This window comes from Notothenia rossii (assembly GCF_949606895.1).
Source record: "Notothenia rossii genome assembly, chromosome: 2".
NCBI lineage: Eukaryota > Metazoa > Chordata > Actinopteri > Perciformes > Nototheniidae > Notothenia > Notothenia rossii.
Window position 1 is genome coordinate 40,156,525 of NC_136904.1, and position 72,089 is coordinate 40,228,613.

Sequence of the window (72,089 nt, forward strand, 5' to 3'; positions counted from 1 at the left end):
CCAAAGTACAACATATATTAAGTACCCTGTCTCAAGATTGATGCAAAACAAGTGACATTTGACCTTTTTAGACAGATTTAGCAAAAAAAACTCTGAGGTGATTTGGGTGTAAATGTTTTTTTTTGCCGTTTCTCTGGAACCCATTGGTAGATTTTGGTGACTGACATCTCTTTCTGACCGTTAGGGCCAATAGAATCGAAGGGGAATCTCCCCACACACATACATGGTAAAACAAAAAGGTGGGAGCTTCATGCACGCAGTTTTGCTCCAGAGTGAAGCTCTCTCTACGTCTGACATCTCAAAACCGAAAAGCAGATTTATTTCTCATGGATTATCAGAAATCATTCAAAGTTACACAGACACATTGGATTAACCTATGGATTAACTTCAGCATCGTTTTTATCGTTTTAATGCCATTGAAGACCACTTTTGACCAGACTACAACAGAGGTGAGCCATGTTAGCGTTTCTAGCTACCTAGCTCCATATGTTTTGATGTGTGTTCTTGTTATTATCTCAAAGAGTTTGTATAATTGAGTGATAATGAGGGTACCCCTCGATTCTGTGTCCCCTCACGATGTGAAACGATGGGTTGAGATGTGCAGCAAAGATAAATAATAAGGTTTTGTGAGTGAATTTCGATGCAGTCATCTGTTAGCATTTTTCGCTCTTTGCTAATTCAGAGGCTCAGCGTTAGCATTGTGTTTTTTTATTTTTTTTATTTTATTAAAATGATCAGTTAGATGAGTTTCTTTCCGTTACGAAATGAACATGCCCTCAGACACTGTTTCCTGCAAGATGTTGCAGGAGGCCTCCAGTACCGGGGTCTCTTTGGCTTAACAGGTTAATTAAACGACATTAATAGGTTTAAATTCGTACAATGCTTTTGTGTTTTTCCCCTTCAATTCTGAGAGACAACTTGTTTTCTCTGAAATGTGGAGCGCCAAAAAGACTACACTACCCACAATCCCCAGCTATTGTTGTGATGACGCCTGTCCCCTTTGACAAACCTCGTGATAAGTCAACAAGCTCTGTGTTTGGATGAAACATAAATTCATACAAAAAAAGTCCAACCCTGTCTCCTAAAAATTACATTCCCACAGAACTAAACTGCATTCTCAATTACGTTTAGCAAGAAGCGTATTTTCTCCCACGTTACGTTTGTTATGAACGTATCTTAAATACGTTTATTTTCTACATATCTTTGCCATTTATTGTCTTGCTTATAATAATGATAATAGTCATTTATAAATATCATTTTAGAGCATACATTTGAAATCGAGAATCGGGCTCGATATGGTTAAATTAGAATCAGTAGGCGAGGCTGTCATTTCGCCAGCTGTTACTCTCATGAGCGAGGCAGAAAATAATAGTTTTAACATGCCAAAAAGCTGCTGTCGTTTATTGCACCTCAAACATTACAACAAATCCAGAGTTACGTGTTTCTGTACTTCCTCTAAGAAGAAAGGACCGTAACAGAAGATCTCTGTGGCTTCAGGCTTGATCGCTGTTCAAATGACAGCATTGGTTTCCCCAAAAGTGGGCGGGGCTGTAAAGTGACGTAGATCTTACTCTCATCTATTATTCAAAACCATTCTAATTACTTATATTTTTATACTTTATTTGCTATGAGTTATATCTGAAGCAAATTATGTTTCTGAAGACGTGAAGTCAATTCCACCCTTCAATGTAGCATAAATGTGAACTCTCATTACAGGAACAATACCGGAAACAGACGTAGGAAAGATCCTCAGTTCGCTGATCGGATGTTTTAACCGCAATGCAAGTTTTTAAAGATATTAATGATTTTCTTTGAATATAAGAATGTACTGAGTTGAGAGAATAGTCAGGGGATTTGGGTGATGGGAGACACATCTATGGAATCACAATTTCAATAGCTTACCATTAAATTACGGATATACCTTTCTGTCTGTGATGTTTTACAAATCAGATATTAATGTGTAGAAGTAAAACATGAGAAATAGTATTGCAATATCCTGTAAAAACATGAATAAAACCACATATCTTCAAATGTTATACATACATAAGTGTCCTACACTAATAATAATAAGTTATTATTAGTATGCTGTGTGTACCTTGTGTGCACCGCCTAGTGGTTAAAGCACGTAATTGAATTATGTTTGTTGAATAATGTTATTTTGGTTGAATAATGTTATTTGATGAAAATAATGATCACTAAGTGATCTCTGCAATAAAACATTTTAGTGCACAATTTACAAATATATTAATATTAGGATCCCCCAGTCAGAGCTGGTTGATGTGGCCATGCAGGGAAAAGAAAGTTGGGGCTCTCTGTTGGAACTGCTACCTCCGCGACCCGACCACGGATAAGCGGGAGAAGATGGATGGATGTGCAAAACAGAAAAACTAATTAACCTTTATTAACACATTAAAGAATAATTTAGGTTAATGTCTATAAGAAAAAAGCTTTGGGGTATCTATCTACAGATAAATATTAAGCTTGACAAAGTACTTAACGTCTAATATATTGCTTTCCTGCAATGTTAACTATGTTGAAGCACTTATTTTAACCAATATTATACACATTAATTATACTATTATGTATGTAGATAGTATAGAATTTGACAGTTTAATGCTGGAGGTATACACAAATATTGATAGATGTTTTGTAATGCACTGTTGAGGAACCTGTGACCCAGGTTTTTCATTCATTGCATAGCTACACCGTAGTTGTGTATGATATGTCAATAAACCTTTGAAAATCTTGAAATCTTGAAAGGGATGTGCAAAATAGCAATTATGTACAGTTTTTAATTATCTAGCAGTAGAGAATAACGAGCAATGATCCCTTTCATGCATAGAGGTCACTACAGTGGACAGCTATTGAAAATGTGTTTTCTTGTATATGCATTTTTTATTTTTGCATAGTTGCACAATCAGCCACTAAATTGGACCCTATTGCATCATCCCATATACTGCTACTCAGTGCCAAGTTAGTGTAAGTGCATGATACATGTCTCTAAACCAAGATGGACGACAGAAAGCCAAATGGACCAAGTCACCCATCTATATCTTTTGCCAATCCTTTTATGGAAAGCGTCCCCGGTAACAACTAAGGAATTATATAATTCATAAATGATCAAAGTATTTATTTTATGTTTGCAGGAAATCATGGTTAACAACCTGTCCACTACAGTGGACGTCATGCGTCACTGGCTATATTTCAACTACAATTCGTACTGGTACTGCTGCTGTTGTTCCCAGGGCCGTCCCTCCCTACAGGCAGATCATGCAGACTGTGTGGGGCCTCACCTTGTGGAGGGGGCCACACCTTGCCTCATCTGAGGTGCACCTATTTGCGTATGTGGTGCAATTAGGGTGGCGCGGCACAGTTTCGTCGCTGCGAGGCTCCACTAGGAATCATTAAATAACTGTGCCTCAAATTGGCCCCTGGCCCTTGTTATTCTTGACAATACTTCATCTGCAATATCTTTTTGGGCCGTAAATCAACATACTTATGTTAATATAATGTAATTTTAAGTTTGCCCATCTTTATTCATCCTTTTTTCTAAATGTACATCTCTTCAGTTCAAACCCTGAACGCATACTGTCCACCTGAGTGGACATATACAAATCTATTTGAAAAAAATAATTCAATTCTTGTTTTTCATTACCCAAGAGCAATAAAAACACTTGTTAAAAAATATCCTGACTGAGGTTTTCATAATCCATGCATGAAAGGGATGACTTTATAGAGATCTGCAGAGAAATGTGTATGATGTGTTTTCCCCCCGCCGGCGGGCGGATGGGGTTTAACAGGTTAAAGGTTATTGATTTGAAAAAAAGAGGATAAATCTGTAAAATTACATTCTTTGCTCGTAAAAGGTTCAGGGTTCTTACGGTCATTAACCCTTTGGAGTCGACCGTCACGCCGGCGTGATCAGATCACATGACCTGTTCAAGCCGGAGCCGCATAAAAACAACAGTCCGGACAACATTGCCGTGTGTTTCTGTCGAAAGTACTAGCTTGAAACTATATCCCAGTCTTAGTTTAATGCAAAAAGACCCAGTAAACACGGAGATACGATGATATAAAGTTAATACATTTCAAAAGTATGAAAAATGGAAGCACATATTTGAATATCTTCGCCGTATTTGATCATTTTACGAAACGGAAAATACTGGAAACTGTAGATCCTGCTCAACAGGATGTATATGTGTATTTCTGTCGAAAGTACTGGCTTGAAACTATATGCCAGTCTTTGTTTCATGCAAAAAGACCAAATAAACACGGAGATACGATGATATAAAGTTAATACGAATATATTTCAAAAGTATGAATAATGGAAGCACATATGTTAATATCTTCGCCGTATTTTATCATTTTACGAAACAGAAAATACTGGAAACTGTAGATTCTGCTCAACAGGATGTATTTACCAGGGAGGGGGTGAGGTAATTAGGTAAATGAAGTGATACGAAGCAAGACGAAAAGAGACGAAGAGGGACGGCGGGAAATGGAGAGAGACGAAGATATACGAAGACAGGCGGCGGGAGACAAAGAGAGACGGCGGGAGACTGCGATTGAAGTAAAGTGACAGACAAACATTGAGAATTTAGATATGGTAAAGATAGATTTAGAGTTTTGAAGATTTAACTATGATGAAGAGAACTCTGAACGTGAGTCAAGCTATGAGCTTGTTTTTTGACATGGAGGAGGAGGATGAGCCTGTGATGTTGCCCTCTTGTCGTAGTTGACAGAAACTGCTTTGAAGCGTGGCACAGATAAAGACAGAAAAAGCAGATTCTTGTTCATAATGTGTATATATATATTTGTATTATATTTATAATAACACTTTCGCCTTATCAGAATGAAATCCCATGTACATTATTTAAGCTTTTAAATGTTTTGTTGTGCCTACTGTGTCACTTTTGACAGAACTTGAGAAATGAGGGAAAAAAACCTATGGATACACCTGTTATTTGTTCATAAGATTTGTATATAGGTTCACGCTACTTCAATCAAACTTTCACATTATCATAGTGACATCTCATGCATCTATTTCCAGCTTTTAAATGGTTTCGTTGTGTATGTTTGTGTTACCTATATGAAAAATAATATCATTTTCAAAATCAGTTTTTACGTTTCTTTGTGATTTTTGGTCCAAAATGTTCATATAGTATCTCAAAATGAAAGAAATAACTATCAGGTTATATAGGTGAGGTTGTCCTTAAAAAAAAGATACCAAACATTGACATGCCAAACATTTTTTAATGGGGTTTAGTAAGACAAATCAAAAGTATGCGAAAACGGCCAAATTAGCCCAGGACTCCAAAGGGTTAAAAACCTGGAAAAGTCATGGAAATTCAAAATGCAAATTTCAGGCCCTAGAAAAGTTATGGAAAAAAACATTTTTCCCAAAGTTTTGGAAAAGTAATGGAAATGTAACTAAAGTTGCCTCAAATTTAATTTATATTTTAGCTAATCGCTGAAATAGTAATACTATAATGATAATAAATACTGTATCGTATATAGTAATGAAACGTAAAATGGCATTTAACTGTCGAGGTATTTTGCTGGTGAGAGATTTTAGTTGCTTTCGCCTGTAGAAGCTAGTAAGCCTACTATTTGATTTGTTGTAGATAGGCACAACATGTTTCAGACCTTATTTAGGTTATTGACTGTAAAAAGAGCAGATAAATCTGTAAAATTACAGTGTTTTCCTCTAAAAACCTTTAAGGACAATTCCTGTAAATTAATTGCTTTTGCACTTTATTTCAGTTAAAGTATTTTACTTTAATTTAATGTTTTTTGTTTGTCAGCCGCTGCTGCCAGTCATTTGACCCTTTTCTAATTTATTTACAGTGTAGATATGAACAGGGTCGGCCCTTGAACGCCGTATCCAATTCTCTTTATACAGTACATCCATGGCAAACACAACAACATTGTGATTGCACACTTGCCAACTTCTCGAACACTTCCAATGATTCCAAGGTCCTTTGGGACATCAATCTGCTCCGCACTTTGTTTTCAAATGACAGAGATTAAGTAAAAAGGCAAAGAAAGCAGAGGAACTAGCACATTACAGGATTTGCACTGACTAGAGACCACTGTACATCGGTAAGACCCATCACTACATTGCGGAGCCATCAAGTAATCCATGACGAAATGTTCTGCACTTGTTTGCTTTAGGTGTGGTGAAAACGGAGGAAAAGCATTGGAAATAGTAAACAGGATCACCACTTTAAGAACCGATAGCGCTCTCAATATGTCAACAGCATTAGGAATAGCGCACATTATACAGAGGGCAATCACAGCGGCTCTCTGTGACAGCAGCTTTGTCGATTTATTTAGCTAATTGTTGGAAAATTGTCGGACTTCAGGCAGAGATAAATCATGTAATAACAAATAAAAAAATCGTCTGGTTTATCAGTTTGTCATGCATTTCTTTATTACAACACCACACTTGTATTTGTTCAAACCCACCTCCCAATACAAGCAATTTTAAATCTATGATTTATCACAGATTACTACTCTGATTAACGCAATTACATTTTTAAGGAATTGACGACCTTATTTTTTGCCACTGCTGAAAAGAATCAAGGCCTAGTGTAAATCTGAAGTCTTATCTGGTTTCCCCCTGTTTCTGACTCTTTTCATACAGAGATGACACTGAGTGATACTGCATTACACATGCAAAACACACACGTATCATCGTATCACAGTATAATAAAAGAGCCGACACAAACACGCCCGCGACATGCAGCTGATGCACAATGGAGGCTCTTCATTAAAAAGGCACTATTTGTCACTTCCTATTTTACCAATGCTCGGTTTAATCTTGGCCTGGGGTGCCAAATGTATTAAATCCACTACATTTTACCCTCTCACGTTCTGCTGTTTTTCTCCCAACACAAGCAGAAGGGCAATTTTCAAATGTGCAGGCTGTGTAGGCTGTGCAAGCTGTATAGGCTGTGCAAGCTGTGTAGGCGAAACCCTATCTGCATGTATTCCACATAGAGGAAAAACAAGCTCCTTGACAGTCACTCCACTATCCAGTCACGTTGGTTAAAAAAAATGCTTTTAATCCCAGAGTTTCTGTGTAAACTTAAATCCTCAGTGGGAGAATACATTTTCCTTTCTTTTTTCTGCATACTGTAGGCAAAATCAAGCTCAATCATCGTGTGTTGCAAGCAGCAGTCATACCTAGAAAACTGCCTACACCACATTCCTTCAGCCTGATTAATTTTCTTGGAAAATCAAAGATACAAAAGACTCATTTAATTTTCGATTGCAAAATATTAACAGACGTATTGAATATTGTCAAACGTTTCATTTGTTGCCTTCCCTTTCGATGAATTGTCATAGTGTACATTTAGCCATTCTGTCCGACATAAAATGCTGTTTTTAGTGCATGAGTGACAGCTAGAGAGCTTAATAAACATAATTGGGCTCTATCAGCTGCTCCCTACACCAGGGGGTTTAAGGTGATGGAGAGTGTTAGTTACCACCTTGGCTTTCAGGACAACACCCCACACTTCAAAAACACTATGAGCTCATTATCCCCACATATGCATATACACACACACACACACACACACACACACACACACACACACACACACACACACACACACACACACACACACACACACACACACACACACACACACACACACACACACGTATGCACTGCATCTTTGTGGCAGTATACAGATAGTGCTGTACAGAGAAACTAATGGGAACATTCTTCAAGTCCATAACCTTTACCTGAGAAATAGTGTGTGTTTGTGTGTGCGCAGCCCTAACCCAGCACCTGATATCTTGACAGGTAGTGAATGGGTTGTCATTCAAAAAGAAAAAGAACAATAGCTGTTTACGGTTTGTCAGCAAATTGAATCTGTAGTGGTAGGTTTTGAAAAAAAATAATAAAATAGAATAGAATTCCTCTATTGTCATCGCACCAGGTACAACGACATTTAAAAATAGTGCGTTTTTTCTTCTTCTTTGTACTTTGTGTGTTGAATGCTTTTACAGCCTACTCAGGTAGACCTTTTGCAATTAATATAAACAAATCTATCGTCTGGTTGACATACTTTCATGTAGAATAAATACATTTTGAAATTCTGTATATTATCAGGCAACAGTGTTTCTGTTTTTCATCTCTTCTGTTGCATAGATCCATATTTTCAATACAATATGATAAAAACTGTTATCCTGTTTCCTTCCTATTTTGAAGCAGTGTTAATGTTGACAGCTGATTTTGATGTAGTCTTAGTCTTTAGTCGAAAATGATTATTAGTTTTAGTCATATTTTAGTCATTCCTATCTTTCGTAGTTGTAGTCTAGTTTTAGTCGACAAAAACTCCAAACGTTTTAGTCAACTTTTAGTCAAAATGTTTTCTCTCTTTAAACTAATTCAGAATCAGAATCAATGCGACAGCATCAAGTGTTGAAATTCGTAAACTAACATTTAATTCTCTTAACACTAATATAGAGGGATGGGTATCGCTAAGGTTTTTAACGGTACTACTACTCTTATAGAAACTGCTTATCGATCCGGTACTTTAATGGTATTCTTGTAGGTACTTTTTGTTATTTTTTAAAGGGAAAAACTTAAATAATTGTTAACCGAATTAACATTGCTTTATTTACATGCAAAATAAATAAATAAAATATGTATAATTGTTATTATATTGTACTGTACTTGAGTAAAATGTTGAGGTACTTGTACTTTACATTTATATGTTTTGCTACTTAGTACTTCTACTCCACTACAGTTCAGAGGTAAATTATGTACTTTTACTCCACTACATTTATTTAATGCTAGGGCTGTTAGTCGATTAAAATATTTAATCGCGATTAATCGCATGATTGTCCATAGTTAATCGCGATTAATCGCAAATTAATTGCAAATTTTTTATCTGTTCTAAATGTTCCTTAGAGCAATATTTTTCAAGTTTGTAATACTCTTATCAACATATGAGTGGACAAATATGCTTTATGCAAATGTGTATTATCATTTGAACAATGACAAATATTCTCATGAATATTACACAACAACCTCTGAACACTACAAATATTCGCCTCAATTCAACCTGGAACCTCTCATACAATACAAAGTGTGTGTGTGTGTTGGATCGTTAGAGCTCTGTGCAACTCAAGGCATACAGATGTAGCACCTCATTTCGGACTCCAGTTTACAGCTTCCTGCCTACGACCTGCCTAACGGTATGTCTACACTACAGGCATCAAAAAATGCTTTCAACGCTTCGCCCATTCACTTGAATGGGGTGACGTAGAAGATTTTTAATCTTCGCCGAACTGCATTGTGGGGAGCATGGCATGGCTTTGCAAGCATCACGAGCATCTATCGGCATCAAAAGTTGAACAATGTTCAACTTTTGAGGCTCGATGCTTGGCATCAGCCAATCAAATCCCGTTTATGCAAATCCCGCCAGTGCAAGCGCAGCCAATCAAACCGCGTGCAAGCTGGGAGAGCCAGACCGCAGTTCATTTCCTCATATTCCAAACGAGATATTACGGTAGCAAATCACCCGGTTCTTTACGACCGGAACTATTTACCGGGATACAAACCGGAGGAACCAGGCATGGAGGGAAGTGGCAGAGACAGTGGGTGAAACTGATAGTTTTTTCGCCTGTTTGGAGAGTTTATATCCAGTTTACTTCGTTTTAACATTGCTATTGCTTTGTATGTCGGGGGCGGGAGATTCATGTGATTGGTTGCTCGCAAAAAATCGCCAAGCTTCAGACACGCCCAGCTTCAAGATTTTTTCATGCCTGTAGTGTAGACGGGCCGTAAGACCAGTATCGAGAAATGTTAAGCCCTCCCACTATTTTCCAAGAGGGCGTTGCCAGATTTTCAATTTCAGGTTTTAACCTGGAGATGGCGCTTCATTCACAAATACAGAAAGACAACTTTTCAAGCACTTTCAGTTGTGTTTTGAAGAGCATTTGAACACATCAATATTTTAGATCAAATAAAGTATATCTAATCTTGTAATTCAATAATCATAATAATAATAATAATGTAAATGTTTACATTACACTTCTTTATTTGTTATGCTCATACTTTTACCTTCTTTATTTGTTATGCTCATACTTTTACCTTTACAATCGTTTGCTTTAATATGCAGTATATTTTTTGTATATTTTTGTGTTTGCTTCCTCCTGCTCCCTTTCGGACACATACTGTATGATTTATTATTATCATTAATATGAAGATATTATTAAGATAAGATGTTACTTCATTGATTGAACATTTTAGTTTAGACTGTGCTGTCCCACGGTAATTCAGAAGGCTCACAGGTCACATTCCGACCATTATTTAAAACAATACTGTAGGTGCTTTCCCACCGTCTACAGTTTGATTTGTATAGAGGGAGCTCTGTGGCTGATTTGCCGGCGATTAGGTGTGGCGCATTTATCATTAGGTGATCAGAGCTAACTGCCTGCCATCAGATTTCATTTAAAAAACAGATTGATTTTAAGCTTCATTCACAAATACAGAAAGACAACTTTTCATGCACTTTCAGTTGTTGCTGCTGCTGGTTTATAAAGCACTGAATGGTTTAGGCCCAAAATACATTTCTGACCTACTGCTAAATTATGAACCATCCAGATCTCTCAGGTCTTCAGGGACGGGTCAGCTTTCTGTCCCCAGAGTCAGGACTAAACATGGAAAAGCAGTGTTCAGTTATTATGCTCCAAATATCTGGAACAAACTCCAAGAAACCTGCAGGTCCGCTGCAACTTTTACTACTTTTAAATCCAGGATGAAGACTTTAATTTTTGTCGCTGTTTTTAATTGAACTATTCATATCTTAGACTGCACTGTAACTTTTATCCATGTATTTTTTCTTTTAATGTTTATTTTATTATCTTTTCTTTTTAATGACTGATTTTAAATGCCATTTTCTTAATGTCTTTCATTTTTTGTAAAGCACTTTGAATTGCCGTGTGTTGATTTTGTCTTTATTATTATTATTATTAATATGAAGATATTATTAAGATAAGATGTTACTTTATTGATTTGTTTAGTTTAGAATGTGCTGTCCCACGGTAATTCAGAAGACTCACAGTTCACATTCCGACCATTATTTAAAACAATAGGTGCTTCCACACCGTCTACAGTTTGATTTGTATAGAGGGAGCTCTGTGGCTGAATGGCCAGCGATTAGGTGTGAAGCCCATTTTTATCAGTAACAAATTTAGCAGTTGAACATAAAAGTGAACTAACTGGGGGTCACTTGCAATGACAGTGTTGTGTTTTTTTTTTTTTTTTTTTTGTCCTCACAAAAGGGACTTATACAGCTACAAATTATATAGACAATATAGACAATACAAAAAGAAAAAGAAAAGACAAAGAAAGACAAAATATAGGGAATCCCTTTCCCATGCCACCCCGTCCTCCCCTCTTCCCACCCATCTTGCCATTTCACAGAAAATCCTACCTGATGTTTTTTAGCAATCATCTGAGTTCATCTATATATTATATATATTATAGCATAACAATTTATAGCATAACAATTTATCCACATGAAATACATTCATACCTTTTTTTTTCCATATAACATTTCATCTGTTTAAGCTGAATTGCGATTAACTCCTAATAATCTACAATTGCACCAAGGTGTGCGTATATGTACAATCATCATTTACATGAATGATATTACCCGATCAGAAGCTCTTTGAATAGCCTCTAATGTTTCCCCCTTAGCCTTATTAGCAGAAGCGATTGATTAGTAGGTCATGGAAGGATGATATCCATTGTATAAATAAAGTATGTGGGGGTTTCCATCGTATTACTTTTATTTTTTTGGCTGCTGTTAGACCAGCGAAAAGCACCCTTTTCTGATGTTTCTGTAGGTCAAGAGAAGAATCATCATTCAACAATACAATATTTGGGAGACAGGGTATGTGAACTCCAATAATCTCAGATACAATGCCAATAACCTGTTTCCAGAACGTTCTTACTGCAGTACATTCATAAACCATGTGTACATATGGTATATTTTATTAACCTTTTACATTAAAAATGGTTGTTGAATATATAAATATTATTATGAATATGGATAAATACTAGGCTATTTATTATTATAAATGTTAGTCCTGAACATCTATCACTGTGTATATCACCATTGTTTAATTAAATGTTTGATAAGTGCATGCAGATAAGTACAGTACAGTAAAACACGTACACAGATACATTATTTTGTATTTTTATTGAACAATGAGAATTTCACTTTCCACTATGTCCACCTTTATTTTATTTTTCTTAGCGGATGCATGTCAATTTAAATCAATACATACAACTATTTTTTAAATCAATAAAACATTTTTCTAAATTCATAAAAGCATTTAAATTAATATTGGGAGTCATGTCGTTACTTTGTTGAGAATGTGGCCATGTAATAAGCGGAATAATTTGCAGCGACTTGTTCCTTATGGGCAAAATAACACCCTTCATGCTGATCAAGATCCCTCCGCTAAGCGTCGGGATCCTGATCTGCCGACGAGGCTCCATTAAAATATAAATATTTTTAGTGAATTACTGAGTTTACGCACGTTAATAACGTTTTAATGAAGTTGAATACAGTATATTCATATGTGTCAGTGATTTCATGTCAATTCGGCGAACATAAACATAAATGATCGTGGTGAAGATGATAATTAAATTGTGATTAAAAATTGAGAGCCGGGCTGCATTTCCTCCCGTTCGTTTTTTTTCGACTAAACAACATTATTTTGTTAAATAACAACATGGTGATGTTTTGTAAATGATTACATGTCTCTTATTTAGCACAGAGTATGATATCCGTGACATATGGATCTGAACAAAGTTCCGCTTTACATCCAGCGTACTGTATCTGACTTTATTTCACATGAGCTCCAGTGTGGAACCCCACTGCACCCCCTGTTGGATCAATGATCCATTGCAGCTGGCTTCATTATAATTACATTTATTTATCACGGGGGCGGTCTCAAGTCAAGCTGGAGGTTTTCCCTTGAGCGAGGGCAGATCACGTACCAATCACGGCCCTCGCGTTTCAAACTGTCTGAAATGAGGTGCTACATCTGTAGCACCTCATTTCGTACAATGTCCCACTGTCTGGCTACCTGCATAAAGTCAAGGTGAGCGTGGAAGTGTGGTCTGCAGCAAGCGGGCAGCAGGAGCGCGGCTGTCAGCATCAGCTTGTAGATGGTATTTTAAACTTGATGCGCTCTGAAACTACGGGGCGGCCGAGGAAAAAAAATACACATGCGTTAATCGGGTTAAAATTATTAGTGGCGTTAATGCGTTATTAACGCGTTAACTTGACAGCCCTATTTAATACCTTTTAGTTACTTTACAGATTTGGATTAATGATGTGAAATCTAATCAAGTCTTAAAGTGGACCTATCATGCTATATTTGAACAATATATTGTAGGTCCATACCAGTGGCGGCCGGCCCATAGGGGCGCTAGGGGCGCCGCCCCCCCTCTTCCCACATGTTTGATTGTCATTAAAAATAAAAAATAAAAAAAAATATATATTTCCAAAAAAAAAATATTTTTTATTTTTATTTTTAAAGAACAAGGTAAATATTATATAGTTGGTATCAGTAAAATGTATAATATACAATAAAATCTCGTTTTACGATGTCTAAAGTTACTGATAAGTCACATGTGTCCTACCTGGCCGCAGTGTGTATCATTACCCTCTCTCGTCCGGGCGGTAGAAAGGAGCCCTCAGCCAGAGCAGCTGCAGCCAACAAGCCGACTGTTGCTATCTGTAAACTATGCCGCCGAAACATAATTTTAGCCAATCAGCGTCGTCAGATCTGATGCTCAAAGGGCGCCCTTTCAGCGCCCTGGCCTGTGTGTCTGTGAGTTGTTTAGACTCGTATCCAAGGTACAGTGGGGGATGGCTGCGTCTTCAGGTATAGACTCCGGTGCTAGTGGATTGCCGGAGCTGTAGATTAACATTTGCATGCTTATTTTAGTTGTAAGGGCAATGCCTGTGGCATCATGGAGCATATGTGTGGGCTGGACCTGTATTTTACAGGAAAGGAGTGATCAGAGGGTCGAGTTGTCGATTCTTGTTCAGTTTTTATCTTCCTCACCATCTCAGACTTTGAGTTGCGTGCGCTGCTAAAGAGACGCGCTACCATGGAAACCAAACAATGGTGTAGCTGTATTAAAGTCAGAGTGGAAACCGTCGCGAGTAAATCTGATTTTGTCAGAAATCGGGAGAAATGCGGGAGTTTCCCGCGAAAATCGGGAGGGTTGGAAAGTATGACTGACACACACACACACACACACACACACACACACACACACACACACACACACACACACACACACACACACACACACACACACACACACACACACACACACACACACACACACATGGTTTTGTCACCATTTCAATAGCCCCACCAAAAATATTTTCCACCAGCCGCCACTGGTCCATACCTATATAAAACATGTCTGTGAATTTTTTTTTTCAAGATACCAAACAGATCATGCATTTTAGCCATGCCTCATTTCGCTCTATTTACTCTTTTCCAGCCCTGTTTTTGCAGGGGCTGATTCTGTGACGTAGCTTTAAAGCAAATGAGCTGCAGCTGACCACGCCCCCCTGCAGGAGAGGGGAGCGTGCTCTGAGATCAGCTGCTGGGCTGTCAGAAGAGGGGGAGAAAAAGAGATCTCCGTCCTCCGTGTTTTATTCGTATATGATAATATAGAGCAGGGGTGGGCAAACTTTTTGGCTCGGGGGCCACTATGAGTTTTAAAATGTAACAGACGGGTCGGGCCAGTAGCAGATCGCTGAACACATATTTAGCTGTCCACTCGGCGCTCATTGTCAACTTTTCTTTTCTTTGGTCCACTCATTGTTACAGATGCAGGTTCAAATGTGAATTAGGTTAAAAGGTGAGTTATTGCGTCATTGTTTGCGTCATGACGTAACCGTTTACGTGCCTTCTTATGACAACACGCCGCTTTACGTCGCTGATTTTCTCCGCAACACCGCTCACAACAACATCAATAGAGGACTGCGTCGGGTAGTTTTTAATCATACAAAGCCAGATTACATTAAATAACTACTTCTCCAACTTTATACCTTTCTCCAGAGTGCCGTGGTGCATTGTTTATTAATGTGGTTCAACAGGATTACCACCCGCTGCAGTGCTGCTTGTGCACCGGAGTTTATCCTACTGTTAACTAACGGCAGCGGCCGCTGTAAAGTATTCACTCTCCGACTGTCACACAAGCAGCTGACCAATATCCCCCATCCCAACACACTCTCACTCCATAATCGTCCAGGAGCGACGTTTGGTCATGGTCCCGTGGTGTGCAGTTGTGACGCTCCTTCAGCTTCATAAAGGGACGCAAATAGTTTTCAACTTATTGCAATGTATTCCCATCTGCGGCGGTATTTGACGCTCATGGAAGCACGGCATTCGTTTGTGTCGGCTGCCCTTAAAGGCAATGTGAGCGTCCATTCCCATTGGATAACGGAGAATTGTGCACCCGGAAGTAAGTATTCCCCTTACTGTCGATTGACTTTACAGTGATATCTGCACTACTCGACTAAAAAACACCAGATTATCCTTGTTAATTACACAACATTGATTGGTTTAAATTGTGTGCAATTCTTTTGTATTTTTCCCCTTCGATTCCGAACAAATATTTTTTCGGAGTAAAGGATGGCAGAAGACACTACACTACCCAGAATCCCCAGCTATCGTTTAGGACTACACCATGTGCTCTGTTTGACAAACCCCGTGATTATTTTTTAAGCTCTGTGATTGGTTGACTTCCGACTGCATTCCATATGAAAAAAAAAGTTTCGTAAAAGATAAAATCATACTTTATTCAGCAGTTCTTGCTTTACTCTTTGAAAGTCATCACATGAATGCATTGTAATAAATGGTTCGACTGCATTAAATATATTACACATCTGTCGTAGTTCTTTATTTTTATTTACCTACATAGATCGGGCTCAGAATAGACCGGAAACTATTCTTTTACCGTTCAGTTTGAATTTCACAATAAAGTCAGTAGTAATATTTAGCACGTTCATGACAGCATGGTAATGATTTGTTATTATGATGGATTTGATATTAACGAGGCGGCAGTTAGCAGCTAGCGGCTAGCTAGTAATTATGCTAATGTACACATCAATCGTTATGTACTTATATTACGCTGTAACAGGATCTAGTGATATCCAAGCAACAGAGCTTCATTTAGCATGAAAGAATGATTGCACTGTATATATAGTGCAGTACGCTTCTTAGTGCAATAAACTACAGGGACGTTAATCTAACGTCGGTAATATTAACTTTATTTAATACAACATTTACGGAACAAGATTTAATCATACAGCCCATGTAGTATGTTAGTGAATTACAGCAAACATGTGCAATATATCCATTATTACAGCTCCGTGGGATGGCAGTAAGACGATATGGGTCCGTTCTTATTGTGCATCCATGGGTAAAGATAAACGCAACTCACATTGGTTTCTCAAACAGCATCTCTGTAAACTACGTGTATTCACTGAATTTCACTCTCTGCCTTTAACGGCTCGTTGTAGCTCCAATAGCTCCAATAGCTCCAGCCCCCACCCTCCCTGTGAGCACAGTGTGCTCTGATTGGTCGGGACACGAACGTGCCGGGCGGCGCGGTCCCGTGGGTTAGATGCGTGTTCATAATGCAGAGGGAAATAACTCTCAGAATAACGTTATTAGCACATTATTACAACTTGAGGAACAAATGTTTTTAATAAGGGCTATACAAGTGTTCATACTGGGTAGTTTATTTAGTTTAAAGAAAATTATCCAACGATTTACAGACCACTCTTTCCCCATGTAAGTCAATGGGAAAAGTGTTTCCGGGCCTGGCGACCAAACGGAAGTTTAGTATCGCCGTTTGGCCACCATAAATATTTTCATCTGAGTCCGGCGCACTTCCTGGGGGCTTGGATGCGCCTCCCCGCTGTCGGAGCATACCGCACACTCTGGCGGGGGGCTCTGAGGCCCCCCCCTCTGCTCCGCGCGTCCTTTTGTGAATGGGTCAAATTAACAGAGGAAGAATTCAAAGCAACCAGGGTAAGGTTATAACAAATATGCTGATTTAATGGTAAAATATACAATAATACAAAATCACGAAGTAATCCGGATTACCCCGGCTCTGGTTCCTCCTGCTGGGAGATCTTACTTGTCTTGGCAGCATAAGGAAGAAGAGAACGAGAATAGGACTTCACAGAGACATATTGTAGTTACCGCGGGAGGAGTTACAGATGTAGCACTTAATTTCAGACAGTTTGAAACGCGAGGGCCGTGATTGGTACGTGATCTGCCCTCGCTCAAGGGAAAACCTCCAGCTTGACTTGAGACCGCCCCCGTGATAAATAAATGTAATTATAATGAAGCCAGCTGCAATGGATCATTAATCCAGCAGGGGGTGCAGTGGGGTTCCACACTGGAGCTCATGTGAAATAAAGTCAGATACTGTACAGTACGCTGGATGTACAGCGGAACTTAATGTTGTTTAGTCTAAAAAAACGAACGGGAGGAAATGCAGCCTGGCTCTCGATTTTTAATCCTAATTTAATCATCATCTTCACCACGATCATTTATGTTTATGTTTGCCGAATTGACATGAAATCACTGACAAATATGAATATACTGTATTCAACTTCATTACAACGTTATTAACGTGCCTAAACTCAGTAATTATACGATCATGTTCTGATAATGATGACGCAATAGCCCCGCCTCTCCCCACCTCTGCTGCTCACCCCCGCGTCAAGGTAAACTACACACCGAATTCAGATTATTTATCTTTCTCTCGATATGGACATAAACGCGAGTGAAGTCTAATCTGACAGGACGGAGACACGCAGCTCTGCTCACCTGCAGCTCCTCCCGCTGTGATGCAGCAGGGAACGGAGTAAAACACACACTTCAGTCAGATCATCGCCCTTAGCTATTTTAATTACCTCTCGAACTACCTAAACTAGTTATAAATATGTTTATTTTTACTGTTGGCCAGGTCACTCATTACTGGATCAGCTGCTGCATGAGACAGACACTGACGCTGTCCGAAGAGAGGGAGGAAAAAGAGAGGCTCCGTGTATTTTATTATTATATAGAGTCGTTATTCATTTGTTTTAAAGCTCAATAAATAACAAAGAAGACCTTTGACCGGCACTTTTTATAATTTTGTCCGGAAGATTTAAACTTTAATACACATTGACCTCTGCCCCATGGACGTATAATAAGAACTGGATACAGCGTGGGAGGCGGGGCCTCATTCATTCCTATGTGAGTTGCTTGGCGCATGATGATAAAATGGCCCAACTTTTGAGAGAGCGAAACGTCACAGATTACCCGGCATGCCTGAGAAGTACCCGTATGTGCGCTCATAGCGCATGCGCAACTTTAACCAAAATTCAAAGAATTATTGCACTGTGTATATATATATATGTATATTAATATATATGTATATTAATATATATATATATATACAGTGCAATAAGCTTCTTAGTGCAATAAGTAGCTACAGGGACGTTAATCTAACGTCGGTAATATTAACTTTATTTAATACAACATTTACGGTACAAGATTTAATCATACAGCCCATGTAGTATAATATTTTACAAATGAGGAATTACAGCAAACATTTGCAATATATCCATTATTACAGCTCCGTGGGATGGCAGTGAGACGATATGGGTCCGTTGTTATTGTGCATCCATGAGTAAAGATAAACGCATGGAGTGCTGAACCTGCTGAACACGTAACATGAACGTGCCGGGCGGCGCGGTCCCGTGGGTTAGATGCGTGTTCATAATGCAGAGGGATATAACTCTTACAATAACGTTATTAGCACATTTTTACAACTTGAGGAACGAATGTTTTTTATTAGGGCTATACAAGTGTTCATACTGGGTGGTTTATTTAATTTAAAAAAAATTATCCAACGATTTACAGACCATTCTTTCCCCATGTAAGTCAATGGGAAAAAGTGTTTTCGGGCCTGGCAACCTAAAGGAAGTGTAGTACCGCCGTTTGGCCACGACGAATATTCTACTCAGAGTCCGGCGCACTTCCTGGGGGCTTGCTCGGCCCCCACCGCGGAGAATAAACAGAAGGGTAACCATGACAACCATGCTTTTTCGCAAATGTTATGGCACTGGTCCGTGGTCAGGCCTGGGAACCGACGGGAGACAGTGGACTCAAGTGTCTGCCTCACATTGACGGGAAGGGGCATTTCCCCTTTGCTCCAGCTCCAGTTTGTGATTCTGACCATGTTCTCATAGGTTTCAAATGGCAACATGGCCATGAACATATCCCGCTATTAGAATGCAATTTTTAAAAACCTAGGGTGTTACATAACACACTTTCAGGAAAAGTCACGGACTGGGAGACTTTAATATTTTATTGAAAAAAGTTACATTGCACACACACCACATCACAAAAATTGACACGATTGGCGGTTCTAGTGTTAAATAAACTCACTAATTAATGAAACCAGTTCAATACGCATTATTCTTATTATTCTTTATGAGAGCAGAAAGTCTTAAAATCAGACGGCAGGCAGTTACAGGTGTGTGCCTTATGTGCCCATCCCCCCATGTGAATCACACGTAGCTCTGATCACCTATGATAAATGGGCCGCACCTAATCGCTGGCTATTCAGCCACAGAGCTCCCTCTATGCCAGTGGTCGCCAACCGGTCGATCGCTAGTGTGGTGCGGGTAGATCGCGGAACGTTAAAAAAAGGTAACAAAAGAAAGAAAAAGAAAATAATAATGTTCGAAAAATACGTTTTTAGATGTAAACCTATCATCCACCACCCCGTTAGCAGGTGCCACTTGATTAACGTATATTTGAGACACCTCAATAATATAATACATTAACCGTGCTTTACGTGAACCTCATCATGACACAAGAGACAACGGCAGGACTGTAATTTCCCGTGTTCAGTGAACGCAACAGAGGCAAGACACCAGATCAATCAGAGAGTTGCATGGAAATACACGTGTGCTTGTGTCATTCAAGCTTGGCTGTTTGTGTGTGTGGCAATAGCGCATTTAGTGTGGGAGAGAGAGAGGGAGAGAGAGAGAGGGAGAGTGGGAGGGAGAGAGAGGGACCGGTGCCAGCGGGGACCTTGATGTTAGTATCTGGTTAGCTAACTGCACTAACGGACATAAGGAGCTGTTTCCACAACAAGCTGGAGGAGAGTCCTCTCCTGTCAGAGTGAGGGGCTCAGGTGAGCTAAATGACTCTGAGTGTTTAGAACGGTTTTGTCACAAAGATGATTTCCGCGGCACACCTTCATATGATCATTATAGTTATACAAACAATAAGAGAATAAATTAAAAACAGGTATGAAATAGCCTACTATATGGCAGTAAAACAAGAATACAGTTTAAAAGGGGAGTGATTTGTAAAATATCAATAAAGAAAAAGAAAATCTGTTTACAGATCTGTTTCATATGGGTGCTGAGAGAGGTATCCATAGATCTCTTCATGTTGCTCTCAAAGTGCACCAGATTGATGCTTTCGACTTCAATATTTAAAAATAAATCTTCCGGGGCAGCATCCCCCCGGACCCCCCTAGAGGAGGTGAGGATCCCCCTAGAGGAGGTGAGGTCCTCCCCCCAATAGCACTTTACCCCTGCCTATATGCCGTGAGCTGATTATGGAGCCTTCATTGTAACAGTAATTCAGATGCAATTAGCCTACATAAAAGGCCTCAAATTGGAAGCATTGTCTGGGCCGTCTTTTTCACTCAATTCTGCAATAGGTAGATCTCGCCTTTCACCTAGGCCGAGGTCGGTGATCTTGGGCTTAAAAAGGTTGGTGACCACTGCTCTATGCAAATCAAACTGTAGACGGTGTGAAAGCAGTGAGGCCTGTGAAGACACCATTGCAGTAGTCGAGTCTACTGAAGATACAAGTTTAAAATCAGACCTGTTTTTTAAATGAAATCTGACGGCAGGCAGTTAGCTGTGATCACTTACAGATGTAGAACTGAATTTCCGACTCCAGCTTACAGCTTCCTGCCTACGACCTGCCAAAGACCAGTATAGAGGAATGTTAAGCCCTCCCACTATTTTCCAAGAGGGCGCTGCCAGATTTTCAATGTCAGGTTTTAACCAGGAGATGGCGCTTCATTCACAAATACAGAAAGACAAGTTTCATGGACTTTCAGTTGTGTTTTGAAGAGCATTTGAACACATCAATATTTTAGATCAACTAAAGTATATATAATCTTGTAATTCAATAATATATAGTCTTTATATATTAAATAATCATAATTATAATGTAAATGTTTACATTACACTTCTTTATTTGTTATGCTCATACTTTAACCTTTACAATCGTTTGCTTTAATATGCAGTATATCTTTTGTATATTTTTGTGTTTGCTTCCTCCTGCTCCCTTTCGGACACATACTGTATGATTTATTATTATTATTAAGATAAGATGTTACTTTATTGATTGAACATTTTAGTTTAGAATGTGCTGTCCCACGGTCATTCAGAAGGCTCACAGGTCACATTCCGCCCATTATTTAAAACAATAGGTGCTTTCACACCGTCTACAGTTTGATTTGTATAGAGGGAGCTCTGTCAGTTTTCGAATTACCCATTTGCTTTCGGGGAGCCCTATTTTTCAGAGCACATCCTGCTACTAAATATGTCACACGCACGTTCTGTTGACTGGCGCAGCAGCGCGGATGCGATCAATTGCTATAAAAACACTCTTCTACTAATACAGACGGTGTCACTATGCCAGCGGATGTGGCCGTTGTTGAAGTCTCTTCAGGCTCCGCATCGGCAGGCCTCTCCCTCGGTGTGGAGCTGTCAAGCTCGACCCTAACGCCGCTTACAGCCGGCCAACTAAAAGTTGTTTTCCGTTCGCGTTGTCATTTTTAGACTCCTTCGCTTCTTTGCTTGTGAATCCAAAAGCTGTGACGCTTGGCTGTTTTCGTTCTGCCATATTTTTTATTACACAGCCAGAGTTAAAAAAATATCAAAATGAACATTTCAAATACCGCGCCGGCATCACCGCCATGACCATAGCAACGTAAGTAAGAATGCAGCGCCGCAGATGGCAACACCCAGACATATTCACAAATATAAAACAAATATTCAGAAACTGTAATGAACAATAACTATTATTTATTTCAAGAACTGTTATTTACAGAAACTCAACATTTCTAATCTGTGTGACACAAATATGCACGATTGTTTTGGGTTCCCCCTATTTATCTCTGGTCTTCAACCTTCCCAAATTCTCCCACACCACACCGCTCCTCCGCTCCCTTCACTGGCTTCCAGTAACTGCTAGAATCCACTTCAAGACACTGGTACTTGCGTACCATGCTGCGAATGGATCTGGCCCTTCCTACATCCAGGACATGGTTAAACCGTACACCCCAGCACGTGCACTCCGCTCTGCATCAGCCAAACAGCTCGCTGCACCCGCACTGCGAGGGGGACCCAAGTTCCCGTCAGCAAAAACACGTGGGTTTGCTATCCTGGCTCCAAAATGGTGGAATGAGCTCCCCATTGAAATCAGGACAGCAGATAGCTTACACATCTTCCGACGCAAACTGAAAACTCATCTCTTTAGACTCCACTTCGAGCGATAGAATTACTAACAAAGCACTTATATACTAATAAAGGGCTGGCTTTCTAAATGCCAGTTGAGTAGCACTTGAAATGTTTGGCTCTATGAAACCTGATGTACTTATATGATTCTGTTTTCTTAAAGGTTGTATCTTCCTGGTCGAATGCACTTATTGTAAGTCGCTTTGGATAAAAGCGTCAGCTAAATGCAATGTAATGTAATGTAATCTCAAAGTCAGCCTTCAGGGGAGCTCCCTCCCTCTTCGGGGGAGCCAAGCTCCTCCTAGCTCCTCCCCATTTGGAACAGTGTCTGTGGCTGAATGGCCAGCGATTAGGTGCGGCGCATTTATCATAGGTAATCAGAGCTAACTGCCTGCCGTCAGATTTCATTTAAAAAACAGATCTGATTTTAAGACTATTTCTGCGCTCATAAAGAATGATAAGAATAAGAATAATGCATATTGAACTGGTTTCATTAATTAGTGAGTTTATTTAACACTAGAACCGCCAATCGGGTCAATTTGTGTGATGTGTGTTGTGTGTGTGCAATGTAACTTTTTTTCAATAAAATATTAAAGTCTCCCAGTCCGTGACTTTTCCTGAAAGTGTGTTATGTAGTGTTAAATATGTTATTTGTTCTTGCGTCCAGGAGAGAAGCTTTAAAATGAGACTAAATGGATTCAAATGGGATACTGTAATTAAAAAGTGCGGTAGTGTTACAGACAGAATATTGTTCCGGCAGAAAACAGCTGTGATCTGGCTCTCCTGAGCAAGAAGAGAAGGGCGAATCCCCCAGTCGGTGCCGTTATATATCCTCTGCTGGCTCCTCCCCACCAGCCGGCTCGCTTCGCCTCTAATGTCCGTTGTTGCATTTAAAACAGAGGATTGGTACTTTTCACCTTCAACATATGCTTAACATGCCTTTTCTCCTCATATTCTCTTTCATCACTTTTCATGTAACACATTCTAAACGCTGTAATCAATACTCTAAAATATACTTCTCGGCTGGTTTGGTTTCCGGTCATTCCGGAAGTTGTCACATGCTACTCTCGTCTGTAAACAATAGTGTATTCAAATAAAATGTACTTTCATTTAATATTCAGCATGGTAGTATCTCGACATCTATAGTTGTAGTGTTAAATCAGTAGGTTTCGGTTTTCACCACACCACATAATTTCGCTTCTCAATTCACCTCTTTAGGAAATCGTATATTAGCCACATGCTAAATGCTAACCGGAGATGAAGGATTTTCAGAATAAAAGCTTAACTGCTTGTGCACAAGAATTTCTGGTTTTTCAGTATAAAAGAGCATTTAACTTGACAGTATGTCTAAATTACATTATACCATCAAAACATTGATTTTAAATTTCTAACAGTAGCACCCTATGTTGTTAAAAATGGCATTCTAATAGCGGGATTTGACGGGTTTAGGTAGGCCTATACAAAAACCAATTGCGGTTCTAGTGTTAAGGTAATTAGGTACAGTAGAAGCCGTTTTTTATCAGTAACGAATTTAGCAGTTGAACATAAAAGTCAACTAACTGAGGGTCACTTGCAATGACAGTGTTGTGTCTAACTGTAAGCTTGTCACTCAGAGAAACCTACCGTTAATTTAGCTGCTGGAGAAGAAAGATCAAGGGGGGAGGGGGGGGAGAGAGCTGTGGTTGATGGGCCATTAGTTTAGGGTGACCAGACGTCCCCGTTTTCCGGGGACAGTCCCCGTTTGTATTAGCCTGTCCCCGGTTGAAACTGTCCCCGGAAATGTCCCCGTTTTTTAATATACGTTAAAAACACATAGCAAGGTAAAACAAAACGTTTTATGTCAGGAAACACTGGGTAAACAGATTGTGGTCAACAGCCCCCACTTCGGAAAACACAGTCAAGGCAGCCCACACGTTGTGTTGCGGTGCGCGAATATCCTATGCATTACGGTAGAGGCCTGTAAAAACTGCCTTCAAAATAAAAGAGTTTACTCGGTCAATAACAAATATACCTAAAAAAACACACCAGAGTCATTCCAAGCATTCGGTGCCATTTCAGCTAGGGTATTCAAAAATAAAAAACATAATTGTCCATGTTTTTTAAAAATTTAATCTGAATGATGGCTTGTTAAAGTATAAGAAAAATATTTTGGTCAAGCTCAGGTAATTATGCTTACATTTTTTTTTTTTACCATCCCCAGTTACTGTGTGTGCACCCTGTTACTGTGAAAAATAGTAACAGGGTGGACATTTTATGCTAAACTTGGCTATTGCTACATGTGTGATGATAATCAAGCTAGCACTTGGTGACAACAGAAACATATATTTGATAGATATATTCACCATATTTTCTAAATGTAAAACAAATGATCAGTTCCACTAAAAATGAGCATAACAGGGTGGACATTTTATGCTTTAGTTTACCGCAATAGTTAGGTTCTTTAAAACATTAGAAAAACGTTGAAGGAAGAACGCATTCACTCTGCTTCTTGAAGATTATTTCCCACTCAAAATGTATCCTTCTTCTTCTTGAGTCATACAAATAGTAGAATAGTAAAGGGGCGTGTCCAGAGGGATTAAAATCAGAGTAACAGAGGGGACACACACTTTATTTTCAATACAAATGAATTAATAACAACAATTTCAATTTGGTGAGGAATATTAGCAAAAGGGTCATACAACACTCACAAAAATGTAGAATTTTGTTTGTATTTCTTTGATTTCTTTTTGTATATCTGTTACAGAAGTTGAGCAAACATGATTGGGGACACAGCAATTTGGCCTACTTGTGCTAAAATCAGAGTAATTATTTAGAATGTTTAATATCCTGGCTAAATAACATTGTTGTTTTATGGTCGAGGGTATAAACATTTAAAACCAAGCTTTTAAAAAATAAGCATTAGACCTTTTTAAATACAAAATATATGATATAATGTGGTGGGCACCTAAATGGCACCGAATGCTAGGAATGACCCACCAAACATATTCATATATACTGGAGCTTAAATTAAGAAATATGTACTATATAATGTGATCGATAATAAATTAAAACAAACTAAGTATAACTACCAAATTATAACTGAGTGAATGTAAAATGTAAGGATACAGTTATGAAGACATATCTAACATTTCCACTGGGTGACTCATTTCAATTGATGTTGACACCATCTCTCAGCACTCCTAAAATAACATTACTTTCTGAAGCACAATTTAAAATGTATGCTGTTTAAAATCTCAAATTAGATCTATTGTACATCTATATTTTGATTATTATTTAATGGAAACTGTCCATAATCAAAGAGTCATTCGAAGTAAATCAAATACTTATTTCACTTCAGGGTGATAGCAGGAGACCCCATCTAGTCCATCAGAGAAAATCAGGAAATTCTGATGTAGAGTTTCAAAATAAAATACTTTTGAAATCTCATATATGGGCTATCGTCCTTCTGTTTTTATACAAGAATAAATAAAAAACTGTCAAATTATCAAAGACTTATTTCACTCCAGGGTGATAGCAGAACACCCCATATAGTCACTCAGAGAGAATCAGGACAATCTGATGTACAGTTTCAAAATAAAAGACCTTTGAAGTCTCATATATGAGCTAGTCCTTCTGTTTGTATCCAACAGTTAAAATGTACGAATTACATTGAACCAGAATTGTCCCCCTTTTTTCTTTAACAGTGAAGAAAATTGGTTATGTTAATGATATATTGACGGCAAAACTCAAAATGTCCCCGGTTTTAATTTTGAAAATCTGGTCACCTTACATTAGTTGTGTAAATACACAGCTGAGAGCTGCCATTTCATTCAGACTGTTTAAAAAACGGTAACAAAGGACTATTTTTCTTAGCGGATGCATGTCAATTTAAATCAATACATACAACCATTTTTTTAATCAATACAACTATTTTTTAAATCAATAAAAACATTTTCTAAATCCATAAAAGCATTTAAATTAATATTGGGAGTCATGTCGTTACTTTTTTGAGAATGTGGCCGTGTAATAAGCGGGATAATTTGCAGCGACTTGTTCCTTATGGGGAAAATAACACCCGTCATGTGTGTGTAGAGGTGTGTGTGGTTAAAACACTTTCATGAAGTGAAGGAATTTCCTTCTATAAAACAGCTGTGGGCAGCAGTGAGTGTCACGGACATGAATTCATAGATCAAGGCAGACTGGTGCACACACTCTCCTGTCCTGCCAGGCGACACGCCCGTTCTAAGCCGTGTCCCTCACTCACATCCCAAGCATCCCCAAAAAGTTTATTATGTTGTTACATCTCAGATGTTATGTTTCAGTTGTGCTCTGTCTATGTTCAGTTATGCAAACTTGTCACCTTTCGGCGAAATTCGCCGTTTTGAATCCAAAATAAGTCGTTTGTGTGATTCATGTAGATCTGCAATAAAAGTATTTTTGGGGTATGGGGGGGTCTGGGACCCGGAGTAATCTGCGGCCGTGAGCTGTTATTTGCCATCATGACACGCATGGTGTTCTTTTTTTATATATTATAATGAAGTACGAGCTGTGTGCTCGAGTCTTCCTGCCTGTCGGCTCTGCTCATGGATGTATAATAAGGTTCTGCTGCTCCGAGATGATGGTCTAGCTTCAGCAGCTACATTACCTACGGGTGCGTTCGTTAATATTAACTGTGCGTCCGGGGTCACTGTGGCACAGACTGGACCGCTGGTGAACAGCTGTTAGAACGGGCCGTTCAGGTGTTCAGAGCAGAGCTCCCTGTCGGAGCGTCAGAGCGTGATGTGAACTGAAACGTTTTTCTGTGGCAATATTATTTAAGGAATCGTTGAGCTAGCTAGCTAGCATACATTGTCACTATCTGCTAACGTTAGCTTTAGCCTTCTATTTCTGATAGTTTTTTTCATAGGCTATAAACAGAGGTGGTATAAGTATATATATATTGTACTTGAGTAAAAGTAGAAGCACTCAGGTCTTGTACTTGAGTAAAAGTAGAAGTACTCAAATCTTGTACTTGAGTAAAAGTAGAAGCACTCAGGTCTTGTACTTGAGTAAAAGTAGAAGTACTCAGATCTTGTACTTGAGTAAAAGTAATAGTCCCAGAGTGTAGGAATACTCTGTTACAGTAAAAGTCCTGCATTCAAAATGTTCCTCAAGTAAAAGTAGAAAAGTATTATCATCAAAATATAGTGAAAGTCGTGTTGGGGCAGAATCTCTGCTCCGCGCCGTTCCTATATGAGCGGGTTCTCAAAAGAAGGAAAAATTCAAAGCAGCCAGGATAAGGGTTAAACAATAATCTGCTTTAATGGTAAAACATTCAAATACTTCACCGAATCACGAAGCACTCTGCAGAATAGTCCGGGCTCAGGTTTCTACCACCGTGTGAGACAGGTCTCAGGAACGGCCAGTCAAAAACAAGAGCCCCGATCTTCAAAATGATCACAACATTTATACACAGAGTTCACTTCTGAGCGAGCTAGACAGTGAGTTGGCAGTATTCCATTGGTCGGTTTCCCTTCTGGGCGGGATCCCAGTTGGTAAGTCAGTTTGTTGATTCCATCTGTTGCTTCTGTGCGCGTGTGTGTGTGTGTGTGTTTCTGTCCCTCTGCCCTTAGGCAGATCCCCCAATCAATGATTTGGAGTCATGACAGAGAACTCTTTGACAGGACACATAGCCTACTCATTCAACCCTAAACATCCTCAACACACAAACATCGTATCATGTATCTTTAACAGAAGTTAATTGTTCTTATCGCTTAATGGCTTCCCTGAACTTCCCTTCACCCCAAAGTCAGCTTACTAGGAATGAATACATTTTATTGATAAGCTCAAAAGGACCTTTATCTCATTTACTGCTGGGTGACCCAAGTCTCAAGGCCTGCAGGATGTGTAGGAGATAAACATTAATTCTACAAGACTTTAACTACATTATCTGAAAATGTATCCGGGACTTCCCCTGTTAATTGCAAGGACTATTGATAATTAACAGAGAGACCCTAGGGGCCTCTTCTTGGTATCTGCTAGGCAGAAGTCACTCAATGCAGAAATCACAAGTTTAACACACATTCTATATAAGGTGACATTAAAATGAATATACAAGATTGAACTTTCCTGCCATAACACGTTACTTTAATACTTCAAATAACTCAAATAATACTTCAGTCGCGACAGTAAAAGTAGTCATTGTGCAGATTGGTCCATTTCAGAATAATAGATATGATATGTTTTATAATGATTGATCATGAAAGTGTTCTCAAAGCTGGTAAAGGTGCAGCTAGTTTGAATGACTTTGTATACTGCAGGGTAGCTTGTGGATTTACTCCAGGTGGAACTAAAGTCGCAATTAACACTTGATTATATTTCACATCATTCATCCACATCTGTAAAGTAACTAAAGGTATTACATACATGGAGTGGAGGAAAAGTACAGCATGTACCTCTGAACTGTAGTGGAGTAGAAGAACAAAGTAGCAAAACATTGAAATACTTAAATAAAGTACAAGTATCTCAAAATTGTGCCCAGGTATAGTACTTGTTGAGTTTATGAACTTAGTTACTTTACACCATGTGGCTATAAAGATAGAAAGACTAAGCCTTGCACAGAGGCATGAAAATGCATTTTCAAAATGCTCAACAGTGCTGCCAAAATTATAAACTGACTGCTACACAATTTAAAATAAATGCTTTTATATATTTCTATTATATGTGACTCTTTGGCGTTTCTGTTATTATTAACACTGCTGCTTTAGTTGTTCTGACTGCTAAAATCCTCTATTATTCCGTGGGGTGGGGGAGCCCGGGGGCTCGGATCCTTGTCACCTTTTTCATACCTGATGAGTTTGCATCCCTGTATGTTAAAAAGCCTCAGTCACCTTAATTCATGTAATAAAAACATCTCAGGTCAGTAACACTCAAAGCTAAATGTGCAATACCATGTTCAGCTATGTTACTATTTATAATGTTATTGTTGTTACATCAGAAGATGTACATATTGAAATGATTTCTTAACTTACAGTAGGCTATTTTTTACAATGTGTGTTGGAAGGATTTATTAAATTACAATGAATATTGTCATTGTTGAAGGCTTTTAGAGAAGGGTGAACTATAAGCCTGAATTACATAACATTTTATACCTAAAAACATAAAAGCCACAATAAATAAATCACAATTATTCTAGTTATTTTTACCTCCCGTATTGCTTTCAACCCACCAGCTTTTATGGTGTTGTTACGTCACTAACTTTAAGCTTGTCACATACAGTCTATGGTCACTCAGAGTAACCTACTGTTAATTTAGCTGCTGGAGAAGAAAGATCAGGGGGGGAGGGGGGGAGAGAGCTGTGGTTGATGGGCCATTAGTTGTGTAAATACACAGCTGAGAGCTGCCGTTTCATTCAGAATGTTTAAAAAACTGTAACAACGGACTATTTTTCTTCGCGGATGCATGTCAATTTAAATCAATACATACAACTATTTTTTAAATCAATAAAAACATTTTCGAAATCCATAAAAGCATTTCAATTAATATTGGGAGTCATGTCGTTACTTTGTTGAGAATGTGGCCGTGTAATAAGCGGGATAATTTGCAGCGACTTCTTCCTTATGGGGAAAATAACACCCTTCATCCAGATGAGGATCCCTCCGCTACACTTTGGGATCCTGATCGACCGACGAAGCTCCATTAAAATATACATATTTTTGGTGAATTACTGAGTTTAGGCACGTTAATAACGTTGTAATGAAGTTGAATACAGTATATTCATATGTTTCAGTGATTTCATGTCAATTCGGCGAACATAAACATAAATGATCGTGGTGAAGATGATGATTAAATTAGGATTAAAAATCGAGAGCCGGGCTGCATTTCCTCCCGTTCGTTTTTTTTGAATAACAAAATTATTTTGTTAAATAACAACATGGTGATGTTTTGTAAATGATTACATGTCTCTTATTTAGCACAGTAGTATGATATCCGTGACATATGGATCTTAACAAAGTTCCGCTGTACATCCAGCGTACTGTATCTGACTTTATTTCACATGAGCTCCAGTGTGGAACCCCACTGCACCCCCTGGTGGATCAATGATCCATTGCAGCTGGCTTCATTATAATTACATTTATCTATCACAGGGGCGGTCTCAAGTCAAGCTGGAGGTTTTCCCTTGAGCGAGGGCAGATCACGTACCAATCACGGCCCTCGCGTTTCAAACTGTCTGAAATGAATCGCTACATCTGTATAAGGCTTGAAGTTACTTCAGATGCTGAAATATTTTTATTTTTCAAGTATAAACATACAGTATACAACAGATATAGATGAATACAAATTATAACATCACATTTATGTTATTAATTTTACAAATAGGACAGAGGGTGCAGCACAAACAGTGCGAAACAAATTGAGAGCTTTCTGAACATCAGCAGGAGAGGACTCTTTCAAGACACTAGTAAATACTGAAATGAACATTAAATGTCCTCCTAAAATGCAAGTTTCTTCATGACACTTCCAACATAAATGGAATTCTCACTAACCTAAAACATTTTATTTTTTTTAAAACATGTCACTGTAGAGACACAAAATATTTGAACATACACCAAATTGAGCTCACTTTCCACACTCTTTGATGATCTACCTCCTACCTAGTTTGTTTTTTAGTCCATGTATTTTGGCAGAGGCTTGGTCTGGCTGTATCTTCATAACAACCCTCTGGATAAACTCAAATGAATATTTCATTTCCAGAGTATACTGAAGACTGAAGCAATATATTAGTCCAAGAAGCATCGCAAAGCCAAATCTTTCAGGTTGTGGAGCACAATTGTCTCCTCGACCACAACGGCCACATTGAAGATCTGCTGAGGAAAGGCATCCCATTCACCTTCGTAGCCTATGAGTAGACCAACTCGCATCACCTTCATGGCTTCCTCGAGTGTCTCCATGAGCCTTAAAAAAGGAGAAATAAAAGTGAGCTCAGTGTACTACAAGTACTTTTTCTCTACAAAGCTAATTAAGAGGCTTCTGCTATAAACATAGAAGCTAAAATCTACAGTTCACAGTGTAAAAGTGCAATGTGATGGAACATCATTTCAACTGCCTCTCTTTTCACAGTTTGAGCTTTATATTTATTTATATTATTTAATAGTTACGTTTTCTTGCTGTTTTTGTTTATATTAAATGTATCATTCTTTATTGCAATTATTTTAGTTAAATTAAGGTAATTGTAAACATTACTTTTGAAGGAAACTTTGGACACAGGGTGATTTGGGTTGATTTATGTTAAAATGTACAATTACATAAAGTAATTCAAGACAGTTATGATCTTACATCACACATCCTGATGACATTTTCCTGATTTTCGCCAGACATGTAGTGTGATAGTCCCAAGAGAGCAGCAGTCCTCCTCCTCTCATTTGTGTCCTGCAGGACAACAAAATGCAGTGGGATATAAACATTTGTAGCAAACAAATGGTGGCTAAATTATGGTCATCAGCATCTCCACTTACATCTTTCTCAAGGCAGTCCAAAAGGCCTTTTAGTGCCGGCTTCTTTCCAGTCCTGGATGCACCTTTGTAGACCTCCAGCAATGCCAGGCCATCAAGTCCATCCAGAAACGATGAAAGCAGGTCCGTAGTGACAATTCTCTGGAACTCTGCCTGAATCTGAGGAGACACAGACATATAGAAAATATGTAAAAGTCTGCAACTGTGCATGTTGCCTTTTCATTGTCACTGGAAAACCTGCACAACTTACAAGTCCACTTCATCCAGTTGCAGCAAAATGGAAATCTTTGAAAATCTGTCGGTAATAGAGAACACACATTTAGGTACATTATGAAGCAGGCCTTAATAAAGTAATAAGAACTGAGAACATGACAAAGAATAAGATGCACACAATTACAACAGTCACGTTGCCCATAAACTACAAGCCTTGGCTTTCACAATTACAATATTATCCCTGAATTCATATAATAAAGACTTAAACAGTACTTCATTTAAATAAATAAACAACTTGAAATGTTCACCTTTGATTGATGAGGCATATTCAATCTAATAAATTCATGGGATGCATGTAATAATAACAGAGAAAGGTTAGTGTGCATCCACATAGAGCATTTTTGTGTCTACGTTCATGCCAAATATATCAATGAAAAAACTATTATTTGTTTTAACCAAACTTAAAAGAAATTGTACAATGGTTGTAATTGTTGATTATTTGCTTGCAGTTATTTTCCATAGACTATTCAGTGGATTATTATTGTTTTTTTAGTAATAACTTGACTACCTCTGAAAGCAGAAGTTTAGGAAAAATTATTGTTCATGTATAAATATTATTTATTTTATTATAATATAAATATCTAACAATTACAACCATTGCACATCTTATTTATTATTGTGGTTGAACAGTAACCTTTCTCTGTGTTATAATTACATACATCCCATTAATTTATTAGATTAAATAACAATAATCTCATCAATCAAAGATCAACATTTTTAAGTGCCTTGAGCACCGACTGTTCCCGCTGCTAGAAACGGCTGATATTAGGACACTTCAGTGCGCAAGTCACAGAACGAAATGCATTGTGGGACATGTAGGTTATGGGCACCATAGTTCAATAAAATAAACTAAATATATTCCTTTCTTTTCTATAAAATATTTTCTAAAAAGCAGAAATACAAATTTGTCTCCATTTCAAGAGTGGAACATAGCATTTGTACACAATATAAATGCTATTTCTGAACACAGTTGGCATTTTACTCGTTCAATGGCGCGAGGCACCCCCTCTGTTGGGCAGGTTTAGCGTGAGCTGAACCAGAAAAACGTTGCAAGGATAGAATCACTTTAACACTTGCTAGGCCTTAACAAAAAACAATCTTCAAGTCCCCTATACTTATCCACAAATGACATTCATTTCAAAGCCATGGCGGGGGCTAACAAGCTACAATTCTTAGCCGAACAGAGAGCCGGGACACGGCTAATTACTGGCAGGAACACACACAACCTCACCGAAACACGTTCATTTAGCTTAAATATTTGGCCGAACAGAGCCGGGACACGGCTAATTACTGGAACGAACAAACAAAACCTCTCTAAATTAAGCTACAAATATAGGCAGTTACCATTTAAACCTTTTAAAAATTCATAAGCGTCATACATAAGAGTAAGAATACTTGAAACTTATTTATTTAATAAAAGTTTAGATAATCATAATCCTGTAAAGTTAGCTTGGTTAACCGACATTTTCTTAACACTGCCCTGAAATAAAATCTCTTTTATAAACATTCAAACACCAGTTAGGTGTGGATTTAACTCCATTTAGCTACTTTTCGTTTTGCCTGAAACCATTAAATATGCAACCACTCACCATACTTTGCCTGTCCGTCAGTGGTTCATCAGCCGAAATCAATCAATCAATCAATGAATGTTTATTTATATAGCCCAATATCACAAATGTTACATTTGTCTCAGTGGACTTCACAGTTTGTACAGAATATCAGTATGACAATACGACACCCTCTGTCCTTAGACCCTCACATTGTACAAGGAAAAACTTCCAGAGAAAACCCACAGTTTAAAGGGAAAAATGGGAGAAAACTCAGGGAGAGCAACAGAGGAGGGATCCCTCTCCCAGGACGGACAGACGTGCAATAGATGCCGTGTGTAAATTGAAAAGATAATACATTTGCAACATAGGTAGTCCAAATGTTTGGAAATGCATATGTGTGTATAATAGGAAGATGAATCCACGAGGATATCGAATCCAGGACTTATGATCCAGGACCACAGCCACGACTCAAGATCCAGGACTCGCGATCCATGACACAGGACCGCAGGATCATCCATGACTCCGGATCCCGGCGTATATAGACACCAAAAATAAAGAAATTTGGGGAAGCTGGGTTAATCGGAACATGAGAGTACACAGGTATAGACAGAGAGAACGAAGAAGTAAGATGTCCCCCGACAAACTAAGCCTATATCAGCAAAACTAGGGTCTGAATCTAATCAGCCCTAACTATAAGCTTTATCAAAAAGGAAGGTCTTAAGCGCACTCTTAAAAACGGATAGGGTGTCTGCCGCCCGAACACGAACTGGAAGCTGATTCCACAAAAGTGGAGCTTGATAAGAAAAGGCTCTGGCTCCCATTGTACTTTTAGAGACTCTAGGAACAACCAACAACCCTGCATTCTTGGAACGCAATGCCCTAGTAGGACAATAGGGTATAATGAGTTCTTTAAGGTAAGATGGCGCCTGCCCATTAAGGGCTTTGTAGGCGAGAAGAATAATTTTAAATTCTATCCTGTGTTCTATAGGGAGCCAGTGTAAGGCAGCCAGAACAGGAGTAATGTGGTCCCTTTTCCTAACTCTGGTTAGTACACGAGCTGCAGCATTTTGAATCAACTGAAGCGACTTGACTGACTTCTTGGTACACCCTGATAATAAGGAGTTACAATAATCCAGCCTTGAAGTAACAAATGCATGGACTAGTTTCTCTGCATCGTTTTGAGGCAAGATATGCCTGATTTTTGCAATGTTACTTAGATGGAAGTAGGCGGTCCTTGAAATTGAAATTTTATGTGGGTGTGAAAGGATAAGTCCTGATCAAATATAACACCAAGATTCCTTACAGTCTCACTGGAGGCCAAATTAATGCCATCCATAGTTAGTATATATTTAGATAATTTGTTTCGTAGATTCTTCGGGCCAAGTACAATAACTTCAGTTTTGGTCGTGTTTAACATCAAAAAAGTTAAGGTCATCCACGTTTTTAAGTCCTTGAGGCAGTCTTGCATTTTATTTAGATGATTAATTTCATCATGCTTGATTGATAAATATAGTTGAGTATCATCCGCATAACAATGAAAGTTTACAGAATTATTCCTTATAATATTGCCTAACGGAAGCATATATAGTGTGAACAAAATAGGTCCAAGCACTGAGCCCTGTGGCACTCCATGGCTAACTTTGGTTTGCATGGAAGATTCATCGTTGACACGTACAAACTGAGAGCGTTCAGACAGATAGGACCTAAACCAGCCTAAAGCAGTTCCCTGTATGCCAACTAAGTGCTCTAGTCTTTGCAATAGGATATCATGGTCGATAGTATCAAATGCAGCACTAAGATCGAGCAAGACAAGAATAGAGACAAGTCCCTTGTCTGAGGCTATTAGAATGTAATTTGTGACTTTAACTAGAGCTGTCTCTGTGCTATGATGTGTTCTAAATCCAGACTGAAAATCTTCAAATAAATCATAGTTTTTTAAGTAATCACACAGCTGTTTTGCGACTGCTTTCTCAAGAATTTTTGAGAGGAACGGAAGATTAGAAATAGGTCTATAGTTGGCTAAAACCTCTGGATCGAGGTTGTGCTTTTTAAGAAGCGGTTTTATCACTGCTACTTTGAATGATTGTGGAACATAGCCTGATAATAAAGACATATTCATAATATTTAATAAAGAAGTGCTAATTAATGGAAAAACTTATTTTAACAGCTTAGTTGGAATCGGGTCTAAGATACACGTTGATGGTTTAGAAGAGAGAATCATTGAATTTAATTGTTCAAGGGTTATGGCTGAAAAGCATTCTAGTTTACTATCTAGTGTAATATTAGAACTTACGTTTCTGGGAGCTGTTGATAACACTATACTGGTCAAAGGCAAGAGGTCATTGATTTTGTTTCTAAGAGTAACAATTTTATCGTTAAAAAAGCACATCAAATCATTACTACTGAGTGCTATGGGAATAGAAGGCTCAGTCGAGCTGTGGCTCTCTGTCAGCCTGGCTACAGTGCTGAAAATAAATCTTGCATTATTCTTATTCTCATCTATTAATGAAGAGTAGTAGGCTGCTCTCGCTTTACGCAGTGCTTTCTTATATTCATTGAGAGTAATATGCCAAATTAAACGAGATTCTTCAAGTTTAGTGGAACGCCATATCCTTTCAAGTTGTCTCAACTTTTGCTTTATTTTGCGGGTTTCGGTATTATGCCATGGAGCTAATCTATGTTGTTTTATTTTCTTCTTTTTCAAAGGAGCAAGAGAGTCTAATTTTATTCGCAGCGCATCTGTAGCACTATCAACAACATGATCAATTTTGGGGTGGTGTACATTTTTTATAAGTTTCCTCCCTTACATGCAGACATGCTATCGAGTTAAGTATTGGTGGAATCTCTTGGGTATTTTATTGGGTTCGGGATTCCTATGGATGACTGCCTAGGAGAGAGCGCAGAGAAGTGTGTAAGACTGCGACTCTGCCTCCTGGTCTCAACTCCAGTTTGTCATGGATTAAGTCCACAAAGCCCTGAAATGTTTGCCGAAATGAGATTTGCACCTTCCAAAGTAGGATGAATGCCGTCTCTCTTAATCAGACCAGGTTTTCCCCAGAAGGCTGTCCAATTATTTACGAAGCCCACATTGTTTGCTGGGCAGCACCAAGACAACCAGCGCTGAAATGATGACATGCGGCTATACATGTCATCATTGATCAGATTGGGGAGGGGACCAGAGAAGATTACGGTGTCCGACATTGTTTTAGCATAACTACACACCGACGCCACATTAAGTTTGGTGCATTCTGATTGGCGTAAACGAACATCATTACCACCGACGTGAATAACAATCCTACTGTATTTACGTTTATTTTTAGCCAGCAGTCTAAGATGCGCCTCAACGTCGCCCGCTCTGGCCCCCGGAATGCATGTGACTGTGGACGCTTGGGTCTCTAAATTCACGTGTCTCATAATAGAGCTACCAATAACCAGAGTTGGCTTCTCAGCGGGTGTCTCGCTGAGTGGGGAATATCTGTTAGATACGTGAACGGGTTGGTGGGGACCCGCGGTTTTCGCGTTATGCCCCTTCTGAACAGTCACCCAATCTCCATGCTGCTCGGGAGTTGCCGGGGGACGGCTAAGAGGAGCTACCTTTTGCAGTAGGGCCTGGCTAATTTCGTGGCATCTGCAGACAGTGGCAAGTACTTCCGGCATCTGCCACAGAGGCCGCTACTCCGTGGTATCTGTGGCAAGTATATGCCACAGATGTGGTATCTGTGGCAAGTATATGCCACAACTTGCCGTGGCAAGTAAATGCCACAAGTTAAGAGAAGGTTTATGGTAGCTGCCACTCGCCTTCCGTGGCAAATGCTGATATTTAAACCCGTATTTATCGCGTAAAATGTCGCTGTTTTGGCATGAATTTATCGGACTGATCTGTACACAAGACTGGTGATCTGTTACTGATGGTCCGATCTCTATTTTTCAAAAAGATTAAACATTATATGTTCTATAGATTTTACTTGGAGAACGTGGTTTGTTAAAATAAATAAACGTGCTATTTTTATGATAATACTCAAGATATATTATTAGTAAGTTGACATAAAGATCTAACATTGTTGACCAGAGGTGGGAAATAGGCTAACTTTTATACTCAAGTAGCCTACTGTACTTGTGATTTAGAAATAGCTTACTTGTGCTATAAGGATAAGGACAACCAAGCGCAAAGCCTACAAGCACTGAAAAGCTGGCAAGGGGAAACGGATGAGCATGACTCAGCGTTCTGTCAAGAACTCGAACAATATAAATTGTTCGACAGTTTCAAAACGCAATAAAAGGGTGGATAAAAAAGCATGCATTGTGTCTCGATTTTTAATATACTGTCATGATTGTCTTAACGGAATAACATGGTTTGTTTAGATTCACTGATATCAATATCTAATAAGAATAATCTGAAGCATTTAAATAAAAATGTTCAACCAGAATTAAAATATTAAACAACAAAACAGATACAATGACATTAATCTGTTTATTAACAATGAAAATAATAGAAATTAAGTACATATGCCTGGATTTAAAATAACACATTTATACATGTGTACAATCAAATATAACTGTCCTTTGCCTCATTTATAAAATATAAATCTTAGCATCTCACTAGCAGTGGCAAATGCAATCAGTTACAGCTGCCCTAAGTCTGTAGCCAAGTCTAATAACACCATTGTACACGTTGCTGTGTCAATACAGATATTTATTTTTTAATTATTTGTCTTTACTAGTAACAATACACCTGGTTATCGTAGCAAGCAGTGGAAACTCCCCTCAAGAAGCGACAATTGCCAAGGGCTTGCGTTGCAACGCTCACTTGCCAATATTTCTTTTTTTATTACAATATAGGCCTATGTTTAGCCTACTATCATAGATATAGCACGTTTGTTTATTTTAGCAAACCAAGTAGGCTATTCCAAGTAAAATTGAATATAAATGATCATTTATTATCTTTTTGAAAAATAGAGATCGCACATCAGTCCTGAGATAGTCCAGCGACATTTTACATGATAAATACGAGTTTAAATATCAGCATTTGCCATGGGAGGCGAGTGGCAGCTACCGTAAAACTTCTCTTAACTCTGGCATCTTGTGGCAACTCCCATTCAGCATGCGCAAATGCCACGGCAAGTTGTGGCATATACTTGCCACGGCAAGTTGTGGCATATGCTTGCCACGGCAAGTTGTGGCATCTGTGGCATTTACTTGCCACGGCAAGTTGTGGCATATACTTGCCACGGCAAGTTGTGGCATCTGTGGCATATACTTGCCACAGATGCCACAGAGTAGTGGCCTCTGTGGGAGATGCCACAAATGCCAAGGCACATGCCACGGCGAGTAGTGGCAACACTCATTGTGTTCTAGTATGATAAATAAAATAATATTGTACCTTGAAAACCAATGCATTCGTTCATTTGACACGTTGGTGGTTTTAGGTAGGCTATACAGCGACCCCTGGCGGTTCTAGTGTGAAGTAAAAGTAGAAGTAGCCAACCTAAATGTTGGAATACTCTGTTACAAGTAAAAGTCATGCATTAAAATGTTACTCAAGTAAAAGCACAAAATGATTAGCATAACAATATACTTAAAGTGCATATTACATGTTTTCATTATAATGATTGATCATGAAAGTGTTCTCAAAGCTGGTAAAGGTGCAGCTAGTTTTAATGACTTTGTATACTGTAGTAGGGTATCTTGTGAATTTACTCCAGGAGAAACTATAAAGTCTGATTTAAGACTTGATTATATGTATCATCATTAATCAGAATCTGTAGTAAATAACTAAAGGTAGCGTATTAAATAAATGTAGGGGAGTAGGCTACAATTACACAATTTACCTCTGAATTGTAGTGGGGTAAGTAACCTACTACGTAATATACCATTTACATACTCAACTAAAGTACAAGTAGGCTATTTCTAAATCACAAGTAGGCCTACAGTGCTTGAGTATACAAGTTGGCCTATTTCCCACCTCTGGTCAACAATGTTAGATCTTTATGTCAACTTACTAATAATATATCTTGAGTATTATCATAAAAATAGCACGTTTATTTATTTTAACAAACCACGTTCTCCAAGTAAAATCTATAGAACATATAATGTTTAATCTTTTTGAAAAATATGACCGGACCATCAGTAACAGATCATCAGTCTTGTGTACAGATCAGTCCGATAAAGTCCTGCCAAAACAGCGACATTTTACGCGATAAATACGGGTTTAAATATCAGCATTTGCCACGGAAGGCGAGTGGCAGCTACCGTAAAACTTCTCTTAACTCTTAACTTGTGGCATTTACTTGCCACGGCAAGTTGTGGCATATACTTGCCACGGCAAGTTGTGGCATATATAAGTTGTGGCATATACTTGCCACGGCAAGTTGTGGCATATACTTGCCACGGCAAATTGTGGCATCTGTGGCATATACTTGCCACAGATACCACATCTGTGGCATATACTTGCCACAGATACCACGGAGTAGCGGCCTCCGTGGCAGATGCCGGAAGTACTTGCCACTGCCCGCAGATGCCACGAACTGCGCTTGCTGTCTCTCACCTTTTGCCGGTCCGTACCGGCTAACATGGGCTTTACTGTAGCTGAGTTATTTTCTAAGATGCGGAGCCGGGCTTCTATGGCTATGATTCCCGCATCCAACCTAACAACTATACTACATTTAACACATGTATCGGTACCAGTAAAGGAGGTAGGGAAGTAACCAAACATGAGACAGTTAGAGCAGGAAATAGCACCCAAGGGTGGGGAAAGAGCCATGGCTAGCTATCAAGCTAAAGTAGCTACCGTTAGCAAACCCGAAAAGAGTGTAGGCAACTGTGGAGTTACAGTCGCTAAGAGAAGGAGAGTTGTGAGTGCTTAAGCTGTAGTAACGTGTGATTACAACGTCAGGCAGTTGCCGTGATCAAGAGTTTTAAAACGATCGATTAAGTTAAGATAATAAGCTATCAGCAACAGAACAGGCACACGGGATACCCGGAGATGACAACAACAACCGGAAGTTACAACATGCTTACCGCAATAGTGGTCCGTGTAGAAACAACCACTTTTATATCGCTTCACAAAAACGTATTCATCCGCCGCTTAGCTTTTCGTAGTCATCAATCTGTCCGGTGGAAGTTCTTCTTTTGATAATGGCGAATCAAACTCTGTGGTTCACTTGCTGTATATCGTAAACAAATAAAAAACTCATGTCCCTGTTAAATGCATTCAATTAATGAAAACAACTATGAGACCGGGACTATTTTCACCGGGCAGGAATATGTCAACACTACTGCCATGTTAAGAGGCCATGGAAAGTTTCAGAACATTATTACACATCACAACTCACTGTTCAGTCAAATTGACTTCATAGAATGTAGAGGTCATTGAACTGGCTTACAGAGCTGAGTTGAAATAATAACAACTTATGAAATTAAGTAGAAATTGCATAAATTGATATGTTAAGTGAAAGTAACTTAAAGACAAAAGTTTCAATAACTTAATGATCAAATCCTTTTTTACAGCGGCTCCATAATATAACTGGCAAAAATTGAAGAATTTCATGCATCGGCCTACAGTGGGAAAATGGTTTAATCTGTTGGAATAGAGTATAAATATCAAATATCACTACTTTTCTTCTAAATGAAATGCTGACATTACAAAATGCATGGTTTGATGTAATGTAAACATTTACATTATTATTATGATTATTTAATATATAAAGACTATATTTTCAAATGCTCTTCAAAGCAGTTTCTGTCAACAACGAAAGGCAACATCATTTCTGTATTTGTGAATGAAGCGCCATCTCCTGGTTAAAACCTGAAATTGAAAATCTGGCAACGCCCTCTTGGAAAATAGTGGGAGGGCTTAACATTCCTCTATACTGGTCTTAGGCAGGTCGTAGGCAGGAAGCTGTAAACTGGAGTCTGAAATGAAGTGCTACATCTGTATGCAGAGAGATTCAAAAGGGGTTTTTTCATTGGTAGGTACAAATACGATGGCCTTGTCGCAGCCAATCAGCGCGAGCCAGCCGAGGCGACCCTTAAGTTTGAGGCAAAACAGATACATTCTGTGTCCGGCACAAACCTGCTCCGAATAACAAGTTTGTTTATTTTATCTTACATCTTGCAGCCAGCACACACACATTCTTGCATAGAGTTCTCTCTCTGGCCCCCTCCCCCCTCTTGTTCAATACACATACAGTTTCACATACTTTTGGTATCTTAAAGATATGTTTGTTTATAGTTGGGTAATACAAGTAATCCATGTGAGTTACCTTAATATCAATAATAACGAGGAAAACATTACCTCTGCTCTCAAGCAGTGAAATAGTAGAACTTTACATAAACATTTATACAGATGTTGCGATTCATTTCAGACGCCTATCCGTGAGGGTCCGTGATCTGCACGGGGTGGGCCCCTGCTGAAAAGGAAAAACCCCCGCAGGACTTGATACGCCCCCTTTATAAATAAATGTAATTATAATGAAACCAGCTGCAATGGATCATGGATCCACCAGGGGGAGCCGTGAAAAGCTGCCACACTGGAACTCATGTGAAATAAAAAGCTGATAGATCTACAGGTATCTGATATAGCGGATATTTGTTAAGATCCATATGTCACGGATAGGATCATATTCTGTGCTAAATAAGAGACATGTAATTATTTTCTAAACATCGCCATGTTTTTATTTAACAAAATAATGTTGTTTAATTCACGTTGGCGTAAGTACAAAACCATCGCTATGTTTATAGATCATGAAATGCAGCCCGGCTCAAACAAACACATTTTAATGTATCATAATGTATCATAATGTTCACGAATTGAAATGAATACACTAATATATGTAGTTTAATCCACGTGAGTTTACAACAACAACAATAATCACTTTGTTTTTATATCACATCTGACCGGAGGAAAATGCAGCATGGGTCTCACTACCGATAATCCTAAACCCACGGGCAAACAAACAATAATATTTACAGTTTTAATGTGTGTGTTGAGAGCTGTATCCACACATTTCTTAATTTTGCCCTCAAAAGTGCACCAGATTGATGCATTTAACCCTTTGGAGTCGACCGACCGTCACGCCGGCGTGATCAGATCACATGACCTGTTCAAGCCGGTGCCGCATAAAAACAACAGTCCGGACAACATTGCCGTGTGTTTCTGTCGAAAGTAGTGGGTTGAAACTATATCCCAGTCTTTGTTTCATGCAAAAAGACCCAGTAAACATGGAGATACGATGATATAAAGTTAATACATTTACAATGGTACTGGATTTTGATGTATTGTATCGGCTTCGTGGGGGGGGAGAGCTGTGGAATGTGACCAATCCCCCCTGGGAGAATTCCTCCACACGTTCCGATGGCCAATTTGTTTTAAACAAAGAGTTCCCAACAGCATAGGCAACATGGGGGGTGGGGGCTTGTGAATGGTATGGTCCTAAGGATGTGTTCTAATCAAACCAAAAGAGAAAATGCAGATATTATTGTCTCTCTCGACTCGCTGGTATCTCGAGCTGAGCGCTCATTGGTGGTTTGTACCCCGTGCTGCTGATGAAACTCTCCATTGGCTCGGCAAAAGTTTGTTGTTGTTTTGTGTCAGTTTTACCTCGCCACTTCCATTCACATTTTCATCATTGTCCCACAATGTTCATCATGAAATTAATATCTATATATTTTATACTATACTTGCACTGCTTACCGTTTTCATACTTTATATATCTTAGCATATTCATACACACTGTACTGCTCACAGGCTGGGTTTCTGTGTATATCTAGTGTATTCATACTGTACCCCTCCTCACTGTTTATTCATCATTGAATTCATTCTATATTTTATTCTGTAGATTGTGTACATTACTTTTCACTTTACTGCTTGTTGCACTCCTGGTTGGAAGCTAAACTGCATTTCGTTGTCTCAGGTCCTGTAATATGGTGGGGAGACGTGTGTGATTAAAAGTTCATTCGCAGAAATGTGAAGTGATCTAACTGAGTTCTATTCATATTCTTGACGCATACTGTGATCTGCATGCACTTATCAAACATTTAATTAAAGTAGGCTAGTAGGGGGGTCCAAAATCAGCCAACGTGCTTTTATTTTTATTACATGAATTGAGGTGACTGAGGCTTTTTAATATAGACTTTTCAGTGAAAACTGACCTTGAAAATGGTTTCCTCTTTTTATTTTCGGGGTGGGAAGACGTGTGTGATTAAAAATGCATTCGCAGAAATGTAAAGTGATCTAACTAAGCTCTATTCATATTCTTGACGGGAAGAGCAGTGTAAATGGGTGTCCATATGCATTTGAGAAGCAATATAAATCATACAGTTATTATGCAATAGGCTTTAAAAGCGCCATCGATAACCACAGACCCGGCGCCAGAACGAATCTAAAGGGAGGGCATATGATTTTCATGGGAGGGCACACAAAACCGTTACGTGCTGCGGGCCTGCGGCACAATATATATCAAACAGCAAGGCCAACAGCATTGCGTAAAGACACACACTTATCGCAAATACATACACAAATAAAGCGCGACATAGAAACCACTTTTGAAACATTGTTTGCGTGGCAACACAAACACTGGTAAATCACGAGCAAGGCACACACTGGGTAAGGATGGCAGCTTCCTCATCGTTGCACTCGGAGAGAAATAGTATAGACGGAGACGATGAACTGTTTAGCCCTCCTTGGGCATGGTTTATTTTCAATGCACTGCAGGCTAGGGGTTTCACCAACTAATCGACTAGTCGACTAGTCGACTACCTTTACCACTAGTCGGCGCTGTAGGCCCTAGTCGACTAGTCGTGGACAAAAATGGAGGTAAACGAGGTGCTGCAAAATGCTACAAAACACGTCCGACATTCTTATGTATGGCAGTACTTCAACGAAGATGTAACCAACTCCACAGTGAAGTGTCAGTTGTGTACAGCTGTACTGAAGTACAATACAAATGCATCTGCTATGCGCAACCATCTGAAGATGAAACACCCGCTGCCGACAGCTAGCACTAGCAGTAATGCTAGCACCAGTGAGCAACGGACCGGCGTCAGCACTGAACAGAGGCAAACGAACAGCAAGAAAACACGGGTCAACAGTGATGCGGATGATGAGCTACGGGATTACTGCCAGCGGACACCGCATATCCCCACAATGGATAATCCACTGGAGTGGTGGGCAGAAAACGTGCACCGCTTCCCCCGCTTTCGAGGAGCTACCTGGCTATTCCAGCCACAAGCACCCCGAGTGAGAGGGTTTTTTCCCTGGTAGGCAACACTGTCACCCGAAAGCGGTCAAGCCTCCTTCCCTCACATGTCGATGCGTTGGTGTTCAAACCAAAAATATGGAAAGGTGAACGTTATCGTGGAGGACAGCGAATAAAGTGTTGCACAATGCGCTGTTGCGCACTGGATTTACGTGGCATTTATGTAAACAAGAGTTTTTTGCTGTCGATTTTGGTGAGTCCAGTGTTTGTTATTTACTCAGCCATGTAACACAAATTAAAATGCAGTGTTTAATGTTACTGTATGAGTTCCAATAGAAAATACAGTTGTAAACCTCTCTTTGTGTGTCTCTATTATGACGTAACGACTAGTCGACTAGTCGACTACTATTTTGAAAAACTAGTCGACTAGTAAATATTGGTAGTTGTGAAACCCCTACTGCAGGCGCATCCTTTCGCTCAGCCGAGCCATACATGTCAACCCTCCCGATTTTCGTGGGAGACTCCCGATTTCCTTGCCCTCTCCCGGTTTCCTCCCGGGGTCATATTTCTCCCAATTTCTGACAAAATCAGATAGCCCAGGACTGTTTCCACTCAGACTTTAATACAGCTACACCATTGTTTGGTTTCCATGGTAACACGTCTCTTTAGTAGCGCGCGCAACTGAAAGTCTGACAGGGTGAGGCAGATAGTCACAGAAAACAGAACAAGAATCAACAACTACTCTACTCTCTGCTCACTCCTTTCCTGCCCACACATATGCTCCATCAAGGATGGTGCTACAGGCTGCACTTAGAACTACAATAAGCATGTTAATGTTAATCTAACACTTCCGGCGATAAATTAGCACCCCGCCCCCCCCCCCCCATTTTGCATTTTGAAATGCTCCCTATTTCTGAGATCTCAAGGTTGGCAAGTACGAGCCGAGCCAACTTAGAACATTATTTTGTCCAACTCTGCATCTTTGTGCAGCGTATACTCAAACAGTGATAGGAAGAGCCCACTGCCTGACTCGGACATGCTGTGGAGTGAATCGTGGTCACCTCTGAGAGGGAGTTGATTGACAGCTAAAAAAGCTATAATATCAACGACAGCTGACACGTAATAATGGTTCCGTGCCAGCTGATCTGTGTGCACCAAAGTACTAATTTCCTTATTTGTTTCATCGCCTGTCTCTCTCTCCACAAACTCTCACATGAAATGTGTTTTTTGATGCGGCATGCCTTAGCAGTCCTTTATCAGTCTGTAATGCGTGTTTCCAGTCGCAAAAACCTTTGACATTAAAAGCCGCATCAGATGAAGACGTATTTACTTTAAACTGTCTACAGGGGAAACAAAAGGCTGCGTCTGCTTTTAACAAATATTCAAGCCATGGCCTGTTGTAGTACCATGCAGTGGCAAAAGTGCGCTTCTTTCCTGAAAACAATCTCCCTTGATAACGATCCAGTTTCACCTGGTTGGGTTTATTAACCCCAAGATCACCTGGGGCTGTTGGTCTTTGAGCAGTTGCTGGCCCAAAAGTAGCCTACCTGTTGATGTGCTGCAAGGTAGCGTCTGTAGCGAAGGCACTGGCATGGAGGAGGAGGATGGCGGGTGTGGTACAGGGTGTGGCAACGCAGGTGGTGATGGTAGGGGCACAAGGAGCTGTGCCTCGGAGGACAGCGTTGGTGGCGGCCGCGTTGATGAGTCAAGGGCTCGCTGGGCTCGCTAACTCAGCCCCGGGGTTGCCGAGGTCAAGCTTGTGACATTAAGGCGTGCTGCTGCAACGGCAGGTGCAGGGTTGCCAGCAGCACCATCGGCTGCAGTTCTTTCATCGCTATTTCGTTTCAATAAATCCTTAGACCTTTTAAGCCAATTTCCGATCTCCATTTTGTAATTCAAACATAAATGGGAGTCTACAGAATGCACAATAAACAATAAACAAATCCAGAATAGGCGGCAGAGTGTGACACTGTGATTGGTCTAAATGTGGACGAATCACAAATCAAAATAGACACATGAATTTATTTGACGTAGCCTGCGATTTTTTTTTTGTTACTATCTGACATGACATACATCGTAGCATAAAAGTTCACCGTTTATTTATAATTAATAAAAAAAGGAAAACATTTTTTTTTAAATGTTATAAATAATAAAAAACGTGTTTATTGGGGGAGGGCAGGAATGTCAAATGGGAGGGCCTGGCCCTCTCTGGCCCTCCCACGGCGCCGGGCATGGATAACCGTTACCTTTCTCCAATTCAAACTCTTGATGGGAAAAAAGGAAGGTGTAAATGGTTGGGCTAGACTGTACTGTATACATACAAAGCCCATTTAATAGACGTTCTTCTGGAAATGTTCACATCAGGCACCTTCAAGTTAAACAATACTACAGTAAACAATTAACACAGTAAATTATGTGGATTAAACCACATTTATTTCGTTAAAAATAAACAAAATATGATTTCCTCCGGTTCGGCTTGACTCGGTTTGCATTCATAAAGAATGCACAAATGTGTTTAATCGTTAATCTCAGATATACTAAGTAAATACATTTGTTCCTGCTCAAGATTAGATTCAACTTTATTGTTATTGCACATATTACAGGTACTGAGACAACGAAATGCAGTTTAGCTTCAACAAGCAACAAGCAGTGAAAAGTAATGTACACAATCTACAGAATAAAATATAGAATGAATTGAATGATGAATAAACAGTGAGGAGGGGTACAGTATGAATACACTAGATACACACAGCAGCCCAGCCTGTGAGCAGTATTAACAGTATTAACAGCAGTGTTCGAATTACCAATTTGCTTTCGGGGGAGCCCTATTTTTCAGTGCATATCCTGCTACTAAATATGTCACACGCACGCTCTGTTGACTGGCGCAGCAGGGCGGATGCGATCAATTGCTATAAAAACACTGCTATTTTGTATTTACTTATGAAAAGCCATGGATACCTTTCATTCCACTCACTCCATCTTTTCTGTGTCCAGTTAAAAGGCAGGTCACGGGCATCGTCAGGTTCGCTAGTGCAGGTGGCGCCAACTCGTTAAAGAGCATCTTGCAGGTTTTTATTTCTTCTACAATTATGCTTAAACTTGGTTGAAAATTACAATTAAAAAAGTGAATGCAGGATTTGATAGGTTTTACGAGACATAAGGGCAGGAATTCAGAGGGAAAAGAGCAATTTTGAGCTCTGCTCTTAAAAACGGCTTTTTTTTAAGGTCATACGTCAAACGCGTCATATTACATCACACAGGGGACACATCTCCGCTCTCTGACCGCGGGTATAGTAGAGTTGCGTTGAGTAGAGCGGTTGTGTTTAAAGGAGCTGGTATTTTTCGGTAGTTTTACATTGTATTTCACCATTTGTAATCATGGTGCAGCATTGTGTTTGTGCAGGTTGCACAAATACCAGCCTGTCAGGACATCGAGTCCACAGTAAAAAGGACCGGAGCTAGCGTTCGTTCCTGGGTGCGTTGTGCATCCACCTCCCTGCAGCACATACTCTCCACAGCTTTATCAGGAATCCGTATTACATCTCTCTCCCCCCCCCCTTCGCTGCTCTCTCTCTCTCCCCTCCGGTACTGTGTTGTTTGTGTGTGCGTGGTGGCTGTCACTCCTGGCTCCTGGCTCAACCTCCACTCACCTGCTGCAATCAGCTGTGCACCCTCCCCGACTACACACCTGCTTTCCATCAAGCCATTTACAACGACATATCAACGGAGGCTCCACATCCTTTCTCCGCCAGATCGTCAAGTATCAGCCGTATCTCGCGTCTCTCCTCCGGTACACAGCACCGTTGTGTGGAGTTGCATTAGGTAACGCGAGATACGGCTGATACTTGCGCATTAGTTTCTGTTATGGATCAGTATCAACAGTCCTGCCAGTAACGTTACTATATTATCAATGCTACTTTAGTTATAGCCAGATATATGATAGCTAACTTTACAATGTTGTGATGTGACGTTAGCTAACATTCTGTAGCTAACGCCGGTCACTCACCAAGATAGCTGCCCAGTTCTCCACTGGTTCTCTTCACACCACAGCTCAATTTCTCTCCGATGGCCGTTATTTCTTCTAATCCTTGGCTGCTCCTGGTCTCTTGGACGCCTAGCAGGCTCATAATTATAAGGTTGTGGTCCGTCATATGCATTCGAATATTCATGTTCAACTTCTTCTGTGTCTTCTGTGTCAAAACTAGCATTGGGATCAATGTTTATTAATACGTTACACCGGCCGCTCTCCCCCTTGTGTCCCCCGTGTTACGTCACACGCGGGAGGTCTCGTGTCGAGGCTTTTTTATGCGGAAGTGAACATTTCTTACAAAAACGACGCCAGATTGGCCATCGGAACGTGTGGAGGAAGTCTCCCAGGGGGATTGGTCACATTCCACAGCTCTCCGCCCCCCGTAAGAAACGTAAGGTGCATTTTGACAGACAAGATGGACACTTGGGGGAAAATATGCTGCATTTTGAATGTCCGATAGTCCACCATTAACACCTTAGTCCCGGGTCTGTGCGGAAATATCAAACATTTAATAAAAGTGAAAAACAATGAACAAGACTTAACGTATTAATAATAATTAAATATATTTATTCCATTTTGGATTTTTGGCTTTGTTTAGAGCAGTGATATTCTCTGCAGCAGAGAGCTAAGCGCTGTCAGACCGGACCTAACCCTGAAAAGTATTATTCTCTGAAATTAATCATTATGTTATTCATATTAAATACATATAAGTATTTGTACAATTTGTATTTAGAAATACTCTGTTGTAATTATTGATGCATAAATGTGTTCATCCATTCAAAGTGCATAATGTATAATGGTGTTAATTTATGATATTACATAATAATACAATACATTATAATATATGATATGATAATTATATTTTAGTTTTACTCATTTCTTATTTAATAATTTCTCATTATTATTATTTTTATTTTTATCACTCATCTTATTTTTGATTTTATTAATCTGTGTGAATCTGTGCTATCCTGTTTTTCACTCTTACCCTGTTGCTGTTTGAACTACTGAATTTCCCCACGGGGATTAATAAAGGTCCATCTTATCTTATCTTAATTTATAAATTGATTTACTTCAATCTAGTGTACTGTGTAAAAACACCCCAACAATATTACAAAAAATATACTGCATAAAGAAAACTTTATACTTTATTCGATCTAAAATATTGATGTTTTTCCATTATAGTAGCCTGTGAAAACCATAACAAATAAGTGATTAAATACTACAGTATTCAACAAACACAACTGCAGAGCTGCAAACATTGCAAACAGACTAAGTTCTACAACACCCAGTTGTCTTTATGTATTTGTGAATGAAGCGCCATCTCATGGTTAAATCCTGTAATTGAACAAATGGGGAAATTTGGCAACGCCCTATAGCAATTTGGCAACACCCCCAGCCACTGGGATCCGCTGGGCTTTTGACTGGAACACACCCATGTGAGTCCTATCTGGAGTGCTACATCTGTAGAGAACGCACACTCATTTTATCCTGCAGCCCTCCAGATGTTTTGACAAGCTGTGTCCAAATAAGGATATCCCATTTCTCACATCTCCACTTCTCCTATACAAATGTTTTCACTTCTCATACTTCCAGCTTGTTGTTATACAGACTGCTTCTATTTGATACAAAGTAATTAAACACACATCCTATATATCAGGTGACATTAAAATGAATATACCAGAAATACGCTGTATACAACTTTCTGCTATAACACGTTACTTTAATACTTAAATTATACTTCAAATCCCCCTTCGGATCTCTCCTTAAGAGATCCACACCGTGTACTTAGTACTGGAAACCTTAATGGGGACAGAACACAACTTTCCATGGCAGTGAAGGAACTATCAGAGGGGTAACCTGAGTGCTAGAAAGCAGTCTCCTTGTGTGGTGAATCCTCAGGGGCCCCCTCCCCCTCAGAGGAATACGCCAACAAGAGCAGCTGATAGGGAGGGGGAGATGCGGCCTTCCCTTAAATGGTGGAACTGATGAATCTGATCAGAGAGAAGTAGACTCCTCTGCTTCCTCGTGATGTCCCCCTTTCTGCTGACGGTGGCCTCTGGGCCATCTGCTGGATGGATGTCCTCAGGATCCTGCTCCTCCGGTCCGCTGATGGCAGCTTCCTAGTCGAGTCCTAGACGAGAGCCAAGTACTGTCATCAAATGTCTTTCTATTATGAATTTAAATTAAATGTATATCCCCATAATGACCTAAACAATAAAGTCTGTCTTTTACTTCTTTACCAGGCTCGTTACAAGATGTTGTCCAAATTAAATTCTGTCTCATTACATTACTATGTTCTAACTTAACTGTAATATGTTCTTTCTACATTTCAAACCTCAGTTACTTTAATACCTGTTGAAATATTACAAAATTGTTTCATTATCACAGGTCAACTTCTTCTGTATTCTATTCTGGAATTACATCTCTCACAGTAGCCACTTGGCCACGTGTTACCTGTTAAGTCAATCAATATTTAGTAACGTGTCAACATTCATCAAACATTATCTTATCAACATGGAGCAGGTTAATTCTAAAACTGTCAATCAATGGTCAGATTGAACATCCGAGTTGGGGCGGCAGGTTTTTCCAGTCCCTAAATGAAAAATTCCACACTCCCCCTTTGTACACATGAACTCATGTGTATCAAAATCCTGTATGGGAAGAAAACCTGCAGGTAACCATTGGTTATAAGAAAATAGCAAACATTATTCACAAATGTACATCCATTATTTTTCACAGTAAAAACTCCAGTGAAAAGAAGTGTTTATCTCCATCTTGCAGTCTGAAGGATTATTTGAATTATTTGAAGTATTAAAGTAACGTGTTATTGCAGGAAAGTTCAATCTGGTATATTCCTTTTAATGTCACCTTATATATATTCATGTGTGTTAAATTTGAAGGGACAAAGTATATTTTCCCTCCCCAATATATTGAGGTGAAGTCTTTGTGTTTAGAGAAGGATGGGAGCAGGGGACATCCTAATTTGGGGATAGCTCCAAGACTCTGGAATGTGCCCCTCGTAAAAGAAGAGGGTGCGTTACACATGCTTAGGGCAAATGTGTGTGTTTTCATTGCAGTAAATATATGTGCTGCATGATTACTGTTCAACTATACCTCTGTTTTTATTCTTTCATGTGTGGGTACTAAATGGCTACAAACATTGTGGAGAAATTAGCTTAAACATGTTTTATTACTCTATATGAAATGGAAGCAGCTTTTATGACAGGGACGAGAGAGCATTTTCAGCATGTCAATTATCAGGGAAATCTACTTGTTTTCAATAGATGTGTGTGGTTAATTACTTTGTATTAATAATAACAGTATGTGTAAAGGAAGCTGGAAATATACAATGTGAAACCTTTTATTTGAAGTAAAGATGTGAACAATAGCTCAAACAAATGGAAGGGCTGTAGGACAAATGAGTGTGTTCTCTCTATTGGGCCTGTGTGAAGTTTGACTATTTGAAAAGCATCTCTAATACTGCTTAAGAGCATAGGTAATGTGTTCTTCGTTATTATTGATATGAAAGTGATTTACATGTATTACGTATATTTAGCCAACTATAATAACTATATCTTAAAACATACTTGTAACTTGTGTGTGGTAACCTGAAGGGGGGAAGATGGACTCAGGGACAAAGGGCCATAAAAGGGGATGTGTGTGTGCGGGCTGCAAGATGTGAAATAAGATCAGGTTCGTACCAGACACCAAAAGGTGTCTGGTTTTCGTCAAACTAAAAGAGACTTTTGGTTTCCGGGTTTCTTCTGCTGTGTCGCACTGATTGGGGGCGACAGGCCATGTGTTGGTCTCTCCCAATAAGATGACCTTTGGGGGAAAGCACGCACACACCTTCTCCTGTGTTTTAGTATGAAAGCCTGTGTCTTCCTGGGGTTCGATCTCTTTTTTCTTCAGGCTGACCAGGAGAGTAAGACAGGAGAAAGAGCAGGAAGTACTTCCTTTGTATTTGTATTGTTACTTTTTATCATTAAAACAAGATTATTGTTTAACTTGTATTCTGGTGTTTCTTAATCCCTTCCTTTTTACGAATTTACCCAGCTTATCAAACGACACGCGGAGAAGAGGTTGGTTTTAAACATCCTCCAAATCTCCAACAAGTCCTAAAATAAACAGAATCTTTAGATTTTAGTTTGAGCTCCACATTCTATCAACCGCCACTGCCTGTGGGAGTACAATAGCATCAAGTAGATTAGAAACGGGTCACATGTGCGGTTTTCCAATTTTGTGGAATTGTAGGAAACCTCCCGTTGCCCAAAGAGCCCCAGAATAATGTGTTAGTCTAAAAACATGCTTGGTTAGTCATTGTTTTAAATCATGCAGTTGCACTGATCACATGCACACATACATTCACACTCACTCTGTCAGGTTGTAAAGCTTGGTCAGGTACACCCCAGAGTCAGTCATTGACAGTGCTTTTCTCAAGTCACACTGTCTGTCAGGGTCAAAGGTCATTTGGTCTCAGTCTTTTTGGCCATGTGTCGTGCTCTGCAGAGACTTTTCAGAGGTATTACAGCAAAGGCGGGTACTCTTTATCTACAAAAATATGTCATATGCGGAACGCCATTCCTTATTCATTCATAATTTCAACTATGATTTTCAAGATGGTTTTAACTTTTCATTGGGACTTCTGCCTCCCACCTTTCCTGAAACTTGGTACAAAACTCACTTCCTTATAGTACTACTACTGCAATTCATTTACACCTAATTAGTATTACAATGTCTAATAGATCTAATTCAGAAACTTGTGTACATAACTATTATCTTGAGTCAAACCATTACTAGGATCTGTGTAGCTCTGCATTTCATAGCTCATTATACTCATTTATCTTCAATTCTGGACTACTTATAAAACAATGTAAAACTCTTTAGCAGTGTGTGGAACCCTGGGTGTCCGAACATGCAACAATTACTCCCTACTTTATCAAAGATTTAAAAACAGAAGTCATTTCGTATTTCCATCCTAAATCCCTCCTATGGTAATAACTATGCTACAATGGTGAAATCAATACTTTATAGATTGGAATTATATTTGGCTTGGCACCAGCTCTCCCTTTAACATTATCCATACAAATAAAGATTTGTCTTATAGAGTGGTTCCTAAAACTATCCTTTTAATGGTGATCAATATTGTAACAAATGAGATCACTACTTTATTCACAGGTGAATACAAATCTCTTGAAGAATAATTTGTTAACATGATGAAAAGATTGGAGAATATGGTTCTACTCTGTACTCCAAAACACACACTGCTTAAAGTGTAGTGTTCCATCTTGTCTCCCCCTTTATCCCTCAGTGTGTTTTAGGATGATTTTCTCATTTCACTTTAATAGTTCCCTCTTCACTTCTATTTTTAATTTAGCAATTGATCAATTCATGGTTAATACATATTTTTGCCTTTACGTATTTATCAAGTCAATTCAAGTTCTTTAAATGTGGTGTATTTTATGTCGGTTTGTGAATAAGTGTGTTTATGTGTAAACTCACTCATTCCCGTTCTCCTTTTCTCCTCCCCTGGTTTTCTCAAGCCGTGACCCCGGCCTCCTCACTTCTAATCGACCATGCCAATCCTCTGATTCTATCTTCTCTTCAGTCCATCAGCTCTTGAATCCATCCGCTGTAACTCTTTTAGGCAGCCTTTGGCCCAGTCACTTCTGCAGTCCACATCATGCCACTGTGCTTGCACTGCTTTGCATTTCATCTCCTCCTTTACAGTCTCTTCGCTGTTTTATGGAGTGCGGATTCTGCTCTCATGTCCCACACTCTGCTCTTGTGCCAAATCTCGCGGCTCAGCTTGGAACTTCATGCCCTGTCTTAGGGACTGATGAGAGTATCTCTGTATGTCAGCAAGCTGTTTGGTTCTGGATGCCTCAGGTGGAGATGGTTCTGGCTGCAGTTCTGGATGCAGTCTTGTTGTTTCAGCTCTGGTTCTCTGTCTGTTCGATGGAGAAGGAGGAGTCTCCTGTTGGGTTAGGTCTTTTGTCTGCTTGGAGGGTCGGGGTCGTAGCCTTTCTGACTCAGAGGGGGAGTCCAGGTCTCGGGACGCATTACCTATAAGAAGTCTAGCACACTGAGGTTAAATAAAGTCTTTTCTAATCAAATTATCCGTCTTAGTTGTTAAATGCCATCTAAACAACTCTATCTACAATCTACTAATGATATTACAAAAAGTCCTTCTAAAAATTGTTTCATCCACTGTTACATATTTACCCAACCTACAGATGTAGCACTGAATTTCGGACTCCAGCTTACAGCTTCCTGCCTACGACCTGCCAAAGACCAGTATAGAGGAATGTTAAGCCCTCCCACTATTTTCCAAGAGGGCGTTGCCAGATTTTCAATTTCAGGTTTTAACCAGAAGATGGCGCTTCATTCACAAATACAGAAAGACAAGTTTCATGGACTTTCAGTTGAGTTTTGAAGAGCATTTGAACACATCAATATTTTAGATCAACTAAAGTATATATAATCTTGTAATTCAATAATATATAGTCTTTATATATTAAATAATCATAATTATAATGTAAATGTTTACATTACACTTCTTTATTTGTGATGCTCATACTTTAACCTTTACAATCGTTTGCTTTAATATGCAGTATATTTTTGTGTTTGCTTCCTCCTGCTCCCTTTCGGACACATACTGTATGATTTATTATTATTATTAATATGAAGATATTATTAAGATAAGATAAGATGTTACTTTATTGATTGAACATTTTAGTTTAGAATGTGCTGTCCCACGGTAATTCAGAAGGCTCACAGGTCACATTCCGACCATTATTTAAAACAATAGGTGCTTTCACACCTTCTACAGTTTGATTTGTATAGAGGGAGCTCTGTCAGTTTTCGAATTACCCATTTGCTTTCGGGGAGCCCTATTTTTCAGAGCACATCCTGCTACTAAATATGTCACACGCACGCTCTGTTGACTGGCGCAGCAGCGCAGATGCGATCAATTGCTATAAAAACACTCTTCTACTAATACAGACGGTGTCACTATGCCGGCGGATGTCGCCGTTGTTGAAGCCTCTTCAGGCTCCGCATCGGCAGGCCTCTCCCTCGGTGTGGAGCTGTCAAGCTCGACCCTAACGCCGCTTACAGCCGGCCAACTAAAAGTTGTTTTCCGTTCACGTTGTCATTTTTAGACTCCTTCGCTTCTTTGCTTGTGAATCCAAAAGCTGTGACGCTTGGCTGCTTTCGTTTTGCCATATTTTTTTATTACACAGCCAGAGTTAAAAAAATATCAATATGAACATTTCAAATACCGCGCCGGCATCACCGCCATAACCATAGCAACGTAAGTAAGAATGCAGCGCGGCACATACAGATGGCAACACCCAGACATATTCACAAATATAAAACAAATATTCAGAAACTGTAATGAACAATAACTATTATTTATTTCAAGAAGTGTTATTTACAGAAACTCAACATTTCTAATCTGTGTGACACAAATATGCACGATTATTTTGGGCTCCCCCTATTTATCTCAAAGTCAGCCATCAAGGGAGCTCCCTCCCTCTTTGGGGGAGCCAAGCTCCCCCTAGCTCCCCCCCATTTCGAACAGTGTCTGTGGCTGAATGGCCAGCGATTAGGTGCGGCGCATTTATCATAGGTGATCAGAGCTAACTGCCTGCCGTCAGATTTCATTTAAAAAAAAAATCGGATTCTAAGACTATTTCTGCACTCATAAAGAATGATAAGAATAAGAATAATGCGTATTGAACTGGTTTCATTAATTAGTGAGTTTATTCAATACTAGAACCGCCAATCGGGTCAATTTGTGTGATGTGTGTTGTGTGTGTGCAATGTAACTTTTTTTCAATAAAATATTAAAGTCTCCCAGTCCGTGACTTTTCCTAAAAGTGTGTTATGTAGCACCCTATGTTGTTAAAAATTGCATTCTAATTGCGGGATTTGACGGGTTTAGGTGGGCCTATACAAAAACCTCTGGCGGTTCTAGTGTTAAGGTAATTAGGTACAGTAGAAGCCCTTTTTTATCAGTAACGAATTTAGCAGTTGAACATAAAAGTCAACTAACTGAGGGTCACTTGCAATGACAGTGTTGTGTCTAACTGTAAGCTTGTCACTCAAAGTAACCTACAGTTAATTTAGCTGCTGGAGAAGAAAGGTCAAGGGGGGAGGGGGGGAGAGAGCTGTGGTTGATGGGCCATTAGTTGTGTAAATAGTAAATACACAGCTGAGAGCTGCCGTTTCATTCAGACTGTTTAAAAGACTGTAACAACGGACTATTTTTCTTAGCGGATGCATGTCAATTTAAATCAATACATACGACTATTTTTTAAATCAATACATACAACTATTTTTTAAATCAATAAAAACATTTTCTAAATCCATAAAAGCATTTAAATTAATATTGGGAGTCATGTCGTTACTTTGTTGAGAATGTGGCCGTGTAATAAGCGGGATAATTTGCAGCGACTTGTTCCTTATGGGGAAAATAACACCCGTCATGTGTGTGTAGAGGTGTGTGTGGTTAAAACCCTTTCATGGAGTGAAGGAATTTCCTTCTATAAAACAGCTGTGGATAGCAGTGAGTGTCACGGACATGAATTCATAGATCAAGGCAGACTGGTGCACACACTCTCCTGTCCTGCCAGGCGACACGCCCGTTCTAAGCCGTGTCCCTCACTCCTCACATCCCAAGCATCCCCACAAGTGTATTATGTTGTTACATCTCAGATGTTATGTTTCAGTTGTGCTCTGTCTATGTTCAGTGATGCAAACTTGTCACCTTTCGGCGAAATTCGCCGTTTTGAATCCAAAATAAGTCGTTTGTGTGATTCATGTAGATCTGCAATACAAATATTTTTGGGGTATGGGGGGGGCTGGGATCCGGAGTAATCTGCGGCCGTGAGCTGTTATGTGCCATCATGACACTCATGGTGTTCTTTTTTTATATAATATAATGAAGTACGAGCTGTGTGCTCGAGTCTTCCTGCCTGTCGGCTCTGCTCATGGATGTATAATAAGGCTCTGCTGCTCCGAGATGATGGTCTAGCTTCAGCAGCTACATTACCTACGGGCGCGTTCGTTAATATTAACTGTGCGTCCGGAGTCACTGTGGCACAGACTGGACCGCTGGTGAACAGCTGTTAGAACGGGCTGTTCAGGTGTTCAGAGCAGAGCTCCCTGTCGGAGCGGCAGAGCGTGATGTGAACTGAAAAGTTTTCTGTGGCAATATTATTTAAGGAATCGTTGAGCTAGCTAGCTAGCTAGCATACATTGTCACTATCTGCTAACGTTAGCTTTAGCCTTCTATTTCTAATAGTTTTTTTCATAGGCTATAAACAGAGGTGGTATAAGTATATATATATTGTACTTGATTAAAAGTAGAAGTACTCAGATCTTGTACTTGAGTAAAAGTAGAAGTACTCAGGTCTTGTACTTGAGTAAAAGTAGAAGTATTCAGATCTTGTACTTGAGTAAAAGTAGAAGCACTCAAATGTTGTACTTGAGTAAAAGTAGAAGCACTCAGGTCTTGTACTTGAGTAAAAGTAGAAGCACACAGATCTTTTACTAGAGTAAAAGTAGAAGTACTCAGGTCTTGTACTTGAGTAAAAGTAGAAGTACTCAGATCTTGTACTTGAGTAAAAGTAATAGTCCCAGAGTGTAGGAATACTCTGTTACAGTAAAAGTCCTGCATTCAAAATGTTCCTCAAGTAAAAGTAGAAAAGTATTATCATCAAAATATAGTGAAAGTCGCGACAGTAAAAGTAGTCATTGTGCAGATTGGTCCATTTCAGAATAATAGATATGATATGTTTTATAATGATTGATCATGAAAGTGTTCTCAAAGCTGGTAAAGGTGCAGCTAGTTTGAATGACTTTGTATACTGCAGGGTAGCTTGTGGATTTACTCCAGGTGGAACTAAAGTCTGATTTGACACTTGATTATATTTCACATCATTCATCCACATCTGTGAAGTAACTAAAGGTATTAAATGCATGTTGTGGAGTCAAAGTACACCATGTACCTCTGAACTGTAGTGGAGTAGAAGAACAAAGTAGCAAAACATTGAAATACTTAAATAAAGTACAAGTATCTCAAAATTGTGCCCAAGTATAGTACTTGTTGAATTTATGAACTTAGTTACTTTACACCATGTGGCTATAAAGATAAAAAGACTTAAGCCTTGCACAGAGGCATGAAAATACATTTTCAAAATGCTCAACAGTGCTGCCAAAATTATAAACTGACTGTTCCACAATTTAAAATAAATGCTTTTATATATTTCTATTAGATGTGACTCTTTGGCGTTTCTCTTATTATTAACACTGCTGCTTTAGTTGTTCTGACTGCTAAAATCCTCTGTCATTCCGTGGGGTGGGGGAGCCGGGGGCTCGGATCCTTGTCACCTTTTTAATACCTGATGAGTTTGCATCCCTGTATGTTAAAAAGCCTCAGTCACCTTAATTCATGTAATAAAAACATCTCAGGTCAGTAACACTCAAAGCTAAATGTGCAATACCATGTTCAGCTATGTTACTATTTATATTGTTATTGTTGTTACATCAGAAGATGTACATATTGAAATGATTTTTTAACTTACAGTAGGCTATTTTTTACAATGTGTGTTGGAAGGATTTATTAAATTACAATGAATATTGTCATTGTTGAAGGCTTTTAGAGAAGGGTGAACTATAAGCCTGAATTACATAACATTTTATACCTAAAAACATAAAAGCCACAATAAATAAATCACAATTATTGTAGTTATTTTTACCTCCCGTATTGCTTTCAACCCACCAGCTTTTATGGTGTTGTTACGTCACTAACTGTAAGCTTGTCACATACAGTCTATGGTCACTCAGAGTAACCTACTGTTAATTTAGCTGCTGGAGAAGAAAGATCAGGGGGGGACGGGGGGAGAGAGCTGTGGTTGATGGGCCATGAGTTGTGTAAATACACAGCTGAGAGCTGCCGTTTCATTCAGACTGTTTAAAAAACGGTAACAACGGACTATTTTTCTTAGCGGATGCATGTCAATTTAAATCAATACATACAACTATTTTTTAAATCAATAAAAACATTTTCTAAATCCATAAAAGCATTTCAATTAATATTGGGAGTCATGTCGTTACTTTGTTGAGAATGTGGCCGTGTAATAAGCGGGATAATTTGCAGCGACTTGTTCCTTATGGGGAAAATAACACCCTTCATCCATATGAGGATCCCTCCGCTACACTTTGGGATCCTGATCGACCGACGAAACTCAATTCAAATATACATATTTTTGGTGAATTACTGAGTTTAGGCACGTTAATAACGTTTTAATGAAGTTGAATACAGTATATTCATATGTGTCAGTGATTTCATGTCAATTCGGCGAACATAAACATAAATGATCGTGGTGAAAGTGATGATTAAATTAGGATTAAAAATCGAGAGCCGGGCTGTTTCCTCCCGTTCGTTTTTTTCGAATAACAAAATTATTTTGTTAAATAACAACATGTTGATATTTTGTAAATGATTACATGTCTCTTATTTAGCACAGTAGTATGATATCTGTGACATATGGATCTTAACAAAGTTCCGCTGTACATCCAGCGTACTGTATCTCACTTTATTTCACATGAGCTCCAGTGTGGAACCCCACTGCACCCCCTGGTTGATCAATGATCCATTGCAGCTGGCTTCATTATAATTACATTTATCTATCACGGGGGCGGTCTCAAGTCAAGCTGGAGGCTTTCCCTTGAGCGAGGGCAGATCACGTACCAATCACGGCCCTCGCGTTTCAAACTATCTGAAATGAATCGCTACATCTGTAACTCTCAGGAAACCATTTTCTCCTATAAATTGGAATACTTACATGTTTTAAGCATCACATATTTCACACAAAACAAAAGAACATCTCCATATGTTCTCCAATATTCTAAATCCCACTGTTACCTAGAACAGGAGTAAACTTGCAGAGGACACTAATCAGATCACAGTAATGTAAATTGACTCAAAGTGTAGGCCAATGTCCACTTTCCATGATACCTATTACTTTTTGTGAACATGTATTTATATTATCTAAATTCCTTGTCCATGATATGCAAACAGTTTGAGTGTAAAAATGTGTCTCTCAATGTATTTACACTCTACGGATCCCTGAGTTTACTCATCTCCTGGTGCTGTCCTTCATAAACATGTAGAGCTGAGCCTAAATTCATCAGTCTCATCTTCTATCATTTTATCATGGAGAAACCGGAGGTCGGCACAAGACTTTTTCTTGTCTCCCCCTTTTTGATTCCACTGAGAATCAATCTCACAGTCTGTCCTCATCGTTCTCGGAAAATTCCAGAAATTACACTTAAATCACTCTTTTCAAACTCTCCTTCCATATCGACTTTGTGTGTATTTATCTGACTAGGTTAATATGTATTTATTAATATACTGGACAATTCTTGTCTCAACTCTTAACGTACTTATTCCATTCATTTAAATGCCCTGTCCTCAATTCAGACATGAAAACGGTATGAGTGCAAAATTCAAATTTTCAGAGTGAAACAATACAAAAATATGTTTAGCAGATGGAGGCAAATGTTAGTGCCTCTGTTAGCGTTGTTACACCCCCTGTCAGCCACCAGATGGCAGCAGCTGACCACGAATGAGCCTCTCTCTAGTGGTGTAGTTTCAGCAGACTCGCCTCCATAAAGCAATACGCTATGCTTCTGCAATTTCCCCTCAACTGATACACAGATATTACGTAAAAATGACACAGTAATATACCCCCTTTCAGTCTATCCGGCTCTTATTGCGTGATGTTGCAAAACCATTCATCGTCACGTTGAGCCTTCCAGATAAACCCCACAAACAAAGGATATGAGGTCCGGTTTGCTTCACATGGCTTTTTGAAGTTAGCGTACCTCTCCTTTGGATTTTTCACATATAACTCACCTCCAGCTCCTATGAACCTCGGATTTGTTATTCAGTTTAGTCATGGATAGAGAATCGATACTCTACTTGACTCCCCCAGCAAGTATAGCCGTGGGGACTCCATACCTTCTCTAGGCGTAGGGACTATTATACCCTTCCAGCCGTATGAACTCTATATCCTATGCTGAAATACTTTGCTGCTTCAATTTAGTCTTGTATGACATTCCTTATAGCCGTAGGGACTCGATACCCTACGCTGAAACTAAAATATGTATTTTATATTCTACCGTAACTTGAAACACTGTGAATGTCTTTGACAACTCTAAAATGTAGTTTAGCCAATCACAGACCTTCGATAGAAACAGGCGTCCGTTTACCTTTTTGTCGTTCACAGGGCCCTACGTTCAGTTGTCAAAGCTATCCGAAGTGTGGGCCCTCGACCCAGTCCGGTCGCTGGTGCTCCTTCCTCAGTCTCTGCTCACAAACGTCGGAGGTCACCATTTTCTTGGAGCATACCGCACACTCTGGCGGGGGGCTCTGAGGCCCGCCCCTCTGCTCCGCGCGTCCTTTTGTGAATGGGTCAAATTAACAGAGGAAGAATTCAAAGCAACCAGGGTAAGGTTATAACAAATATGCTGATTTAATGGTAAAACATACAATAATACAAAATCAGGAAGTAATCCGGATTACCCCGGCTCTGGTTCCTCCTGCTGGGAGATATTACTTGTATTGGCAGCATGAGGAAGAAGAGAACGAGAATAGGACTTCACAGAGACATATTGTAGTTACCGCGGGAGGAGTTATGCAGAGAGATTCAAAAGGCGGTTTTTCATTGGTAGGTACAAATAAGATGGCCTTGTCGCAGCCAATCAGCGCGAGCCAGCCGAGGCGACCCTTAACTTTGAGGCAAAACAGATACATTCGGTGTCCGGCACAAACCTGCTCCGAAAAACAAGTTTGTTTATCTTATCTTACATCTTGCAGCCAGCACACACACATTCTTGCATAGAGTTCTCTCTCTGGCCCCCTCCCCCCTCTTGTTCAATACACATACAGTTTCACGTACTATTGGTATCTTAAAGATATGTTTGTTTATAGTTGGGTAATACAAGTAATCCATGTGAGTTACCTTAATATCAATAATAACGAGGAAAACATTACCTCTGCTCTCAAGCAGTGAAATAGTAGAACTTTACATAAACATATATAGAGAACGCACACTCATTTTATCCTGCAGCCCTCCAGATGTTTTGACAAGCTGTGTCCAAATAAGGATATCCCATTTCTCACATCTCCACTTCTCCTATACAAATGTTTTCACTTCTCATACTTCCAGCTTTTTGTTATACAGACTGCTACTATTTGATACAAAGTAATTAAACACACATCCTATATATCAGGTGACATTAAAATGAATATACCAGAAATACGCTGTATACAACTTTCTGCTATAACACGTTACTGTAATACTTCAGATATACTTCACGGCGAATGCCTCAGAAGCATCAATCTCATTACGCCAATCCTGATTGGCTGGTGATCTTGACGACCACGTCAGGGAATCCACCCACCCTTTAAGTAGCTTGCGCTACGATGCAGCGTCATTCAAACACCTCTTCTCGCTTCGGAGCACATCTCTAAATGATAGTAGCCTGGCTAGCTTAACTGTCCATAGACTGAACCACTCTAAGCTAACTTTTGGTCGCCGGAAGCTTGCCGGCTACACTTGCTTCGCATAGATTCAAATATTAACACACCAGTTAATACTCGATTCTGCCCCGCCGTTTGTTATCGGTACGTTTTTTGATTATTGAACAGTAACATACCAGTTATTGTTGCTTCGCATAGATTTGAATATTAACACACCAGTTAATACTCGATTCTGCTCCGCCGTTTTTTAACGGTAAGGGTTTTGATTATTGAACAGTAACATACCAGTTGTTGTTCCGTCCCTCAAAGTCTGCACTCCGGCTATCCATGATGGACCCTTCTCTTCCTCACACCAGAGGAGAGGGAGGCTCTGAGGCTCGACTTTGCGGGTGCGGGTATAAAATATAGAGCACGGACTCACACCAGGTCTGCTCATCCTGCCTTGGGCTGGAACATGCCCGGAAAGCTATCGACGCCCCCGGTTCGTGCAGACACTGTGCCCGCTTCACTGTCAAGAGCCTCCGCCGACGGCTAGCACGCCAAGCTAGCCTGTCGGGACGAGACCCTTTCATGTTAAAGTAACCTGTATAACCTGTTTCAACAACTATAACCTCGGCCCGACATATCTTAGGAGCCAATAGTCTTGGGAAAAGGAGGGAGTCTGTGTAAAATGTATGCTTGGGAAAAAGAGGGAGTAGCGCCAGGTGCAAAGATAAAGATTGTTACAGATGTAGCACTCCAGATAGGACTCACATGGGTGTGTCCCAGTCAAAGGCCCAGCAGATCCCAGTGGCTTGGGGTGTTGCCAAATTGCTAGAGGGCGTTGCCAAATTTCCCCATTTGTATATTACAGGATTTAACCATGAGATGGCGCTTCATTCACAAATACACAAAGACAACTGGGTGTTGTAGAACTTAGTCTGTTTGCAATGTTTGCAGCTCTGCAGTTGTGTTTGTTGAATACTTTAGCATTTAATCACTTATATGTTATGGTTTTCACAGGCTACTATAATGAAAAAACATCAATATTTTAGATCAAATAAAGTATATAGTTTGCTTCTTGCTATTGTTGGGGTGTTTTTACACAGTACAGTAGATTGAAGTAAATCAATTTATACATTAAGATAAGATAAGATGGACCTTTATTAATCCCCGTGGGGAAATTCAGTAGTTCAAACAGCAACATGGTAAGAGTGAAAAACAGGATAGCACAGATTCACACAGATTAATAAAAATAATAATAATGAGAAACTATGTAATAAGAAATGAATAAAACTAAAATATAATTATCATATCATAGAATATAATGTATTGTATTATTAAGTAATATCATACATTAACCCCATTATAGCAGATGCCAGATTGAATGGATGAACACATTTATGCATCAATAATTACAACAGAGTATTTCTAAATACAAGTTGTAAAAATACTTATATGTATTTAATATTAATACCATAATGATTAATTTCAGATGATAATACTTTTCAGGGTTAGGTCCAGTCTGACAGCGCTTGGCTCTCTGCTGCAGAGAAAATCACTGCTTTAAACAAAGTCAAAAATCCTACATCCAAACGGAATAAATATAATTAATTTTTATGAATACGTTAAGTCTTGTTCATTGTTTTTCACTTTTATTAAATGTTTGATATTTCCGGCACAGACCCTTTCATACCGGCAATGCGCGATAGAAACAACAGAAAGTGCGACAGTTTAAATATGCCAGTGTTAATTTCGTCAACGAAAACTATGACGAAAAATGTTCGTCACTAACCTTTTTTACATGACAAAGACGAGACCATGACGAGCTAAAAATTGATTCTTGATAACGAAAACTATGACGAAATGTATATTTAGTTTTCGTTGACGAGACGAGACGGGACTAAGGTATTAATGATGCCCTATTGGACATTCAAAATGCAGCATATTTTCCCCAAGTGTCCATCTTGTCTGTCAAAATGCATCTTACATTTCTAACTTGCAATATCATTATTTCCGCTCTCTTCACTCCAGAAGAGCGATCTCCCTGTGTCTCTCTGTGTGCGGGGGGCGGGGCCTAACAGACATGCTGCTGCGGACACAGAGATCTGCCGGGGACGGAGTGTTCAGAGAGTATAGAGGCACATTTTGACTAAAAGTTGACTAAAATGTAATTTTTCATCGACTAAAAGTTAACTAAAACGTTTTGAGTTTTCGTCGACTAAAACTACGAAGGATAGGAATGACTAAAATGTGACTAAAACTAATAACCATTTTCGTGTAAAGACTAAATCAAAAACAGCTGCCAAAATTAACACTGAAATATGCGAACACAAACCTACAGACTGGGGGTTGGGAGATCACAGGAGGGGGGGGGAGAGCTATGTAATGTGACAATACCCCTTGGGAGACTTACTCCACATATTCTGATGGCCAATTAGTTTTAAACAAAGAGTTTGCAGCATACAGCATAGGCAACATGGGGGGTGGGGGCTTCTCAAAAGATACAATGCAGATATAATTCACTCTCGACTCGCTGGTATCTCGAGCTGAGCGCTCATTGGTGGTTTGTACCCCGTGCTGCTGATGAAACTCGCCATTGGCTCTGCAAAAGTTTGTTGTTGTTTGTCAGTTTGACGTCGCCACTTCCATTCAAGTTTTTCATAATTGTTCCACAATGTTTATCATGAAATTAATATCCATATATTTTATACTATACTTGCACTGTTTACCGTTTTCATACTTTATATATCTTAGCATATTCATACACACTGTTAATACTGCTCACTGGCTGCTAGTGTATTCATACCCCTCAATGTTTATTCATCATTCAAGTCATTCTATTTTTTATTCTGTAGATTGTGTACATAACTTTTCACTTTACTGCTTGTTGCACCGTTTGAAGCTAAACTGCATTTCGTTGTCTCAGTACCTGTAATCTGTGCAATAACAATAAAGCATGGCATCTTTATTGTAGCCTCAACACTCAATTTCTAAGTAGTCCAATATGAAATAAAAACAACTACACTCTTTTGGCAGTGTTGTGGTGCTGAGAGATGGAAGTCGGAGGCGGGGTATCAAAGGTACAAGCTAGACTTTTATTTAGCATCTGAAAACCATTGTAAACAACTTCATGCCCGGGAAGCGAAGACCGGCGGAAACAGGAAGTCCGGTTCACTAAAATGTCCGTGCAGAACAATACCCCAACCCATAGATCTGTGGGTGAATAATGTCAATCACCACAGTGTACACATTAACAACAACTACACTATTTTGGCAGTGTAACAATTAAACAAGAACTACACTCTTTTGGCAGTAACAATTAGATAAATAATAAACTGTCAGACTGACACTGAAGACAAACAAACTATTTTCAGCAATCAATCTGTTTAGTTGACTCTGGGTGATATGTGGCGATTTAAAAAAATATTTTTGGGCTGTTTAGATGGTGTTGCTCCATCTGGGTCACTGCCGGTGGTTGAGATGGTGGGGTCTTTGGCGACTAGTTTTATAGCCCCATGTACATTAGTTAGGTGCTTCAGGAGATTGGCATTGCTGTTATTCGATGTGGACAATGCTTTCTGTCCTGCACACAGTTTACATTTGACCATAATATTTTGTGCGTCCTTTATCCCCACACATTGAAAATAGTGGTTATATCTCCAAGTTGTAAATGCGCTGCTGCTCTCGCTGATACTTGCATGTGTGTGTGCTGGTGGTGGGCGTTGCCGTGTATGTGTGTGTGTTAGCAAGTGTTTGTGTGTCTGTGTATTTTCCCCATAAGGCAAGACCCGCCCAACTCTGTCTCTGATTTGCTTACCCTGAAATGTTACCCCGCGTTAACCAATCATCACTCCTCTCTGGTCACTTTCACTTTTCCATGGTACTGTGAGAGGACATCGCTGTATTCGCCTGTAAATTACATCCGCAGGGAGATTCAGTTCAGTTGGATCACATAATGTAACGCAGTAACGCACCCATTTAAATCACAGTAACTATAACAGCGTTACTGAATGGGAATAGGTAACTAGTAACGTTATTAGTTACCGCTAAAGGTAGTTGCGTTACAGTAATGCGTTAGTTTGTAACACGTTAGTCCCAACACTGGTAAACACACACCTGATCACCTGAGAGCTGCCGTTTCATTCAGACTGTTTAAAAAAGAAAAAATAATCTGATTTTAACAACTCATCAATGTGTGATTGTTATACCCAGGCCTGGAATTTCGTCATTTTAGGGGCAAGGCCACTTGGCCTTTTGAGTTGTCCATTTTTTAAGGGCACAAAGGCCAAAAACCAGGGCACCAAGGCCATAAATTAAAACAATGATTTAACATACGATATGAAGTGACTACGATTGTATATGCATTTACAATACTTTTATATATATTTATTAAGCATTCAATGGACACCAAATTGCAATTAAACAAATTATTTATTAAAACTACAAAGGATTCTTATAGCAGACATGTTTGGCTCACTGTGAGACTGTGGTAGTGGGCCTACGTCAAGGTGCGTCCTTATTCTGAGTCACTTGAAGATGGAGATGATGACGAGTCAGGGAGATTTGGACTTTTGGGGTTCCTTTGACCATAGGGATGAATATTGGGTCTCCTTTTGTTGATGCCAGCTGCCCACCATCTTGCCACAGCTTCATCACTTTGATATTCAGCAGGAGCACAACCCTGGGATTTGATGAGGAGTAGATCTTCAATTGTTGAAGTGTGCAGGCTTAAACGCCAATCGCCCTGCATTCTCTTCATTACTGAGAACTGCCGTTCAACTTGAGAGGTAGAGACAGGAAAAACTAGGACTATTTGTATTAGGTGCAGCAGATTGGGGTACATTCTTCCCTTCTCCAACAAGAATCTGGACCATAATGGGAGGAAAGTTTCCCTACTATGGTGACGCACAATGTCGTATGTAGACAGTTCAGGCATGCCACAAGACATGTGAATGGGTATTTTGATCGCGTTTTGAAAATTGGGCGATATAAACGAGCAGCAAACTTTGAACTTCCGTCTGCGATTGCCGGTGGTCAAATAAGTCTGCACAGAGGTCTTTGACAGCTAACAACACAGCGCTAACTGCCTAGCACTAGATAATAATAAAAAAAGAACACAACTGCAACATAACTCAGGGTTCTTACACCTTTTCCAAAGTCAAATTCAAGCACTTTTCAAGCATTTTCAAGGTGCATTTTCAAGCTTTTCAAGCAGCGTACAGCTGTTGTAAATTACATATTTATATGCACATATTTATACTCAAATGATTATTTCCCTACCTCACATTAAATCCGATGTTCTTTATGCTATAAACAACCAAATGTGTGTTTCGTAATAGCATTCTACATAAGGATGACAAATTAAAGATAAGAAAACAAAGTTTAATATTGTAAAATGAGTGACCCATATCATATATAGTAGACTGGGCATCCCATATAACCTGGCTGAGCCAATATAAAACAATCAGCCAACTAACTTTTCAATAAATTCTTTATTAACATTTTTAACATTTTTGAGGTCCTTTTTGGGTGGCAGTAAACATACGGCTCTCCAAGGTTAGGACAAAACCATTGAAACACAAAGCTGATATAAAAAAAAGCGTGTGCAGAGATCCTCTTTCTGTATAAGGGTTTTGGAGGTTTCCAGGGAATTTTTTGCAGAATATGAAACTTTTATTGTCAAAATCTCCCGATAAATACATGTTTGAAGCTTGTAAAGGGAAGATGACAGCTCTCCCTCGCACTAATGCTTTTACGTAGCGATGCTCCCCCCTCCCTCCCGCTGACATTATGAATGTATGGCGTATAGCAGGGGTCGGCAACCTTTTTGATATGAAGTGCCATTTTAAAAATGTTATCAGCGTGCCAACGATCGATAATTATCAACGGGGGGGGGGGGGGGGGTTGAGGAGCTGGACGCTCGTCAACTATCAGCTGGAGGGCGGGGGAGCCTCGCTGCGGGGAAGCAGTGTGTGGACCTGTCAGCGCAACTTACATGATGCCGAATTTAACAAACACATTTAAATAATTGGTTTAAACGGCATAATAATAAGGACGATCGTCCGTTCTGTGATTCTCCAGAACACACAAGTTATGATATTAGGGTCATGCAGAGTGAGATGAGATCGCTGTCCCTTTAAGAGAGAGAGAGAGGGGTGTGGCTTGTGCATGTGTGTTTGTGAATGGTAGAGCGACAGTGAGGGAACGTGTATATGTTTCTGGAAGTGAAACGGGAAAGCAGAAAAACAGAGGTCTGCGATGTATTTTGTGAAACAGAAGAACAGCTAAATAAATGCAACGGCCTCCCAAGAAGAGCTCGCCTCTCTCCAGTCATTTAAGCTAAAGTGGGTTATTGAACCTGAAGCTTGTTGCTTCTGCCCTCCTCGACTACGGTCTGGGAGCCGACAGGAAAGTTCAACACACAGATGGCCAGTCCGCCCCTTTGTAGCATATTATTTCGATGAGAGATGAGCAGATCGCCACTGGGCTTTCAACTAAATACACAGCCACGCAAAAACTGCGTCATTTGTACAGCTCCTTATGGGTACTGAAATTAGTGAAGTGCTTTCCTCCGTGGTGAAACGATCAGCACTGCACCACAGAGGAAAGCGGCAGAAAGTCAACTGGAGATAAAGAGAGCGGGGCTGCGTTGCGTTCATGGCTTCCTTCTGCAGGTAACGGGGAGACGAGCTCTGGCGGCGGTCTCGCGTTCAGGATCCGAAAATTAATTTAAATATTTTGCACACTTATTCCACTTATTCCTAGTGTGCCACTGGTTATGCCAATGCTGGCACGCGTGCCAGGGGTTGCCGACCCCTGGCGTATAGTAATCATAGATAACACGGCAGGATCCGTTACAGTTTGTTTTCATCTGATTTCAAATAAACAAAGTCTTGGCTTTCAGAATATTAAACTTGTTTCGGCAAATTCAGATGATAAATACAACTTTGAAGCTTGTAACGGCATAATTACAAGCGGAGAACGGAGTAACTTTACGTCAAAGCAGGCATAACAACAGCCGGTGTTTCTCGTGAGTGTTTTCCCCGGGAAACTAACACAATACACACAAATGCAAAAATACACAAACACACAAACACACACTCGCGAGCTTCCCCCAGACCATTAATACAAACGAAAATATGTTTCCTCCGTTAGAAAGCTATGGAATATCCTCTTTCCAACAGTGTATAACTCAAAATGTGTCTTCGGGTCAATGTGTTCGATGGAGCAAGTTTAGGCACGAAAAATACTACCAGTAGAAATACATTGCTTTTATGTGCTTCATCCTCTGAAAACCACAGGATGGCGACTGTCGCACATACTGACATAGGTACGCTCCTTTTTATTATTGTCACCTGCATAAGCAATAATCCACATCGAGTTCGCTAACGTTACTAGCTTAAACAAACGTAACATGCAACGTTAGCCTAATCCAAAATGCTCTACTACGGCTTACCTTTCATATTGCTCGTCAGCGCAGACTCTCCCATCGCGAATAATTGAAATTCTTTGTGGCAAACTGTGCAGAAGGCGAATCGTTGGGTTGATCCTCGTTTTAGCCACAGCTTGTATTTCTTTTCGGATAGCCAACGCTCGTTAAAACAGCAACCTCCTGGCATACTGTCATTCTCTCATTAGAATGCCCAGGTCACACAAATAAAACACTTGCAGGTCGCGCGCATAGCGCGGGAAGGCCGGAGCGGAGCTGTTTTATGTAGAAGCGAAGCAACTAAGCTCGCTCCGACTTCTTTATTTTCTTTTAATCTAAAAAGCGAACTATTCAGTCAGACAGCAATTTATTGTAAAAGTAAAGCATTTACCATTTCAAGCACTTTATCTCAAATCCAAGCACCATTCCCAAAATTCAAGCACTTTTCAAGTCATGAAAACACCTCGTAAAAATGCAAGCATTTTCAAGGATTTCAAGCACCCGTACGAACCCTGATAACTTATCCAAGTAGTAACAAAAACACTTCAAAATATTATAATTATGCATTACCATACGAGCAAGAAATAGTAATGTTATGCATAAAATTACACTTAAAGCTGGACAAATGAAAAACTTGGCCCTCGTGAAATTCCTGCCCTGGTTATAGCAGTAATATTAGACACTAATAATACTGTAGCGTTCGCGGCTCCGCCGCACGGGTGGCTAACTACTTAAATGAGGAGGACACGATGGCTGTAATTTATCCGGGTTTTATTACCCTACAAACAGACTAAACCCCGGGGTTGGAAGACTGCCCAAAACAACAAAGATAGGTAGCGGTATTGTCTCTTAGCTCTCTCAGGATCCCTCACTAGCTCTCCCGCCGTAGCTTGACCCTCTTCCGGTCACTTGTAAACCCCACCCCCTTTTTCTCCCCGCCCTATCCGGCTAACTAGGGCAACGTCTTCCCCCCAACAATCC

The 72,089-nt window shown here is 39.5% G+C and overlaps 1 long non-coding RNA gene across 1 annotated transcript; it reads right to left on the bottom strand.

The window, feature by feature from the left end:
- Positions 1–30,969: 30,969 nt before the first annotated feature.
- On the bottom strand, positions 30,970–32,540 carry LOC307030382. Its single transcript, XR_013805643.1, has 4 exons — positions 32,343–32,540; positions 32,096–32,251; positions 31,917–32,009; positions 30,970–31,535 (listed from the first exon to the last, which is right to left on the bottom strand). It is a non-coding gene; the product is annotated as an uncharacterized lncRNA (long non-coding RNA).
- Between the last annotated feature and the right edge of the window lie 39,549 nt (positions 32,541–72,089).